This window comes from Solanum verrucosum, unplaced genomic scaffold (assembly GCF_900185275.1).
Source record: "Solanum verrucosum unplaced genomic scaffold, falcon-dt-bn FXZP01000032.1, whole genome shotgun sequence".
Taxonomy (NCBI): Eukaryota; Viridiplantae; Streptophyta; class Magnoliopsida; order Solanales; family Solanaceae; genus Solanum; species Solanum verrucosum.
Genome location: NW_026020569.1, coordinates 2,605,876 through 2,677,245, shown reverse-complemented (window position 1 = coordinate 2,677,245; position 71,370 = coordinate 2,605,876). Strand labels below are relative to the sequence as shown.

At 32.8% G+C, this 71,370-nt stretch overlaps 7 protein-coding genes and 1 pseudogene across 9 annotated transcripts in view; 5 read left to right on the top strand and 3 right to left on the bottom strand.

The window, feature by feature from the left end:
* LOC125810842 (bidirectional sugar transporter SWEET6a-like) overlaps positions 1-863 on the bottom strand; it is a 1,659-nt gene extending 796 nt beyond the window's left edge. Inside the window, exons 1-3 of the mRNA XM_049490334.1 lie at positions 772-863; positions 332-368; positions 1-132 (exon numbers count right to left, since the gene is read on the bottom strand). The exon at positions 1-132 is cut by the window's left edge and continues 85 nt beyond it. Of these exons, the coding sequence (XP_049346291.1) occupies positions 1-132; positions 332-368; positions 772-817 (215 nt within the window). The 5' untranslated portion in view covers positions 818-863. The remainder of the gene's footprint in view (positions 133-331; positions 369-771) is intronic.
* Positions 864-17,850: 16,987 nt separating this feature from the next.
* Positions 17,851-21,600, top strand: LOC125810841 (homeobox-leucine zipper protein HAT5). Its single transcript, XM_049490333.1, has 4 exons — positions 17,851-18,382; positions 19,046-19,182; positions 19,666-19,905; positions 21,071-21,600. Exons 1-4 carry the CDS (start codon positions 18,298-18,300, stop codon positions 21,464-21,466), a joined length of 858 nt encoding a protein of 285 aa, XP_049346290.1. The 5' UTR covers positions 17,851-18,297; the 3' UTR covers positions 21,467-21,600.
* An 8,399-nt stretch (positions 21,601-29,999) lies between these two features.
* LOC125810836 (uncharacterized) lies at positions 30,000-34,483 on the top strand. Its single transcript, XM_049490327.1, has 6 exons — positions 30,000-30,229; positions 32,069-32,358; positions 32,479-32,585; positions 32,720-32,852; positions 32,952-33,146; positions 33,882-34,483. Exons 2-6 carry the CDS (start codon positions 32,083-32,085, stop codon positions 34,194-34,196), a joined length of 1,026 nt encoding a protein of 341 aa, XP_049346284.1. The 5' UTR covers positions 30,000-30,229; positions 32,069-32,082; the 3' UTR covers positions 34,197-34,483.
* A 2,131-nt stretch (positions 34,484-36,614) lies between these two features.
* LOC125811002 (leucine-rich repeat receptor-like serine/threonine-protein kinase At2g14510) lies at positions 36,615-39,396 on the top strand. Its single transcript, XM_049490491.1, has 7 exons — positions 36,615-37,380; positions 37,461-37,571; positions 37,725-37,829; positions 37,920-38,138; positions 38,436-38,551; positions 38,639-38,899; positions 38,983-39,396. The coding sequence occupies exons 1-7, from the start codon at positions 36,615-36,617 to the stop codon at positions 39,259-39,261; spliced, it is 1,857 nt and encodes a 618-aa protein (XP_049346448.1). The 3' UTR covers positions 39,262-39,396.
* LOC125811001 (benzaldehyde dehydrogenase, mitochondrial-like) lies at positions 39,285-47,243 on the bottom strand (annotated as a pseudogene).
* A 1,103-nt stretch (positions 47,244-48,346) lies between these two features.
* Positions 48,347-52,960, bottom strand: LOC125810825 (cyclic nucleotide-gated ion channel 18). 2 transcript variants are annotated; one of them, XM_049490314.1, is made up of 6 exons: positions 52,387-52,527; positions 52,100-52,312; positions 51,644-51,960; positions 50,704-50,815; positions 49,882-50,118; positions 48,347-49,166 (listed from the first exon to the last, which is right to left on the bottom strand). In XM_049490314.1, exons 2-6 carry the CDS (start codon positions 52,112-52,114, stop codon positions 48,420-48,422), a joined length of 1,428 nt encoding a protein of 475 aa, XP_049346271.1. In that variant the 5' UTR covers positions 52,115-52,312; positions 52,387-52,527; the 3' UTR covers positions 48,347-48,419. The 2 variants fall into 2 exon arrangements, with proteins under 2 accessions (XP_049346271.1, XP_049346270.1); XM_049490313.1 differs by having other exon boundaries at positions 48,349-49,166; positions 52,391-52,960.
* A 6,692-nt stretch (positions 52,961-59,652) lies between these two features.
* Positions 59,653-65,655, top strand: LOC125810824 (potassium transporter 8-like). Its single transcript, XM_049490312.1, has 8 exons — positions 59,653-60,247; positions 60,333-60,816; positions 61,063-61,116; positions 62,904-63,164; positions 63,292-63,344; positions 63,607-63,730; positions 63,851-64,105; positions 64,597-65,655. Exons 1-8 carry the CDS (start codon positions 60,209-60,211, stop codon positions 65,643-65,645), a joined length of 2,319 nt encoding a protein of 772 aa, XP_049346269.1. The 5' UTR covers positions 59,653-60,208; the 3' UTR covers positions 65,646-65,655.
* Positions 65,656-66,899: 1,244 nt separating this feature from the next.
* On the top strand, positions 66,900-70,858 carry LOC125810827 (uncharacterized). Of its 2 annotated transcripts, none has more exons than XM_049490316.1 (7): positions 66,900-67,172; positions 67,267-67,347; positions 67,451-67,630; positions 69,021-69,191; positions 69,414-69,629; positions 69,724-69,812; positions 70,084-70,858. In XM_049490316.1, exons 1-7 carry the CDS (start codon positions 67,088-67,090, stop codon positions 70,771-70,773), a joined length of 1,512 nt encoding a protein of 503 aa, XP_049346273.1. In that variant the 5' UTR covers positions 66,900-67,087; the 3' UTR covers positions 70,774-70,858. The 2 variants fall into 2 exon arrangements, with proteins under 2 accessions (XP_049346273.1, XP_049346275.1); XM_049490318.1 differs by having other exon boundaries at positions 66,910-67,172; positions 67,454-67,630; positions 70,084-70,854.
* Positions 70,859-71,370: the final 512 nt, after the last annotated feature.

Below are 71,370 nucleotides of genomic sequence, written 5' to 3'. Positions count from 1 at the left end.
AGAATGCTGTGTGGATGAACGAAAGGCATGCCGTAGAAAATCCACATCATACAGTTCATTGTAGATGCAAGGTATGGGTATGGGTGGAACTCCTCCACCGATTTGTTTTTGATGATTCGACAAAATGTTGGCCTGAATTAATCACAGAAATCAAATTCAGTAAACATTAACTTTGAGGATAACAGAGTATATTTAAACTTTGATTTTTCCATATAGATGCCTAATTTGATTGATGTTTCTATGAATTAAATCTCTTTATTAAGTGACTACACATGAGATTAATCGAATCGAACTGCTATTAAGCAAATAGCACAGAGAGAAGATATATTACACTGGCGAAGCAAAGAGAACGAACGATAAGACATTGCCTGCAAAAGAAGAAGAGATCGAACATTAGAGAAATTGTTTACATAATCAAACACGTATGCATGTATGTATGTCAACAGACTTAAATTCATACGTCCTACGCCTAATCCGTTCAGATTAGTAGAATTAATGCTGCCATGCATCATGCATGTGTCCATGAGAACTTTGATAAATAGCAGGAAAAAAAAAACAGAGGAAGAGTAGTTTAGACAAATCGATTCATCAAAAACAGCATAAAAACCTGGTTCATTAGAAGAAATTCAACAAAATCGAAGTATCATCACTCAATTCATTCACCAATTCGAATGAGAATCAATTAACAGAGTTCAATCTACTTAAACGTAACTATAAACACTTTATCCATCCAAAATCAAAAAAATAGAAGAGAAGATCGAAAACTCATACCGATAATGCCGACGACAAAACGAATATTATCTGCACTCAGCACCATCTTCGGTAGCTTTTGAGAAAAAACTTGAACGAACGAACAGAGGAATTCCGGATTCAGAGAAGGGAAGAAAAGTGTGACTAATGTGATGGAGGGAAGAGAGGCGTGTTTATATAGATGTAGAAATTAAGTTAATAGAGTTTTAGTGGGACTGTGTCCTAACTAATCCAAATTTAAGTCTTATTTGGATTCTTCGTTTCTTTCATCTACTCCGATTAGAATTTCATCCAAAACTTGTTTTAATCCAACCCTTCATAAACAAGGTTTACTTTTTTATTTTTCGTCTTTATCATATCTTACTATATGTACCAAATGATTAAATACGTAACTCTGGAATAAGTTAATTAAAGCTAAAATAATGTAAATGAAACTTTAAAGTATTAATTAAACCAAAGAAATATTTTAAAATTCATGAATCAATATTATTGTATTAGCATTAAATAATAACTTGATAAGAGTCTTGTCAACCTATTATAATATATACTCCAACAAAGTTAAATTATATCACGGTGTGATTTTCTTTTAATTATTATTATTATTATTATTATTATTATTTTCAACAGACTATCACGCCAAACGAGAGTGCAGTGAGTGTTCCGCTTAGTTAGTTACGTAATTGCCTATTGATATTATTTTCCCAATTATTTGCAAATTAATCTTTTTTTCCTAATTCTTATTGGTTAATTACACCAACTATGTACCCTGGCGTGAAAGTCAATTATATTATTAATAAGAAGATAAAACTCTGATGAATGTTGAAATAATAATTCAACGTTGGAGTAGGAATCTTAAGTTGTTTAAGATTTGTTATTTTTTAATTATGTCTAGTTAGGATTCATTTGTTCTAATCTAATATAAAATAGGTTTTCTAGTTCTAGTTTAATGATTTCTTACTATTATAAATAAGTATTATAAATAGGGATGTTGCTAGTTAGTTTTAATATACAAAATATACATAATAGATAGAACTTGAAATAATTTTCAAAAAATTTTATGTTTATAAATAAAATATTATCGTTCAAATTGGTATTAATTATTATTATTATTATTTTATATATAAAAATGTCTTTTATTTTTAATAGACTATCACGCCAAAAGAGAGTGCAGTGGGTGTTTTGTTTAGTTAGTTACTGTAAGTTATGTAATTACCTACTTGTATCATGCTTCCACTTATTTGCAAAGAAATTCTTTTCCTAATTCTAATTGGTTAATTACATCAACTATATAGCGTAGTGAAAAGTCAATTATATTATGAATAAGATGATAAAACTTTGATGGATGTTGGAAGAATAATTCAAAATTGGAGGGGGAATTTTAGATTGTTTAGGATTTTTTTTTTGCTTTTATTTAATTATGTCTAATTAAGATTTGTTTGTTCTAGTTTATATAGAAATAAATTTTATAGTGCTAGTTTAATTTGGTTTCTTACTATTATAAATAGGAATGTTGCTAGTTAGTTTTAGGACCTGTTTGGGCCCCAAGTTTTATTTGGGACTATTTGGAAAAAACTCGGAGAAAATTAAGCCGTTGGCGTTTTTGGCCACATAACTTGGCAAATTTTTTTGCCAAGAATCCCAAGTTCCCAAATATGAGAAAAAACTAGTTTTTGGGAACTTGAGAAATATTTGGGAACTTTAAAAAATTCAAAAATTACCCTATACTTTTATCTTTTATAAAAAAAAAATACCTATCATTTATTACTTCCTACTAATATATATTTTTATAGGAATAGTTTGTTACAACCTCCTCCGAAAAAGTTTGAGTTTTAATTTGAATGATTAAATTGAAAAAAAAAGAATAATTTTTTAATAGATTGTAATAATAACCGAATGAAACTAATATTTATCTACCATATCTATCCATTATTTTTATTTAATAGAATCAAACCAATATTTATCTACCATATCTATCCAAATTTGGTCACAATGGTACCTCCGGAGGTTGTTATAATTATAACTGAATCAATGACAAGTTTGAATATGCATTAATGTATTGCTCTTGCCTATATTGTTATTTTGTTGTTGTTGATTGTTATCATTTATGTTATAAGGTTATTTTTAACGGAACATATTCATTATAAATAGATAATACAAACTTATGAGTATTTTTAATAGTTTTTAGAACTTATAGGTATAAATCATATTTTTTGAAATAGTCAAATATTTTTGGGACCAAACATAGGGTGTTAACTTGGAAAAAACTTGGCTCAAGTATTATTTGACAAAAATACATGGAAACTTGGAGCCAAACGCTAGCTTAATATACAAAATATATAAATTTGAAGTAATATTCAAAAACTTTTATGTTAATAAATAAAATATTGTCCTTCAAATTGGTATCAGAGCTTCTCTTATTATTATTATTATATAAAAATGTCTTTTATTTTTAATATGAAGTAAGTAGAGTTTTAGGCGGACTATATCACAACTAATTCAGATTTTATTATCATTATATGAAAATTTCTTCTTATTTTCAACAAATTTTACTAACCGCCAAAAGAGAGCGTTGAGTAATTGTTGAGTTAGTTATTGTAAGTTATGTAATCATTTTTTCACTTATTTACAAATAAAACTCTTTTTCTAATTTTAATTGGTTAATTACACCAATTACGTACCCTGGCGTGAAAGTCAATTAATAACTTTTATTCAAGAACTTTTATTTATAAATAAAATATTGTCTTTCAAATTGATATCAGAGCTTCTATTTATTATTATTATTATTATTATTATTATTATTATTATTATTATTATTATTATTATTATCATTATCATTATTATAATATAAAAATGTCTTTTATTTTTCAAATGAAATTAATAGAGTTTTAGTCGGACCGTATAGCAACTAATCCAGATTTTATTATCATTATATGGAAATGTCTTTTTATTTTCAACAGATTTTACTATCCGCCAAAAGAGAGTCGTGAGTGTTTGTTGAGTTAGATATTGTAAGTTATCATTTTCCCACTTATTTGCAAATAAATTCCTTTTTCTAATTCTAACTGGTTAATTACATCAATTACGTACCCTAACGTGACAGTCAATTAATAAGAAGATAGTTGAAGTCTGTTTCTTTTATACTTATCTCAATTAGATAAGTGTCAAAAACATATCTAAACTATTCTCTTTTTTTTTCTTAGTTTCATACCTAAATTAGTGAGAGCTAGAGTCTCATACCTATAATATCACTTATTAGTTTGAGAAATACATCTTCTTTTATTGCACTCTCTTCATGGTCTGTGTACTATATGTCTCTTTTATTTTTTTAAAATTGTCAAATCACACTCTATATGGACAAAACATTCAGCCTTCGCAAAAATTAAATAAATTATTAGTATTAATTAAAATTAAAGATTAAATAAATATTATCCCAAAAAATCAATATTTTTATACAATAAAATCTATAAAAAAAAATCTCACCCCACTTCATCACTTTCTCTCACCGTACCCCCCCCCCCCCCCACTCTTTCAAATAATAATTCAGATATTATTTTATTTTCTACCCCACTCCACCTAATTTTCGCTTCCAATTTTTTTTTCATTTTGTGTTAGATATACACATCTTTTTAGGAAAGTATTTTTTACCTGTTGCAAGACTTTTTAAAAATATATTTTTTATGTTATTTTTGGTCCACAAGTAGAAAATAATTCCTAAAAATATTTTATAAAAGAAATTGAAAAAATAAAAGGACGGGGGATAGTTCCGGGAGAGGAGGTGGTGGAGTGGGGTAAGAAAAATAATTTAATTTAAAAAAAATGTTTTTTTCTTGGGAAAGTAACACTTTAGTCTTTAATTTTTAATTAATACTAATAGTATTATTTAATTTTTATGAAGGTGGATATTTTATCCATATGGAATGTCTTTTGGCAAAGTTTGTTTTTTAAATAAAGAGAGAGTGTATTACACACATCATGAAATGTGTTTCTCAAACTAATAAGTGATAGTTTTGGTATTAAACTCACACTCCCGATAGTTTAGATATGAAATTAAAAAAAAAAAAAAAAAAAAAGGTTTAGGTGTGTTATTTATACTTTATCTCTAATATTGATAAGAAGATAAAACTATTGATAAAAAAATAGTACAACTATTTGCTTACTAAATATTTCTATAATTCATATCGAACTAGTAATGATGCATTTTATCCTACACATACTATCCTTGTTCTATTTGTTCCGCTAGTATTACTACTAGCTTAATGTATAGAACTCAGGAAGAAAATTACCAACCTGTTTATCTCGAAATTCATAATTTAAAATAATAAATGAATTTGTAATGATCGCTCCATATTGATACCAAAACCGAGTTTTGCCTATACATAGCAGAAAATAATTTTGATTTGAACTTGTTCTCTTGTATTTTTAAAGAGCCAGCGCAAAACAAGATTAAATTGTTCTAACGGATTTGACCGTTCTTATAAGGATAGATTCATATTCACACGCACCTGATCATTGTAATGACCTCTCGAAATCAATAATCCTCATTTCTCCACATCTCAACTCCGTAACCATATGCATATTAAAGGCTCCTCAAAGACGTGTGAGCATTTCTTTGAAGACTTTAACCACCTATGTTAATTAAAGCTTCTGCTTGTAGTTTAGACAAATTGGTGTGTTAAATCCAAGAATTAATGGGATTCTAATTCGTGACAAAATTGTTAAATTGTTGCCTCTTGACCAGTGTATTAGAAAGATTAGGAATAAATAATGTAACAATTTTTAAAATCTGGTGTTGTTTGGTAGAGTGTATTAGGAAATATAATGCATGCATTAGGTGTGTGTATTAGTAGTACCTTGTTTGGTACACTTTTTCATGTCATGTATAACTAATGTATAACTAATGCACTCTATTGTGTATTAAGTTGTGTATTACTAATATCAAGGAATTCTAGGTATTAGTAATACATAGCATTTTAACACTTGCATTAGATTAAATAATTACAAAACTACCCTTAAAGTCTTTTCATTCTCTTTGTTGTCATAAGTTTTTGTTTTTACTTTGATTAGCTTTTCAGTGTCTTTTAATTTGTTGGTGTCTTAATAGGCTTTATGTCCTCTTAACTATTTAAAAAAAAATAATCTAATTTCAATATAATTTAATTAAAAAATTTACTATTGTGACGATAAATTTGATAAATTAAATTCTTTGCCAACTTTTCACAAAAATATTTTGATGCAATAGTACAACTATTTAATATTATTTTTGAAAAATAAAAAGAAGAAGATTTAATGATGTTTTAGCAAAGAAATCTTTTTTGATGTTTTAGCAAAAAAATTTGTTGCAAAGGAAGTGTACAAATAAATAAAGTGTGAAGGATATTTTTTAGGGAAAATGATATGAAATAGCAAACTATTATTTCAAATTAAATGTTATAGTCATAGTTTATTTTAATTGTAATTCGCAGCAAAACATCCCCTTTTTTTGCCATATGATTCGATATACAATTAGTCATTTTATACATTTCGGTATAAAATGTATAAAATGCGTTTGTATTTGTATAAAGCGAGAGAAAAGAGTATATACAAATACAAATTCATATATTTTTGTCATATACACTTACAATTATATAAATACATATCTTATTATACAAATTACAATGTATAAATGAATTTATACAAAACTGAACAAGTTGTATAAAATTGGATGTTTGTAGCGAATTATACAAATCAAAAGCTCCATAGCAAATATAAAATTTGATATGGAGCACAATTATGCAAACTAAAGCTATAACATACAAATATGATTTTTATATTTGCTATATGTGAAAGCTGCTCTATTTTTAATAGAAATTATGCAAGAATTGTTATTTCTAATAACATCAAACCAAACAATGTATAAGAAATAATGCTTGCAAAACTAATGCAAGCATTACTAATGCAAGCACTACTAATGCACCCTATTTTGCATTGTTCTTATACACTCTACCAAACGACCCCTTAATGTATATGGTGACAAATCGAAACTTTGAAGATACTTGAAGGACCAAAAATGAAATAATGATGGTGGTAGTAGTAGTAGTACTTTGTTGGGCTCCTATTTTGTTTTGTTTATAGAGCTGACAATTCCTCTGTAAAGTCATCGGCCCAACTGGAGATTCTCATCTATTGATAGCCCAAGATGTACTGGCAAAACAAATAGGCCAAACTTATTTGACTTGGATCTTAGGAGGAAGTTTCTAGCCCAATTAACTCGACTTCATAGTCCACATACTTGAGTGAAGTAAGTTATGGTTAAGCGGGTGTGTTTGGTACGGAGAAAAATAATTTTTAAATTTTTTCATGTTTGGTTGGTTAAAATATTTGAAAAATATCTTCTCTAGGAAAACAAATTCATTAAAAATGAATAAAATTACTTTCCAGATGGAAGTAGGGAAAACAAGGGTCATAAATGACATTCCAAGTTTATTGTCTTCTCCCCACCTACCTGATTCCCCCAACCCTCACCCCTTGACCATCACCCACCCCCTCACCCAGTGGCGGAGCCACATGAAGTTGAGGGGTGTCGACCGACACCCCTTCGTCGGAAAAATTACACTATGTAGCTAGACTAAAAATATTTTTTTATGTATATATATATTACATATTGACACTCCTTGACTTCTACGGGATTTTACTTCTTTATATTTTGACACCCCTTTGTCAAAAATCTGGCTCCGCCATTGCCCTCGCCCCAATTCCCTTGCCCATCAAGTTTATATATTGTTTTGGTAGATAACATATAAATGTCATTATGATAATATTTTCTTACTTACTTACCAAACACTAGGAAATAAATATAAAAAAAAATCGTTTATTTTCAAAAAAACATTTTCCTTTCATACCAAACACACAAAGATAAAGAAAAAATTATCATTTTATACATCATTCATTGATGATGGATGAGAAAGAACAATACTCTATTCTGTTCACTTTACTTGACGCTAGGAGAGTACAAGTCAAATCGTAAAGTCAAATCGAAAAAATAATAATTTGTGGTTTGGCTTGATTTGTTTAGCGTTGAAAAAAACACTAAACACTTTTGGTTTGGTTTGGTATTAAAAGAAAAAAATCAAATCGAATTTAGACCAAACCGACATAATATATATTTTATTTTATAGATAAAAAAAATATTAATTATAATCTACTTTGTTAATATATTTGTAATTAGTTTATAATTTTTAATGTTTAGATATATTATTTCAAATTTGGGTTTGTAAACTTTTGTAACTATTTTATCTTGTATTCAGATCGGAAGTTACAATTATACTTTTATAGTTTTTCAAAATTCGAAGTTAACAATTTGCTTTGTAAATATTTTGTCTTGCATTCAGTTTGACTATAGCCTTTAATCTTATAAATTTTCATTCAACGTTTTTAAAGTTTAGGTTATTAAACAAGTAGGTGAAATATACTTGATCTCTTTTTCAATCACCGTATAGTTGTAAAAAATCCGATAAAATGAAAAAAATTGACTAAACCCAAAACCAAAAAATATAACTTAATGTGGTTTAATTTGGTTTTTAGATTTAATAAATCGGCATAATTGATTTATGTTTTTTTTAATGAAAAAACAAACCAAATCGACCTTTGTACACTCCTATTTGACACTTTTCCCTCTAAGAAACTATTTATAAAGAGGTATGTTTTACTAAATTATTATCATTCATTGCGTTTTGAAAAAATTAATTTGATTATAACTTAATATAATAAGGAAATTATGGGAAGAAAAACAACAAATTCTCTTTTGATATACTAAACTAATTTTACCAAACGAATAGTGTTCCTATTCTTCCTCTCCCATAACTCCCAATTCTTGCAAGAGAATACGTGCATGGCTTTAATTCTCATCCTCTATCACCTTTATTGTATTTGTCTTTTTCATTAAAAAGTATTCCAATTAATAATAACAATAATAATAATATCCCAAGTAGATATAGAGAATATGTAGAGCATTGTTTATGAATTATATATGCTCGTACGCGGAGTTTACATAACATTTACTTCGAAAATTCTATTTTACGCGGTATAGTCACCAATCAAAAAAAATAATCGTCAGATATATAATATTCCATATATATTTGATGGAGCACTAAATGTGTAACATCTCCTTTATGTTTTTTCTAAAGGCAAATACACCTGCATTTAGTGACCACCCAAAGTGTGTAAAAAGATTAATAGATCACCAAGCTATTAAAGTTTAAATGTTTACTTCACTTTTTTTTTTTCATTAAGATTATTTAGGTTGAACGTTTAAATTGATCTTTCATTTAACATTTTTTCAATAAAATATTTATAAATATCAAAGGTGGGCACGTAAATCAAGAAATGTCGATATATTAAAAAGATTCTTTGGTCAAAAGGTGTCTCCCATATATCAATTCGTGCTCCACATTCTCTTCACCTTAACATATAAGCAATTAAAGTACTACAACTTTTTTAACATAAAGAGACCATTAATAATAAAGTTGTCTTTAAGCCTTAAGCTCTCATCCACACCTATTCTTATCGGCCGCACTATACTCCATCACTCTTTTTTTCTTTAGTTTTTTTCATGACAATAAATATCTCACGTACATGAATTATATCTTGTTGTGAGGGCTTAATTTCCTACATTGCAATCTCTTTCTGCATTTCCCTTGCATCCACCCTCAATTTTTAAAAAATATTATACATATATCACACACTTACAACAGATTTTGAGCATCAAACTATATAGTATAAAATTGGAGAACTCATCGATATATATATATTATTTGAAAAAGAATTCTAGCATAACTCCATTAGGGATCAACTTCATTCGCAGAAAAGCACAGCACGTAGTTATAATTTAATTTCATGTATGATCATTATTTATGGTAATATATAGAAATGTAATAAAAATATTTTTAATCATATTATAGTCACCAACCTTTACTTACTATAATAAGTAATGCTATAAAATTATTTCCGTCAATGAAATTATTGTACTTCTACCCTTAACTATATTGGTAAAAATAATTTAAAAAATTGAAAACTATATTGTTAGACCATTGACCTTTTTAAAAGTTAGTGTAAAACAACTAAAATGGTATTGACACTACTTAGAGTAAAATTTGATGTTATGAATTGAAGATATTCTTATATAATAGTAAAGTCACCTTGATCATTTTGCGAATTAAAGTGAGTAAATTTCAATTGTGATATAATAGAAGAAACAGTTTTATGAACAATTATAGCAAATAATTAAATTTGAGTGTTGATTGAGAAACAATAATACAATGCTTACTACTAATAGGATTGTCCCCTTGATTCCATTAATATAAGATGCCCGCCACTGTTTGCGTAGATTAGAGATTAATGATTACATGTTACGATACTAAATTAATTACAACATGTTCAGTCTTTATGGAACAGCTACCGCTTCTTAAATCATGTTACTACGTATAATACTATAGTATATAGTATTATTATTTGGTGTCTGCTATATATGTTATCTTCTCGAAATTTGTGAAAATCCAGTTAGCTTTTCTCTCATTTATTTATGAGTTGTAATGGGTGGAAAGTTTTATTATTATTATTAGAAAATAAGCTAATGTTTTCTTTAACATGAAAAAGATTAGAAGTTAAAGGTTAATTTAGGGCAAAGGCCAAGCTTGATTTTACTTTCGAAGTATATATACTTTATCATTAAAAAAAAACTTAGGAGTATTAAGTATTAATTTAAACGTGTCTCACGTCAGTCAATTTTGGAATACATTTTTTATTCTCTGAAATGCTCTGTTAAAGGGCATGACTACTTTTCTTTAAAAAAAAAGAAGATAAAGAGTTTGAAAAATATTTCAACTTTGGTTGAATTTGCTATTGCGATACTAAACTTTCATAAGGACCTATTACCCCCTAGACTATTTAATACCGTATTGTTTTACCTTATGAACTGTTTAATAGTGTATTTTAAAGGTATATATGTGTCCAGGTGGACATTGCTATTTATAATTTTGCATTATTTTTTATGTCCACGAGGGCAAATATATATGTTTAAAATACGGTATTAAATAGTCTAGGGAGGTAATAGGTCCTCATGAAAGTTTAGTATCGCAACAACAAATTCGACCAAAGTTGGGGTATTTTTCAGACTCTTGTCCAAAAAAAAGTAGAAAATATTATATATCTAAAAGTAATTAAATTAAATTCACAATGTTTTTATCTAGATTTCATTTGTAAAAATATAGTACTAAATACGTCGTTGCTATAACGTTTTTATCTAGAATTAATTTTATTGATTTAAGGAGTTTTAATGGAAATGCTATAAATTATTTAAAGGTATAGCCTATTGTGATCAATGAAATATATATTCAATTCGAATACTAAAGTTATTCTAGAATTCATAAGATAATTTAGTTCTCAAAACGCTCAATCTGACCTAGAGTTTATCACTTATAGCTAATCGTTAATCAGAAACATAAACATCAAATGAGAAATCCTGAATTAGTTGAACTCAATCTTTTACAATCTAAATTATTAGTTCATGGAGTTCAATAATTTCTCAGGGAAATATCAAAATTAATTTATGAAGTTTAACCTTTCATAATTTTAATATGAAAAAATTAATGTTCAAACTCTAAGAATAACTGATGAAATTTAAATTTTCACATTTAATACTTTTTTTTTATCTTATATTAATTATCCATCTTATTATAAATAGTTATCTAAATTCTCGAACTATTGTCAGCTTACAAAATTAAGATAAAGTTATTAAACTTTTTCCATCATACTCATATAATTATCTCTTTTATAAAAAATGTAAGGACACTTATAACATTTCAAAATAAAAAGAAGATAATTTAAGTGGTAAATTAGCAAAATATTTATTAATTTATATTTCTTTTCCAAAAGGTGTGTAACAATTAATATGAAATGACGGAACCAATTCAAATACTTTCTCCGTTCAATTTTATTGTCACACTTTGGCTTGACACACCATTATGAAAATAATTATTGACATAAGCATTTTACAGAATTATCCCTATTAAATAATATCTTGAAAAATAATTTGAAAAATAAGTATTTAATATTGAAGGTAGAATATGAAAAAAAATTATTATCTTTTTTTCATATGTCAAAGTGACAATATAAATAAAAATTTATTTTAGAAATAAATGACAATCTAAAAGTGAACGGAGTAGTATAGTTAATAATTTGGATTTCAAATCAATTAATAATTCAAATTCCAAAAAAGATTTATGAAGTGTATTTTGGAATTGCTTGGACGGCTGTCTAACAATGACAACTGGATAACACATGGGAATGTGGACATGTCCCACCCACCACGTGTCACTTCCTCCATTCTGGGCCTTAAAAGATCTAACTTTATCCCAAATACATGTCGATGATCCCGGGTTTGATCCAATTAAGACTACCAAATTAAATTTAATTGTTTAATATTTTGAAAGTTATAATTTATAAATATTAAAATTTATATTAAAATAAAAAATTAATTAAAAATTATATAATTCGACTTTTAAGGTGACATAATAAGAATTTGTTGGTGAATGAAACAAGTTTTTCAAAGAGAAGTATTGAAAATATCTTGAACTTGACGTAAATTATTATTTCTTTTCTGAATTGTTGATAGTCTTAAAAATATTTTAATTATTTAATTAACTAAATTTAGATATATCCCGAATCTACCACATGACATAACAAGTGGGCTCAAACTCTTGTAGAATCATGTGACTCTTGTAGAATCATATGACTCTTGATAAAAAGTCGGGAGATGTGTTAAAAACACTCATAAATTTGGCGAGAATTTTAGGGTGTATTTCAATCATATTGCAAGATCGATGGTATATTTAAGCTCAACTAATCAAATAGGCATAACACATAAACATGACCCTTAACTTGGTGACAACTGACAATTATGACATTTAACTTTGAGTGTGCACAAGAAGGCACTTAAAGTTGTATAAAATTGAGCAAATGGACACATACGTCTTACATGGCACCCTAGATGACAATTTTGTGTCCTACGTGGCGTCCTACGTGTATTATGCCATGTAAGACATGTGTATATACTTGTTCAATTTTATACAAGTCTAAGTGTCTACTTGTGCACACTCAAAATTGGAGGGCATTTATTTGTTGAAATCAAGTTAAGAATCATTTTTATATATTATGTCAATCAAATAAGAGATGTTTATAAGAATGTCAATAATTTAAGAACAAAAAGATCCATATCATACTTCCACTTTGGATTTATTGACTATCTGACCCCGCCATCCAAGCAACCTAAATTTTATTGGTCAATCATAACATTGTTTTTTTTTCTAAGGGCCGTTTGGCCATGCGATATGATATCATGATATGGAATCATGAGATGAAATTGAAGGTTTGTTTGGACATGCGATATGAAATTTTTGTGTTGTATATTTTCTCATAAACATAAAAATTCCATAAGTTGTAAAACTATTAAAATAGCCCCAATTGTTTATTCAATCTTATCAAATAAACAAAAATTATAAAATCGCATAATAAATTATTACAAAGTTATTTGTTCTTCAGTTAAATAATTGTTTCATCTAACTTTAATTTAATTAAAAAAATTGAACATAAATTGTACTTGATATGCTCATATCTCTCAACTACTCTTACAAATAACCTATAAAGTAGAAAAAACCATACATTAGTGAGTAAATATTAACTTAGAAGTTAAATGCACTAAGATAAAAATTAACAAACATCACTAACTTCTAACTATTTACAAGAAAAATCAATAGTTAAATATTATTGAATAACGAAATTTTAAAAAGTTACCACAAGTTTGAGTCAAAAACACTTCTAATAAAATTTAATCAAAAAAATTATAACTAGTCCACTTGACTAAATATTAATAACTAATTGATCAAATTTTCCCAAGTCCTCAATCAATTGGACTTGATATCCTTCAGTCATGTGAATGAACATTTTGCAAATACTAAGATTAAGAAAGTGCGACACCGCCAATGAAAATTGTCTTTTATCAATATTATGCTTAGTCATAAGATTAAGACGTTTTTTTTTATTATGAAAAATCAAAAAAGTATTACTCCCTTCGTTCTCATTTATATTCACCAAATGAATTTCTACTTTATCATTTATATTCACCAAATCTAAAGTGATAATAAATTTTATATTGGTGAGAATAATAAATTTTAAAAAGTAATGATGTGATTATAAATTTTATTTACATATGAAACAAATGGTTAGTAGATATAAATGTGGGATTGTTTTAACAAAATATAAACTCATGAATCAATTATTGTATTAAAATATCTCAAATCATGATATGAAATCACATGGTGATTCCATATCATGGTTTTTGGAGAATATGGTATCACCTCTCATGATATGGAATCATGAGACGGAATCAGCGTAAAATCGCATGTCCAAATGCTGATTCCATCTCACGACACCATATCGTGATATGGTATCGCATGGCCAAACGCCTACTAAGACTATGTGAACCTAATTTTTTCAAAATATGAACTGAGATGTACAATTCATCGTAATTTTCTAACGAAAAATTTATATTTATTTTCAAAGTCTTGGATTTTTTTGAATCAATTTATAGAATATCGAATTTGATTTCAATATATCTTTAAAATCCTCTTTTTTGAGTAAATAATGTAGAAGGATTTAGTAATATTATCTTGACATTTAATTTAATTCGTAATACAATAATGGAAAAATAGTGATTTTAATTTATGTATTATTATATAAATTCTACTTTTAATCTATGTGTTATTTGACCGGCACATTTAGCCTTCAACGATTTGAAGTGTGCGGTTTTAGTCCTAGAAATTAATAAAATTTAACTATTTAATAGAATGATTATTTTAAAATATATAAAGTAAAATAAATTAAAGGGTCGGTGATTTTAAATATTTGAAGAATTATGTGCATATCAAAATTTGAATTTAATAAAATTTAAACATATGAAAGTTGTTAGGACACCATTGATAGTCTTAAAGAGTTTGTTCATCCTTTCAAATGTAATCGTATTTGACCTTGATTAGTAACCATTGAAAGAGAGAGGAAGAACGAGTTGCTAATAAATAAAAAACAGTGCAAACATAAAAGCAAATGAGATCAATATCAATTGAAAATAATCATTCTAATGTATACTTTTAAAAAAATATAAAAAATATTAAGATAATTTCAAGTTATAACAAATCGAAAAACATACGAGATTAGGTGAACTATGATAAAAGATTTAACATATTATTGTAGGGGAAATAGTGATTTTAGTCTCTTTATTAGTGCATAATTTCAGTTTTAATTTATGTGTTATTTGATTATGCACATTTAACCTTTAATCAATTGAAGTGTGTAGTTTTAATGAAGTTAATAAAACTTAACTACTTCGTATTTAATAAAATGATTATTTAAATATATATAAAATAAAATAGAATAAAAGACGGGTGATTCTAAATGCTTCAAGAATTATGTATATAAAATTAAAATTATAATGTTTGAATAAACTCTTCTAAGTTCTGAGTGAAGATTATTTTTCTCAAAAGTGTTACATCCTTTATAATTTTTTACTGCAGTTTATAAGTGATAAAAAATAAAAGTATTTTATAAATATAAATTTTTGATTAATTACCAATTTTGCATGATGATGCTACCTTTTATTTCCCCACTAAGGGAAACGGAAAGGAGTTTTTGATTCCCTGGGTCCCACGATAGGGGCTGTTAGAAAGGTTGTTGGCAATATGAGGTGACCAAGACATCAAAATTTGATCACCTGTAACGCACTACTACACTCTTCCGTTGCAACCTCCACTGGAAAAAAAAAACTTAAAAGCTATCTCAATCTCACTTCTCTTATTTTATCCATCATTTAGGCCTGCTTGGAAAGATATCCTGGTAATTAAATTTGGTGTAATTGGGTGTAATTACACTGTCTATCCTATTTGGTTGGATAAAGTCAGCAGGTAAGTGGTGTAATTGGCAAGGGATAATTACACTCTCCAATTCACAGACATAAATTGTGAATTGCTGGTAATTACACGATGTAATTACCAGCTGATTACTTTTTAATTTCTTTTTTATTTTATTTATATTTATGTTTTAATTTTTTTTACTTCTATTATTTTAAGTTTTTTTTTTTTTTTTAAATATCTAATTTTTTATTATTATGTTTCATTTTCTTCTCATTCTCAATCTTACTTCAGGTGATTCTATGCAATTTTTCCGTATTATCTATTTCTTTATGTTATGCTTATTTTCTCATTAGCATAATTTTATTAGTATTCTAATTTTTAAATTAAAATAGAATTTATTGTTAAGTAAGGTTATAGACTTACATTTTTTTTAAATAAATAAATTTAAAAAATCCTATGTTGAAATTTACGATAAGAGTATTATATTTAAACTTTCTTTTGAAATTGATAACTTATGTTATATTTTCAGTTTCATTTGTTTAAGTAATATTGAATTCACATTGCAAGTCAGTTTTTAATTAGACTTGATAGATTATCTTTTTTGTCAAGCGTTTTAATAACTTATGACATTTTATTTATATACTAATCTTTTTTATCAAAATGCATTTCACGATGGTCGTAGAAACTTCATACTTTTAATTTTTTATGATCAATTCAATTGAAATATATTAATTTAAAAAAATATAAATCAATTAGTTTTTCATAATATTAGTTAATAACATATGTTTATTAATTAATATATTTTCAAAAAATAAAATATATCTTAAATATTTAATTTAATATCATTTATAAAGTTTCTTATTTGTCTAGTATAAATTTTAAATAATTATTTTTTATTTTTAAAATTTAATATAATTTTATGATTGCAATTGCGCATCCAAACAAAATATGCGTAATTACACTGTGACATTCAAACATGACATATGTAATTACATTGTGGCAACCAAACATGTCAGTGTAATTACTAGACTGATAATTACTACCCTAGTAATTATACCAATTCCAATTACCAGGTGCCTTTTCATACAGATCCGTAGGTTAACTGTTACTCCATTTTATCCTATCTCTCCTAAGTCCTAATATTCATACATCCATCATAACATCTTTATCTTCACTACTTACAGTTTTCCTGAACATATAAATTCTTACTCAGCCAACTCTAAGGCTCATATAATAGTTAATTAGGAACGTTTTACGGTTATATCTCGAGTTGTCACATTCAAATGAAAACCGACTTTAATGTTTCTTTTTATGAATTTTTAACATACAGTTAAATTCATTATTCACAAAATTCCAACTTGAATGTTCATGTGTATAAATCTTGATGAGGAACATTCTCAAATAATCATTATAATAAATTTAATTATGCTCCACGGTTATAATTTGCATATTTATGGGCTGTAGCTATAATTTAAGCTATCTCATTTGTATAATTCACGGATTTGTATAAATTCGCAGGTTTGTATAATTCGCTGATACATTTGTATAATTCAGTTATTTTTGTATAAATTCAAAATAACGAATTGATACAATTACAAACACTAGAAGTGTAAACAGTTGTACAAATTATGAATTATACAAACGTGCGAATTATATAAAATTAAAAAACTGAGCAGCCTAATTATAGCTAAAAATAGATCGCAAATTATAATTAAGACAAACTATAACTATGTTAAGTAATTAACTATTATATATTTGCTTATACGCGTAATTTACTATTATATATTTTCATATACGCCTAATTTTCCCAATCTTGATTTGGTGAAATAAGAATGATTACGATCACATAATAAAAATGAATCGCAAGTTAAAAGAGGAAACACTGATATACAGCCATTCCATCCATCCGACAAACTCCCGACCGCGGGGAATGGCTCCTCTGGGGGACACACACTCTCTTCCCTGATCTGGCACATATGCTAATCTTCCCCATTAAACAATCACTGAATATTTCTAGAAACTATATCCTTCCAGACACTCACGGCGCAAGTTAGTCACTCCCCCATTAATATCATGCTTCATTTTTATATTACCCAAAATACCCTCTACTATACCCTCCATTCACTATAAAATCCCCATCGTTCACCTCTGTCAACTTTAGTCGCAAAATAAACTTACAAAACAACGTATATACAGACAAAATCACATAAGACTCCCTCGCCGGAATCTTATTTTCACTGTCACCGGCCGTTATAACTTTTTTTTTTCCAGTTCGGAGGTCAAATAATTAAACTCCGATCTGAAGAAGTAGTTATTCTAACTGCTTCTATTTAATCTGAAAACGGGAAAAACCCCTGAACTGGGTAAGGTGGATTTCGTGATGGGATTTTGTATTTGTCCTTTGGAAACTCCTGCTAGATTACTGTGGAGTACTAGTTTCTTCCGCCACAAGCTTATGCTCTTCTAAAACTTTGTCAACTCTCTTTTTCATACACATCCCCTGCTAAAAAAAGAACTCTGTTCTGGAGTTTATTTTCTCTTTTCTGTTTCGCCGGAAACATATAAATAATCTTCTGTGGGTAAATAGGCGATCTTCCAGATCATTGAAAATATGGGATCTGGGCACATATTTTTCGACCCGTCGTCGTGTCACGGCAACATGCTGTTCCTTGGCAACGGAGATCCTGTTTTCCGAGGTATGGATTAATCATTTATTTTCCAAATAGTAGTATTACATTACTAGTATTGTTTTTCTCTTTCATGATAATTTTCTTGGTGACTGGAACTCGTAATTTTTTTGAATAGAAGATGGAGGGTGTGTATTGTTTGAGCAATTTTTTGAATTGAAGATGGAGTGTGTATTATTTGAGCAATTTGAATTATGTAAATTTCATTATTCAAAATTACAACAAATAAAGTAAACACTAGTAAAAATTTTACCATCTTAATTATTCCGAATCATACAAAATGAAGCGAATGGGTTAACTTGTAGGGAAGGTAACATGCAATAGATGATTTATGATTTCCCGAGAATGAAGAGATTTCCCAAGGAGTATGAAGAGGATAAGAAATACATAGATCTTATACGTATTTATTTTGTAGAATAGAAAAGTTACTCCGGTAGATCATTGTAAACTATAGGCAAAACTTCCACAATGAAGAGAATTTTGGTATAACGGACAGATGGATCAGATTATGATGCCAAAATTTAATCCACTTAGGATATTATATTTATAGATTGATTGTCTCTATGGTACAGTAAAAATAAAAATAAAATTGTAGCAACCTCTTTGCATGTAAGTTCTAAGGCTGGCCTTTTGTATCTATTCTGTTTTGACGCTTGACTTGTATTAATACAGGACCAAGATCGACAATGATGAAGATGGAGGACTCCTCGAAGAGGCGACCCTTCTTTAGCTCACCGGAGGATCTATATGACGAGGAATACTACGATGAGCAGTCACCGGAGAAGAAGCGCCGTCTCACTCCTGAGCAGGTTAGCATCCTGCTCCTCCTTTATCTACCAAAAAATATAATTAAGTAATTAGAAATGTGATTTCTTTAATAGTTCGATGGAGTAGTTATCAATTCAACATACTGTGACATTTATCTCCCAGCTATCAAGATAGTTAAATTATCTTGGTTCAAATCTCACCATCACTGATTATTAAGAGTATTTTTTTGGCAATTGGCCACTGCATGTGGAACGATTTGTTTAGTCAAATTATAATTAAGTAATTAAAGAAGATTCCCTCTAAAGTGATTTAAGTTTTTAATTATAGTGGAACATATTCACCACTATAGCATCAAATTCTTCATAATATTGTGTCCATGATTATTCGACCTTTAAACCCTGAAAAGAAGAGAATTTCTTTTTATCAACGAGCGTTTTCTTTAAGCAAAATTTTATAATTTTTTGGATTCGATTACTTGCTGAGCAATAAGTGCGTGTCTTGCGTTGTTGGGTACGTAAATGAAGGTGCACTTGTTGGAGAAGAGCTTTGAGACAGAGAACAAGCTGGAGCCCGAACGCAAGACCCAGCTGGCCAAAAAGCTGGGGCTGCAGCCCAGGCAGGTGGCTGTATGGTTCCAAAACCGCCGTGCCCGGTGGAAGACCAAGCAGCTCGAGAGGGATTATGATCAGCTCAAATCCTCTTATGACTCTCTTCTCTCTGATTTTGACTCCATTCGCAAAGATAACGATAAGCTCAAATCTGAGGTATTACCATATAGTAGTCTTGATCATTTTATTTGTACTTTGTACCAACCTCTTAAGATCGGTTTTTTAGGTCGATTTTTGACATTTTTATTAGTAGTATGTCTTAAGGCCTTAGCTTGCAATACTCCATAAGGAAGAATTAACAAATCATGGATAACACCTGACTTTTGCAACAATTTGATCAATGATTATGTCGAGTTCTCTTGAATATAATCCTGATAAAAAGTCGCCTTTAACATTAGAGAGTCGGTTACAGTGACGATATTATATGTATAGAATAATATGATGCCTTATTGAATAAAACTAGCTAGGAGAGTCTATGATAACTTGTAGTATATAGTAGAAAATATTAAGATATGTTTGTGACGAAATTTGTCGGCGAAGTTGGTAATTGGTAGAAATTTTAATCTGACTTTAATTTGAGGTCATATTCTGTGTAACACCTGGCAATCAATATTAGTAGTGGGGAACCTCACATACAATATTCTTCCTCACCTACAATAGAAAATTATATCTGTCAATGTCCTTCTGAGTCATCTTGCATCAAGTCAAATAAATAAAGTAGCATCTGTTCTAACCCCCCACTTTCAATGTTTTTTCTATTACTTGGATTTCAATTAAAAATGCGAATATACTTTTGATATATTGGGAAAACTTGCCTTTAAAATATGCGTAGTGATGAAGACCTTACTATATAGATAGTGGATGTGTCACTATCAGTTACACTACTGTTATTTGATAGTATACTAACTTTTAATTTATTCTTTTGCTTTTATTTTGCACCTTCGTTTTTTAAAAGTGATGTAATAATAGAGTTAAGTTCTTAGAATTAACAACATATTTTTATTTTTTTTACAATATTACGCTTAGTTGATTTATAACAATAGGCAACTCTTCATAATACGTCAAGAGTTAGTATATATGGTAAGACATGCATCTATATGACCCATCAAATCAAATTTTATATACAGTTTATCATAACTTATTGTACAGTAGGTAAACCTGACTTGGCTTGTGTTTGAGGTTTACTAATCCCACTATTTATAAACGCTACTACATGTGATTTATCTTTTTAGCTGACATGATAGTGTACAAGTTCTTATTATATATTGTATCGATATGTAGAAGCTAATGAAACTATTTTGTTAATTGGTAAAAAATGCAGGTTGTTTCATTGATGGAAAAGTTGCAGGGGAAAGTGGTTGGAGGAGCAGGGGTAAGTGAAAAATCTGATGTCTTGGAGGTGGATGCTATGACAGCGACCCTTCAAGTGAAGGTGAAGGCTGAGGACCGGTTGAGCAGTGGCAGTGGTGGGAGCGCGGTGGTAGATGAGCATAGTCCACAGCTGGTGGACAGTGGGGACTCATATTTTCACACTGATCATGAGGAGTATCCAGGGCCTGGAGGATGCAATGTTCCTCCACCTATGGATGGTTTACAATCAGAGGAAGATGATGGTAGTGATGATGGCAGTTGCCATGGCTACTTCTCTAACGTCTTTGTGACAGAGGAGCAGCACCATGAAGAAGGAGAAGAGCCTATTGGATGGTTCTGGTCTTAATTGAATTTTAGAATATTGTATTACAGTTTTTCTTATCTACTCCCGCGCTTTGTATGATGAAATAAGTGTTGTAATTCGAACTTCCAATTTAAACATCTATAAATATGCTTTTGCATCTTGTATCTCTTGATTTATTTCTGATTCTTGATGTTTCTTCATATATTTCACATCTAGTATTTAAATAAACTACATGCTCTAATTACGTGCTTGATCGATACAGGAGGAGTTCATATACTAGCTAGTAATTGATGTGTAAGGATTACGGGTGTGTTTGGTATGAAGGAAAATGTTTACCATGGAAAATGTTTTCTTGGAAAACAAGTTGATTTTTGACTTATTTTCTCATGTTTGGTTGATGAGTAGAAAATATTTTTCGGAAAAGGTTTTTTGTGTTTGATTTATGAATGAAAAATGTTTTTGAAAAATTTCTTTTATTTTTACTAGAGTAGAAAATATTTTTTGAAATTGAAAATATTTTTTAAAAACAAACTTAATTTTTTTTGGGGTGGGGGCTGGGGGCGGGGGGTCGAGGGTAGGGATGAAAAATTGAAATTTTGAAGTTAAATTTTTTTTTTTAAAAAAAAGCCTTAAAAATTTTTTTGGGGGTGGGGGGCTGGTAGGGCGTGGGTGGGGGTCGAGGGTAGGGGTGAAAAAAATGAAATTTTGAAGTCGAAAATATTTTTTAAAATCAAACTTAAACTTTTTTTTTGGGGGGGGGGGGCTGGTAGGGGGGTGGGGGGTCGAGGGTAGGGGTGAAAAAATGAAATTTTGAAGTCAAAAATATTTTTTAAAAACAAACTTAAACTTTTTTTTGGGGGGGGCTGGTAGGGGGGTGGGTGGGGGGGTCGAGGGTAGGGGTAAAAAAATGAAATTTTGAAGTCAAAAATATTTTTTAAAAACAAAACTTAAAAAAAATAAAATTTGGAAGGTGGGGGGGTGGGGGGGTCGAGGGTAGGGGTGAAAAAATGAAATTTTGAAGTCGAAAATATTTTTTTAAAACAAACTTAAAATATTTTTTTGGGGAGTGGGGGGGCTGGTAGGGGGTGGGTGGGGAATGGGTAGGGGGGTCGAGGGTAAGGGTGAAAAAATGAAATAATATTTTTTAAAAACAAACTTAATTTTTTTTCTTTTTGAAGGGGGTGGGGGCTGATAGGGGGCTGGGGGGGGGGGCGAGGGTAGGGGGTGGAGGGTAAAAAATAAAAAATTGAAATTAGAAATATCTTTTACAAACAACTTTTAATATATTTTTGGGAGGGGTGGTGGTAGGGGTGAGGGTAGGGTAAAAATATTGAATTTAAAAACAAACTTTAATTTTTTTTTTGGGGGGGGGAGTGGTTGGGAGGTTGGTTTGAGTGTAGGGATAAAATAAATTGATTTTTTCAACAATTTTTTTTTTAATTGGAAGTTGGAAGAGAGTTTTGGAAAATATTTTCCTTAAGTTGAAGGGAAGTCATTTTCCTTAAATTTGAGGAAAATGAGTTGATTTGGAAAACATTTTCCAAAACATTTAACCCAACCAAACATGAGAAAATTGGAAAACATTTCCGGAAAATGTTTTCCTTCATACCAAACACACCCTACATGTCTAACGTTAGGATTCAAGGGTAGAATATAGTACAATGTGTCGATCAAGTGTATAATAAGTGACGGAGCTATAGCCCACATACGGGTTCAACAAAACTCAATAGATTTTATTCAAACAATGAATTTGTTTTGATGAGTTTCTGAAATATGTACAAAAATATATATATTTAGAACCTACTAATCGAGGGCAAATACAGAAAACAGAGATCACTGTTTCGTCAATTACTGCTTTGTATATAGAATCAGCACTTCCATGTTACCTACAGCTGCTGTCTAAATCAATGTTTTGCTATAATACTATAGTCTCATTAAATAACTATTCTCTCCGTTTCAATTTATTTGTCTGATTTTGACTTGACACAATTTTTTTAAAAATAAACAAGACTTTTAAATTCTGTGTTTTCTAAACTAAAGATATCGAATGTATATGTCTTTTCTAATTTCATAGTCTTAAAAATGTCATATAAAAAACTGAAATTAGAAATTGTCATAAAAAGACGTTCTATTGAAATAAATTGAAAGAGATGGACACTATTGAAATATGGGTACAGCAGAAGCACAAAATAGACCTTATTATAGCCCATATCATTTTGTTTTTCCTTAATGAACCACAGTAGATCCACTCCGCCTCTGCCCCATTGTCGTGGGAATGATACTTCATTTACGTACTTGTTGAAGAGCCAATTGAGTAAATAAATATATGTGTTCTTTTTTATCGAGTTAAATTTTTAGATGAAATAATCACTATTTTCAACAACACTAACATCTAAGGCTCTTAAAAGAGTAAGTAGACGTTTGGCCATGCGATACCATATCACGATATGATATCGTGAGATGGAATCGGCGTTTGGACATGCGATTTTATGCTGATTCCATCTCATGATTCCATATCATGAGCTGTGATTCCATATTCTCCAAAAACCATGATATGATAATTCCATATCATGATTTGAGATATTTTAATACGAAAATTAATCCACGAGTTTATATTTTGTTAAAACAACCCTACATTTATATCTACTAACCATTTATTTCATATGTAAATAAAATTTATAATCACATCATTACTTTTTAAAATTAATTATTCTCACCGACATAAAATTTATTATTCTCACCAACATATAGTCACTTTAACTCACACCAACCGATTGTTAAAGTGATGAAATATTTATGATCTATGAGCATGAAAATATAGTTGCGGATGATATTGACCAACAAATGGCTCAAAGTAACAATGTTGGTTCGTATTCTCGGTCACATGATCGAGAAATGCAAGTTCAACGTGAGGAAATTGTCCGTACTATGTGGGAGGATTATATTAAAGACTAGTACACTACAATTTATGTTCATTCTTTTTATTAAATTACAGTTAGATGAAACAATTACTTAAGTGGAGAACAAATAACTTAGTAATAATTATGCGATTTTATAAATTTTTGTTTATTTGATAAGATTGAATAAACAATTGAGGCTATTTTAATAGTTTTACAACTTATGAGATTTTTATGTTTATGGGTAAATATACAACACAAAAATTTCATATCGCATGTCCAAACAAAACTTCAATTTCATCCCATGATTCCATATCATGATATAATATCGCATGGCCAAACGGCCCTTAATACAATTTGTGTTGTGACATTGAAGAATATCCCTATCTTTTTTCAAGGACACAATGTCCTAAAACAAAAGAACAAAACTGATCTCAACTATTGCAGTGTCCATGTGCAACGCTAATATATACTGTGTGTACAATGTGCGTACTGCCTATATAGTATAGACTAGACATGGAATAGTCAATAGAGTTTGTGCTTTCTTGGCTTAATTTGATGAGTGACTGAACTTAAACTAAACAACTCAGAATTAACACTAAGCAGTAACTGCTCTTTTAGAAAAGCTTCTCATTGATTGAGCTCAAAAGGCTGAAGAATACAAGTAATGGAAGTGGTATTTATAGACCACATTCTGTAACTAACTCCTTCAAACTAACTGAACATAGTTTGTTACAACTAATCAATACACAAAGACTAATCTACCCTTCATCAGTTTAATGACTTTTAACTAACTACTTAACTACTTCTTCACATATCTCATCACTCCCCTTCAAGTTAGGTGGGATAAAAATGTTCAACACACCTAACTTGGATAAGAGATATTCATGTTGATGTCTGGACAGCCCTTTAGTCAATACATCAGCAGGTTGTTCTTGTGTAGAAATGTAGTTCACTTTAATCAGCCCTTGTTGTATCCTTTCCCTTATGAAATGACAGTCAATCTCAATGTGTTTAGTCGTCTCATGATAAACTGGATTTGCAGCAATTTGAATTGCTGCCTTACTGTCACTATACACCTGTATTGGTACTTGAACTTTAGCCTCCACTTCTTTAAGCATCCCAAGTAACCATATTAATTCTGAGACTGTTGAAGCAAGACTTCTGTACTCAGCTTCAGCTGAGCTCTTGGAAACTGTGGTCTGCTTCTTGGCTTTCCATGACACTAAGGATTTTCCCATTTTAACCATATAGCCTGAGACAGATCTCCTAGTAATAGCACAAAAAGCCCAGTCTGCATCACAGAATGCACTAACTTCTTCATTAGAGGAACTAGAAAATAGCAAGCCTTGTCCAGGTTCTTTTTTCAAGTATCTGATTACTCTTAATGCAGCATCCATATGTGACTTCTTTGGTTGCTGAAGAAACTGACTTAAGCTTTGAGTACTGAAAGTTATGTCTGGTCTTGTCATGTTAAGATACAAAAGTTTTCCAATTAACTTTTGATATACTTTCTGATCTACTAGAGGATCCTCAGAGGCTTCTTTGACTTTCATATGATCATCATATTGTCTTGATGTTAGTTTAACATTAACATCAATAGGAGTCCCTGCAGGCTTGACTGCTGACATACCAACCTCAGCTATAAGTTCTAGGATATACTTCCTTTGATGCATCAATATACCCTCTGCTGACCTAGTGAACTCAATACCTAGGAAGTATTTTAGTTCACCTAGGTCTTTCATCTTAAATGCCTGTTGTAGTTCATGCTATGAATCAAGTCAAAACAATTACAACTTTTGATGCTACTGGAAGGAAAAATGAGCCTGGTCTGTTTTGCATAGGGACATACTAAACATTTGGACACTTTACACATGCTTTGATTATTCATATCAAAGATTTTGGAAAGTACTACAGAAGACACATGCCCTAGTCTTTGATGCCACAACTCCATATTTGAGGGAACTTGATTTACTGCCAAGACAATCTCCTTTTCACCTCTGTCATGACTTTGAGTATACAAACATCCTGCTGCCCTACCAACTTCCTTCACCTGCCCACTGTAAAGATCCTGAAAAATATAGAAGTTAGGGAAAAAAGTGACTGAGCAATCGAGCTCCTTTGTCAGTTTACTTACAGACATCAAGTTATACTTGAATTCAGGCAGGTAGAATACATTGGAAATGATGCTCTTATCAGACAAAGCACAAGATCCAACATGAGTGACTTGAGTAGTATCTCCATTAGGCAGAGATACCATCTTAGGAACAGCTAACTTGGACACAGTGCCTTTTATGAACATGTCTAAATGAGAAACCATGTGATTTGTTGCTCCAGTATCAACAATCCATACTCTGTTATTCTCAGATACAGACAAGGCTTTACCTGCAGTGTGAGCAGAACTGCTATGGTTGTACTCAGTTGTGCCAGTGTTGTCTGACTGTTGCTGAAGTCCTCTAAGAATGTGATCATATTGCTCCTTTGTGAATGTGCAGCCCTTCAATAACTGTTTGGCATTCATTTCAGCTTGACTTAGTGTCTTAGAATGATTTGCACTCTCCATCACTCCATGATCAGTCTGCAAGCTCTCAGGTTTCCTATTCCACCCTGGTGCACAGACATTGGTGTTCAAACCATACGAAAAATGAGCCTGACTTGACTGATATTGCCCAGTGTTGTTGACTTCTGAAGAAGTCCCTTGAGCTTTTCTTTTGGACTTGAAATCAGCTGGATAGCCAACTACTCTATAACAAGTCTCCTTACTGTGACCTTTACATTTGCAGACTTCACATATCAGGAAGGAATTTTTCTTAAATCTCTGACTTACTCCTGATGTAGCACCTACCTTCGAGTACATAGCCACAGAATCTAGACTAACTGAATTCAATCCCATGTTGCTAATATGTGATACTACAGCTCTTTGACTTTCATCTCCAATTATCATAGCATAAGCATGGTTAACAGTAGGCAAGGGATTCATCATTAGAATTTGACTTCTAGCCTGATGATAAGATTCATTTAATCCCATTAAGAATTGATACAACTTTTGTCTATTTAGGTGGATGACAAACTCCTTTGATTTAGCACAGTTACAGCAAGGTGTGGGCACTACCATCTCAAACTCATCCCACAAGGTTTTGAGTTTAGTGTAATACTCAGAAACAGACATAGTACCCTGCTGCAATGAAGCAATATCCTTATGAAGACTGTAGGTTCTAGAGCCATCTACTCTATCAAACCTCTCTTTCAAATCATTCCAGACCTGCATAGCAGTGGATGCAAATGCAATTCCACTTAGCAAACCTTTTGACACTGAATTCATTAGCCATGTTAAGACAATGGCGTTAACTCTTTCCCATTGACTCCACAATTCTTCACCAAAAACTCCTTTGTTACATGATCCATCAATCAGACCTAGTTTATTTCGACCTAACAAAGCTAGTGTGATTGATCTACTCCATAGAGTGTAGTTTTCAACACCAAGTAATTGAAATGAAAGAAGGTTGACTCCACTTACATCCGACGGGCTAAGAAACAGAGGATGATTGAAATCAATACCTTGGCTAGTCATAAAACTAGGTAGAGCAGTTGATGCACCTACATGTTCTCCATTGTTGCCATTGTTGAGACCTTGAATTGGATCTACTTCTGCTCTTGTATTATCCATCTCTGAACAAAATATTGATGAATACTTGTTGCGGAAGAGAATCAATCCTCAATTGCTCTTAAATCACCACTCAGTTCAGCTGAAGAACTGTCAATCAGGTGAATCTGCACAATTGATTTAGTGATTCCAAATCGATCGCCTCTCACAGTGATTACTGTGTATAGCTCTGATACCATGAACTTAAACTAAACAACTCAGAATTAACACTAAGCAGTAACTGCTCTTTTAGAAAAGCTTCTCATTGATTGAGCTCAAAAGGCTGAAGAATACAAGTAATGTAAGTGGTATTTATAGACCACATTCTGTAACTAACTCCTTCAAACTAACTGAACATAGTTTGTTACAACTAATCAATACACAAAGACTAATCTACCCTTCATCAGTTTAATGACTTTTAACTAACTACTTAACTACTTCTTCACATATCTCATCAGTGACCAACTCAATGCACCATTTGCTGCCAGTAGCCAGTGAGGCATCCCATGTGCTGACTCACATTTTTTGCTCAAATCATCATATATTATAAGGAAAAAAAATCAGATGGGATGGGTCATCATTCATGTCCAATATGGCTGTAACGTTGTGAACAGACACATCTTCAATATGATGTCATTTGTATTATCGATTTAAAATTAATAAGCCAACAAGCTATAATAGCTGAAGTTTTGAGTCAAAAGGTGTGACATACATAATCTACCATGATGCAAGCATTAGTAGCTGCTTTTACAAGCGGCTTGAAGATCACACAAAAATGAATTTATCATCGCTCCAAAACTTTTAACTAACCGAGGTATTTACAACAAAATTATAGACTAGAGCAATTATTATCTAATGTCAGGTGATAAAGTCTCCAACTTATAAAGTTCAACACAAGGGAAATCATCAAAGGTACAGCACCAAATTAGTTGAATCATTATTATTAAAAAATCACTACATAGTTTGCAAATAACAAAGGTCTTTAAAGCAACGGTAGAAATTGACTCAATCTCATTCAACATTAAAAAAGAGTACATATATATTAGTTTGTGGATCTCAACAATCAAGTTCAGAAATATGATAATTTTATTAATAATGTGGCAAATTTTGATTCCCTACTTGTAACGGTTGTCTTATTTATTACTTTTAAATCATTTGCTAAGTATATAATTAACATTTGTGGATCAGGAAAAAAATAGTACAAGTAGTAATGTCGTATATAATTTATATATTATACTCCGTTATAACATCAGAAAATAAAAATAGATAATTATCATTTGTGGATCTCAACTATCAAGATTATGCCGTTGAAGTACACAAACCCAAAAGATAAAATATAATTTTGGAAGTCCGGTCAATTATTGATTCCTTACTATATTTAACGGTTATCATGTAATCACTTTAGTTTATTTTTGGTAGTGATTAACAAGATCTTTTAGTTCTTTCACAATTCAAATTCGAATTGTAAATGATATGCGCGCATTATTGTCTAATTAAAGTCTTTCCTTTTTTTGGTTAAACACATTAACAACTACGTAATTAATTAGCGGAGAAACAGTCCTTACTCAAATGATGTGGCACCAAATTCAAAAATTGCTTTTCTTCTGTTGAAAGGTCAGTTCAAAATGAAGTCTCAACTTTCATAAGCAGGGGGATTATTTTACCATCGTTTTAATTCAAAAAATTATCTCAAAAATTGTTATTTTAAGAAATTAAAAATTGAAAAATATTTTTAACTATATACTCTTTAATATTGAAGAAGTATGCATAATATTTAATTACGTGACAATTAACAGTTGAAAATATCACACTTGGAAGCTGATTTTTTAATTTTTCTTTTCTCTTCCGCGCGTAAGATCGAGTGTATTCATGCTCTTTGTCCGATTTATTTCTCTTTTTAATGGGTATAAAAAGAATTAAAATGACAATTAAGTATGAGTGTCGGTAATTTTGACAAGACGTAGGGGTAATTTCGCCAACGTGAAAATCGCGAATTTATGTCCTTGGACTCCCTCTGCTCCGCGGTCACATGTACATATCCCGTGCTGCCGGCCCAATTTTGGTGTCAAATAGCGCCGTCTCATTCTACTGTTCTCGCCGGTTACAAATTATCTCTTTCTACTCTCTCTGTCTATTACTCTTCACTCACTATACACATCAAATCCTCCATTGTTTAGTAGGTTAAAATCTGCTTGTCTCTGAAGAGGAGAGTTCAAAATCATTTCGATTTGCTGCTTTACCCGATCATTTCACCGCATTTTTCTGGTATGCTCAATCTTCGCTTACTCTGTTTATTTATTAGTTTAGTATTGTACATTCGAATTACTAAAACCCCTAAACATTGCATTTTTTGTAAATCGCTGATGGAGTAATCCAATTGTATAGGTTTGTTGATTGTATTTGCTTAGAAGTTGCTAACTACGATCTGCGGTTGTTCTTCTCTCTGAGATCTTGGCTATTCTACTTTAATACGTTTTGGATTGTTTTATCTTGTAGTTAGTGCTTGTTGGAGTTGATTGTTCTGATCCTGTAGTGTAGATGCGATTTCTTTGCCGTGACTATTGTTATTACTAGGAAATTTTCCGTTAGTGATTATTTAAAAAGAATTTAATGGAGTTTGACGTATCTAATCATTGTTTGAATAGTGATTCAAAGTGCTTTGTTGCTAACTTGGATGGACAAAAATGAGCTAACTATGTCATTTGGCCTTAACTTAGGGTTTCGCTCTAGGTTAAAGTGTTAGTTGCCTTCTTCTTGTAAGGTTTTTTCAGCATGATTTGAGTAAGAGGTTGCGTGATTTGTACATTGGCAACATCTATTCTACTTAATTTACTGGCTGAATGATTTTCACACCCAATGCCACCAATTCAAAGTGAAGTAATGTTGTCAAACCTTCAATGTTAAAGTTCATCAAATAAGAAATTCGACTGTTCGTTCAGAAGCATTAGATCATTATGTTACTTGTTCTTTTTTTCCTTCACAAAGACTTGAGATTACTGTGTGCTCTTTCCATTTCTCCAGCTAATGCTACATCATTTACTTGATAATGTGAGCCCCCATAGTTAATTTGCGGAATATTGTCTTTTCTTTTTCTTTCTTTTTTTTATTGATGATTGTGGTGTCATGCCAGCTTTGGTACCTTGACTAATCCACTAGGTAACCTTCTACACTAAAGCAAATCAGCTCATTCCAAGTGTTATAGCTGCTAGTTTGAACCTGGAATCTTCAGGTTGATACTTCTATGCCTAAACTATTCAACTATCTCCTCAGGACAACGTAGATGGGTTTTTATTTCAACTTCAAATCTTGAATAGAAGCCTTAATAGCTGTATTGTCACTAGGATATTGTTCCACTATGAAAATTTACAATTCTCAGTGAAGCCTTGTGAAATTGAGAATATCCATCTATTGTAAACAAAAATTTCGGTTCGAGCCCCAGCAGGGCCACTGGAGGCATTACAAACCGGCCGCGTCTCCAGGGCCCCGTGGAACTAACCGTGGTGGACCCGCCTTGAAACAGCGGGACCCGGTGGGTACAGCTAGTCGGGTTCGCAAAGCGACGCCCGGAAACCACGGTAAAAAAAAAAAAAAAAAAACAAAAATTTCAAAAGAAGAACAAATTCTTGATATGCTAAATTAGTGAAGAGACCTTGGAAGAAAAAGAAATAAGTTACTTGAATGACCACAAATATGAGAAAGCATTGTTGAGGTCCAAAAGTTAGTTCTAAAATAGTATCTGTTTATTATGTTGCTTTATCCTCTTCTCCGGAGTTCACATATCTGTTTATTATGTTGCTTTATCCTCTTCTTCGGAGTTCACATATCTGTTTATTATGTTGCTTTCTCCTCTTCTCCGGAGTTCACATATCTGTTTATTATGTTGCTTTCTCCTCTTCTCCGGAGTTCACATATCTGTTTATTATGTTGCTTTCTCCTCTTCTCCGGAGTTCACATATCTGTTTATTATGTTGCTTTCTCCTCTTCTCCGGAGTTCACATATCTGTTTATTATGTTGCTTTCTCCTCTTCTGTTCCATGAGAAATGATTTCTTAAGTGCGTTGCTGATGTGGCTCTTAATAACCCTTTACACTGCTGGTATTTCAGAATCTACTCCATATATGATGTCTGAGGAAGCTGCTAGAGATCTCATTGCACTACCTGAAGCTGGGATGAACAATGAGATCCCCAGTAATGGGGGTGTTCTGGTGATAGGGGTTGAGAGCGTTGATATAAATTCAAAAGATAAGGAAAGAGAAATGCCTGCCTTACTGGTTGGACCTTGCCTTAATGGAGACAGTAAGGTGAATACTGGGGCAGAGGTGGGAAATTCAGAGGTGGAATACATAGAATCTGAGAATTTGAATGATGTAGAAGATGTTGACACAAGTCTTAAGGTAATGATTCCTGATATAGTTTGATGTTTCATTGTAGTATTTTGCATCTCTGTTTGCCTTCTTTATATTGGTTACAAAAGTCTCTTTTCAATGTCTTTGCCTCTCCTTTTTCATTTGTAGACACTGTTGACTGGGCTAGAATCCAAGGACTGGGTTTTAGTGTGTGAGGCACTCAATGACGTTCGGCGTCTGTCCCTATTTCACAAAGAAGCAATGGTTGATATGTTGTAAGTCTTTGTCACCTAGGATATAACCTGAAAGATGTTTGATCATGATTTTCTAGCTGGTTAGACATATCTTTTTGTATGCTCTCCTTTTGTTCTGTCTGGTCTTACTTATGTTTACTACTTAAAATGAGCAGGGGAAATGTGATCTCCCTTGTTGTGAAATCTTTGAAAAATCCGAGAAGTGCTGTTTGTAAGACTGCTATTATGGCATCAGCTGACATTTTCAAAGCATACTGTGACAGCATAGTTGACTTGATGGATCCACTGGTAACTTTTCTCTTTTGTGACTTGTGAATGCCTTGGCAATATATTTTCTCATAATTTACCTTGTCCTTATGCTCATTACGTGACTGTTTCCTTGCTTAGCTTGTACAACTTCTTCTGAAATCTTCACAAGACAAGCGATTTGTATGCGAGGCAGCTGAGAAAGCTCTAATAGCTATGACAACATGGGTTTCTCCATCACTGTTGTTACCAAAGTTGCAACCAAATCTGAAACACAGAAATCCTCGAATTCGAGCAAAAGCTTCAAGCTGCTTTTCTCGAAGTGTACCACGTCTGGTGAGAGTTATAAGTTCTAAAATCTCTTCCTTATGCACCCTGACCTGTGAATTTTAGTTATTACTATTTTCATTCTTACAATTTTTTCCTGCAATTCATTGTTAACCCAGTTTGTTTGCTATTTGCTGACTAAGATCTTTTCCCTTGGCTATGTTTTATTGACAATATCTTGATACAAAACTCAGCTCAAGGAGGAAACATTTCTTGAGAGTGTTTTACTAATTACTTTACCGGTTAAGGGAATGACTAGGTAATAATTTGTTAAGATCTTTCCCTTGGCTATGTTTTATTGACAGTGTCTTGACACTAAACTCCACCCTAGTAGGAAACCCTTCTTGAGAGTGTTTTAAGAATTATTTTTCTGGTTAAGGAAATGACTAGGTAACAATTTGTCAGTCATTTGAGTAACTTTTACATGGTTTCTCCAATACGTTTTGTTCACAATGCTATAGCTAGCCACTTTCATTAGTCAATCCCCTTGTGGTGGTTAGGTTATTATTCAGCGGTATATATTTGTTCTTGTTGAATGAAAACAAGAAAGATTACATCTTAGTGGACCCTCAGCACGGGAAACATTTTCTTACATTCGTGCCTTTTCATGTATGATCATATTACTGAAATGTGAAAGAGGAATAAACTTCGTCTTGCTCTTAGTTTTTGTTTTCTTAGGTGTTTGCCTAATTTCCTTTTTACTACTAAATCTGGTCTTTACTAACAGAGTTGCATGTTTTACAGGGAGTAGAGGGAATCAAAGCATATGGAATTGAGAACTTGATCCGAATAGCTGCATCCCAGCTCAGTGACCAGCTTCCTGAGTCAAGGGAGGCTGCTCGTACACTGTTGTTAGAACTGCAAAATATCTACGAAAAAGCACTCAATGTTACCCCCCCACCAGTAGTGAGTGAAGACCCAGAAACAATTTCCATGAGTGGAGACCCAGAAACAATTTCCTGGGAGCATTTCTGTCAATCAAAGCTCTCGCCTTTGAGTGCTCAAGCAGTTCTTCGTGTAACCAATCTCACTAGGGAGGGTATAGTTTTAGCTTCATAGTATTTGTGCAAGCAACGAGCTATAGTTCACCATTGTCCTTCCCCATTTTTTGGTTTGGTTTCTTATACCTGTATATACCATGAAAGGTTTGAGGTGTTTGCGAGGCAGTTAGACCATTTATAGAACTATAGTTCTATAGTGTCTTGAAATATGGTTTAGATTACGTTTGCATTATACTTAAAGTAATTCATGAATGCTTGCTTTGCATTGCAGTATACATGTAATTGTGCTCGTTCATTTTTCCCATGGTATGCTAATGATTGAAAAGTAAATTCCATTATTGTGAAGTCAAGAGACGTTGTTCATAATGGCATTGTTTGCCATGTTATGTTAGTTTGGGAGTTGCTGCTTTCTTCCCATGTTATATTAAATCTATTGGTTTCGGGAGTTGCTGCATTTCATCTACACGCTTCCTTCTAATGATTGTCTTGTGCTCTCGTATCCATCTTGTGTTGAATTATTCCCTATGATATATTTGGAGATTTTCCTTGTCCACGTTGAGGTGATGGCTCCTTGAGGCAAGAGGATCATATACCGTGTGACAGCCAACAACAATGCTGAGATTTAAATGGCAAATGTTAGAATCCAGGGCTTTGCATAGTAGTCATGACTACAACCCAACCCAGGCCAACACTATACATTGCAAAAAGAAATTATTTTTTTCGCCGAGGAAATCTAAATGGCCAAGTGCGTCATTCTAAATTCATCAAAAGAAATGGTTGGAAGATACAAGTTTGGACTTGGTCTTGTATGTATCTTCATCAACACATGTTACGGGTCAACTTCCTATGCCGTCCGAAATTCTTTTAAGTGATAGGTCTCATATATATATTTTATACAAAAGTTCATCTCAATCCTTAAAAAAATAATCATTTCAGTAATTGCAATGTGCAAGTAATCTCTTCATTTCTTCCTTAGATCATGAGATTTCCAAAAGGATTCAACTTACAATGAAGAACCAAGAACTGGGTACTGCCACACGGGTTATAATCCTGGTAATGGTGATATCAGTGCTATCGCTATTTGTTTTAGTCGGAGTTCTTGTCCTGATTCACATCTGTGTAGTATTGAGGGAGTTTAACAGAAGAACCGACAACATTAATATGGCAGAGAGTGGGAGCACCAGCATGTCCATGTCCAAGGAGGATATAGAAAAGCTTCCTTGCTTCGTTTTTCAAGCCAAAGAGAAGGGAACTAGTACTCCAGTGGACTGTGCAATTTGTTTGGACAATTTCAAGGTGGGTGATAAGTGCAGAATGTTGCCTCAATGCAACCACAGTTTTCATGCTGAATGCATAGACTTGTGGCTCCTGAAATCTCTCTATTGTCCAATTTGCAGAACTAGCACCGATATTCTGAGGGGCTGTTCCATATCTGCAGGAGAAAGCAGTGGAAATGGTCAAACGAGACAAGAATTGAGTTGAGAGAGGGTCAAGAAATTGATAAATCTAATTAGTTGATAGCGAGTAAACTCGTCTCTATTCCTGGTTTACCAAATAGCTCCATTTCCACACACCAGATGTTCAGTCCTGGACTTGGGGTGACTCTGGGATTGAATTGGTGCTTAGCTAAGAATTTACTACCAGAATTGAACAAAATTTATGTTGCTGCTTATAGTTTGTGTGGAGAGTGATGTTCTTTCGTTTGTATATACTTAGATACATTTAAACATTGGGTTACACAATTATATTGTACTAACTTGTGAGCTATGTGGAAAAGAGTAGTACCAGTTAATGTTCATAATAAAGATTACCTTATAAATACCGTAACTTGATTGTCTAAATATTTGGGACCTGTGAGTGCATAAAACTTTGAAACTATTGAACATATATTATATGGCTCGATACCTGTCTCTGGCCTCTAGTTGTTGTATTCTTTCTCGAATACAAATGAAAACTAACAAAGCAAAAATCAAAGTAACAACATGGTACAAGCTACAAACCTCCTTACATTTTCATCATAGGTGTAAGCCGGCGTTCGACAAGTGCTAGTTTGGTTTAAACCAAGAATATTCTTTACTTCGTAAAGAAACAGCTACACATCGAAAGCCCACCTTGTTTACCTTTCACGTACAAAAATCAGACCTTTTTTTCATCCAAGAAACCAGTTACTTCTCTTCAACTTTCTTCTAAGGAGCACAACTTTTTCCCTTCAACTGCCTTTCTTCCCTTGGCTGACATATTTAAGCAGTTTGGTACTATGAAAATCATGTTATTTGAATAATGTTATCTTAAGTTATTAGTGAAATCCCACATTTAATTATTTTATATCTCAACAACGCCCACTCACGAGTGGCCTGATTCTTTTTCATGGGTCAAACACGTGAAAATATCCGCTGCTATATTGAATTGTGTGACTATCTCATCTAAAAACCTCACATACTTCAATATGTCCTCTCTGTTTTTGAAAGACGGGCAGATGGAAGAACTTCTAATGGGAATTTACACAAGGGACAGGACTAAACATCTCAATGTCATTACTTCTATCTGCATTTTCAACTTAATCAACACTTGCTGCCTTACATTTTCACAGCCTTCTGCTGCTGAATGCATCCTTCAACTTGGAAAATTTTCAGTACCGTATAATGTGCGTGATGAAGGTGGAAACTGGGGTAGTTTCTTGAATGATGAAATCTGTGGAGGACCCTTTCGAGACTACCTCTATGCAATGGGAATCAGAGCAAATAAAACAGGACAAATGTACCTGAATTCGACTCAGCAAACGAACTGCTTGACTAAGATGAATGATAAAGGAAATGGAATTGATGCTTTCGGTTGTGGTATTGAGAAGCTAACAAAAACTGGTGGCAGCTGCTCAGATTTCTCTGTTAATGATGCTAACATAAAGTTAGGAGACAAACTCAGAAAGTTGAGTTATAACTGTCAATTTCAGGACACTGCTGATAAAAGAGGTCATTTGTGTGAGTCCTGTGTAAATAGCTGGAAAGATATAAAGGAAATGAAGTCAAAAAATGAAAAATACACGGAGGTAGAATCAGATATATGTAGGTTTGCAGTATTAGTATCACTAACAAGTACTAGAATTACAGATCAAGCGTGGCTCAGAAAGCTTTACAATTGCCTTTCAAATCAAAAGCAACCTGTGAACTTTGCACATACCCAAAAAAAAGAGCAAGAGGAAGAAGAGCACTCGGAGCTGACAGAAAAACACAAGTTTAGACCAGGTAATCCAACTTTTAGTGTTCTGTGCATCACTAGAAGATGGATTACTTCATGTTTAATGTGTAATTTGAACTTGAAACAGTTTTATCAGTTCTAATTGGAGGAATCCTAGCAGTCCTGATAACTGTATTTATCTCTGTGTGGGCTTTCATACGTAAAAGGGCCAATGTAGATGCATCTGAGAAGAAATTTGGTAATGTTTTTGCCACTCAGTCTAACTTCTAACAGTGTACAAGAATTTTTACGCTATCAGGTCACTTGAAAGATAATTGCCACCTTTTTCATCTTTGTAACTCTTGAACATGTTCCATATACGGACTGAAAAGGTTGATAACTTAATTGGCAGCTATAGATCTGCCAAAAGATTCTAGTTTGGAAGTCTCCATTGAGGAGGTCTACTCAGCTACAAACAACCTAAATGAATCAAACTTCATTGGTGAGGGGACAGCAGGTTAGCACCTATATTAACTCTGTTCTCCATTTATAGGAACTGATTTTTACTGTTGAATTTTGAAAAAATTCACTGATAATATTTTTGTAGGAAGGGTGTATAGAGGAGTTCTCCCTAATAATCAGGAGGTTGCAATTAAGCACATAACCCATGAAGAATGTATAGAAACATTCCTCAGGGAAGTCAAAAGCCTAACTAATGTCAGACATCCAAACCTGGTAGCCTTGCTTGGTTATAGTAAGAATGCCAAAGAATGTTTCCTCATTTATGAAATTTGTCCCTATGGCAATCTCTCTCAGTGGCTCTTTGGTATGTAACAATTCTCTCTGCTTTAAATGTCAACTTCTCCAATTGTTTATGCCTTCCCTCGACTACTCTACCTAGAAGCTCCTATCTTTCAACCTGCACAAGTATTGGATAACTCTACTCAGCAAGGATTAAATAGAAGGAAAGAAATCACCTAGCGCTTTTTTGTCTTTTATAGGATTTGAATGCTAAGCCACACTATTGAGTGCTATTGAAAGAGCTATTTCATTTCCTTTTGTTTCCTTGTCCCTTCCCTCTATTGTGTAATGGTGAATGGTGAGATTACCTTTGTTGAAACAGCAAACAATAGAGTACTATCCTGGACCCAAAGGCTTGAGATTGCCATTGATAGTGCTAAGGGACTCTTGTTTCTTCACACCTATCATGACAGAAGTATAATCCACCGCGATATAAAGGTAGAAAATGGTTATGAATTCACTTCAAAGGTTTGAACTTTGGACTTTCCTGAATGGCTAAGTCACTTGCTTTATATTAATCCACAGCCTACAAACATACTCTTAGGCCAGAATTTTGAAGCTAAGCTTTCTGATTTCGGATTGTCCAAGGTGATAGACATTGACGAATCCTACATGATCTCAGAAGTGAGAGGCACCTATGGTTATGTCGATCCTGAATATGAAACAAACCATCATGTAAATTCAGCAGGCGATGTCTATAGTTTCGGAATAGTACTTCTGCAGATCCTCTCTGGAAGGAAAGTTATCAATATGAACATGGAAAAACCAACACGGCTGGACAAAATTGTAAGCAAATATCCCTTTCACAAATCAATCATTCATTACTCTTAGAAGATTATACGAATGTTGATAAATACCTGTCATTTCAGGCAAAATCGCTGTTGAGGGAAAGAAGGGCAGTGGATTTTGTTGATCCAAAACTTCATGGAGATTACTCAACAGATGCTTTCCAGCTCACACTGGAGCTAGCTATTTCTTGCATTGCACCAAAGCAACAAAGACCCTCCATTGAGAACGTTGTTGACAAACTGGAGGAGGCCTTAGCTATAACAAGAAGGGAAAAAGCTTCAACACCTCACACTACACCAGTGTGGTCTTCAACTTCTTTCCAAGAACAATATAGAACAATAGTTGAAAATGTTACCTAATCTTTCTCATCATAGACAGTTCATTGAACAAGATATATACCGTAGTAATATAGAAGTATAACATTACATCTATATATCAATTCATTACATTCCCACAAAACTCAAAAACAAGATCCTATTTTGCATCAGAGCTACAGAAATACAAGAAAGGTTTCACACAAACAAGGTTGCATATTGTTATCAAATCATAAAAAGTTAGTAACAAACAATAACACAAACACAATATAGCGTTTTGGTCTTATCTACACTGTATACAAGTGACCTCAAAAAAACAAGATTGCCATGTTGCATGACATCTCAGGAGTATCAGAAAGCAGGAGGGAAAACTACAGCCATGCTGGATTCTTCAGAGGGGTAACAATAGCTTTGACTTGCAAGTAGTTACTTAGGCTGTAGACTCCCTTTTCTCTTCCATGTCCACTCATCTTATAACCACCAAAAGGAATGGCAGCATCAAAGATGTTAAAGCAGTTAATCCACACTGTCCCTACTCTAAGGGCTCGAGATATTGTGTTGGCTGCATCTATATTCTGGGTAAAAGCACCCGCCGGCGGGGGCGGATCTATGAAGGGGTGTGGGGGTGCCACGCCACCCCCGAACTTCGACGGAAACTCTATATATACATAGGTATATATATATATATATATATATATATATATATATATATAATATTTATATAAATATAAAGCGTGCCACCCAGAGAACAAAACTGACTTGTGGTGCCATGGTAGGATGGCAACTTTAGAAGGCTGATGTCGTGGTTCGAATCCCATTTGTACCTAATTTTTTGAGAAATTTGCTGCAGACGTTTCTTAAGAAAAAATAAGGCTCCAAGCATGTTTTTTTAAGGAAAAACAGCTGGCACATTATTTTATTTTTTTATAATTGTTATTGACTTAAATTAAATTAATTACATTATTACTCCTTTGACTTCTCACTTGTTTATTTACTTGTAAAGTTGACTTTGATTTACCTGTTGCTACGGCAACTGTGGACAGAGCATTTTCGTCAATGAAGCACGTAAAAAATGAAGTGCGGAATAGTATCGGTAATCAATATTCAAATTATTGTCTAGTGTGTTGCATAGAGCGTGATGTATTTATAAATGTTAGTAATGATGTCATTATCGATCGTTTTCAGAATATGAAAACTCGTCGAGGACAATTGTAAATGAATGATGAATATTTATAATATTAGTAATATTATTGAAAGTTTTAAATTTGTTAACTTCATGCTTTTAGTGTGGAGTGAGGATTTGTAATATCTTATTATTTATATTTTATTGATTGATTTATGATATATATTCAAAGACGAATAATTTAATCAAATATAAAATTAATTTAATCAATAAGTCTATTTGGCACCCACGGACTCTAAATCCTGAATCCGCCACTGCGGCCGCCGCCAACCCATAATGTGACGAGTTTGCCCTTCGAATGACCTCTTCAACATCCCTGTTAGTTTCAAGGTCAGATTCAGTGTTAATAAACAAAATACAAGCACAGCTACATTACAAATGAAATGTAATCTCACTTGAATTTCAAGAGGGACTGCACTGGCCCAAATATCTCATCTCTGGCAATCAGCATGTTATCCTAATAGTTGAAAAATAATTTTAAACAAAACAATTAGATGTCATCAGTACGAAGTTTATCTTTTTCACCTTACGTATGGATATATTCTATGGACAATGGCAGTTATACCTGGACATTTGAGAAGACAGTAGGTTGGACATAGAATCCCTTGGAACCCAATTTTTCCCCTCCAGACTCAAGAGTACCAGATTTTATGTACTTAAGGATCTTCTCAAATTGCTCTGTATGACTCTATCAATCTATTGATAACACAAAAAATTCATGTTACAACTACTTCAGAAATGTAAATGAAAGTCCGTGATTACTACTTCCCTTTGCTGGAGCTTCATGATTTAAGTTTGTGTAAGATGCTGAAAAGGAAATAATAAAGGTTCCATTGCCTGAAAAGTTGGCTACATCCAAATTGGTGAACATATATTATTCCTTCTTGTCCTTAAGTTGGCAAAGAATTTTTTTAACTATTTTTTTTTTTTTTTTTATATTATCCATGACAGAGGGGACAGCGATACACGAAAAAACAGTATCTGAGGACCTTGTTCAACTCCCTTCTTGAAAGGGTCCCCAACGATACGTTTTAAAGCACGAACCTTGGTTTTCTCCACAAATTCATCATATACTCTTTCATGTACGAATGTCCGAGATCCAGCACAGCAGGATTGTCCCTGCAGATACTTGAAATTTATTCCATTCCGGAGCAAGCATCAGAGGTTGCAATTTTCCAAGAGTGGAAAATTTTGCACCTGGTTAAAGAAAACGGCAGAATGAGACAACTCGACAGCTTTATCAATGTCTGCATCTTCACAAATGATGAAAGGAGATTTTCCTCGGAGCTCCAATGTCACTGGCTTTTAGGTTGCTCTTTGCAGCTGCACCTATGACAGCTTTACCAATTTCTGTGGACACCGTAAAAGCAATCTGTAGACACCAAAAGGAGTGATGTAGAGACACATTGCAATTTAGACATCACAGGAAAAATAAAAAATCACCAAAAAAATCATTTTATACGGGGAAAAGATGCAAGAAGTTATGTCGAGGGCCAAGCTGTGTAAATCTATACAAAAACAAGTACTAGAAGATGTCAGTGCTCCTTCAGTCTCCCTCACCTATTCCAGAATATTCACTCAGAAAGCTTTACACATCACAGCTGTATCAATAAAAGCAAGCATGAAATACAAAAGCTGAAAGGACATCAGGATGCATAACCTCTTTATGTTGTATGACTTTTAATGGGGAAGCCGGAAGAAAAAGATAAAATTTTCTTCATTTTCTACATGTGGATTATACTATCTAATGAGAGGCTATAATTAGGTTATTTTACTTCTTTTAATCTTCTTTGGGGTGGGAGAGGGGGTAGAATTAGCGACAGATAGCTTCATTGATACCTAGAGATATGTTGAAACTGAAATACCATGTTCTGACACTCCTTTATATAATCCAACATTTCAAATTTGATATCAAAACTGCCTTGGACTTTGTCGTGTAGGTTTATCAGAAGAAACATAAGCCATTTGTTCTGTAAATTCCTATTCAAGAACTAAAGCCGAAACTCAGAAAATACCTTATCAACATCCATATGACTGGCAAGATCTGCACCTGCACTACCGGATCCAGGAATGACATTTAAGACTCCAGGGGGAAGTCCAACCTGACAGATGGAGTGAAGCACAAATTACTGGCTATCATCTTGTATAGACGGAGAAATCTTCGAGTTGAGCTGCAATAATTATGGAAAAGTTTCCACTTGTATATTTGAAATACTGAATTTGTAAACATACTAGAAAGAACTAAATGACAAGTACAAATGAGTACTCATTAGAATTCTGTGAATTCACGACCGGTGCAGACTAAAAATGGGTACATACCTCATGGAATAACTTTGACACATACAGGGCAGAGAGTGGTGTTTGTTCTGCTGGTTTTAGTACGACAGTGTTACCACAAGCAAGTGCAGGGCCAACTTTCCAAGCGAACATTAATAGCGGAAAATTCCAGGGTATTATCTGTCCGGCAACACCAATTGGCTCATGCAGGGTCTGAACATGGTGCAAACTGTCAGCAGGAGCTGTAAGACCGTGAATTTTATCCACCCAACCTGAATAAGAATGTAAGCAGAAATACTTAGAAAAGCATTCAGGGTGATTCAGCAAACATTAGAACGTCATTGGATATACAATAAGTGGTTATTAAACTGTCAACAGGAAACATAATGCCATTTTTTTTTATTTTCTTAACCAGCATAGTATCTGAAAAGACGAATGAGCATTGGTATTTCTTCATTTGCAGCTTGTTCGTAAGGCTTTCCATTATCCCAAGTCTCAAGTGCTGCAAGTTCATCACTGTGCCTCTCAAGCAAATCAGCAAACCGCAACATTATACATGATCTTTCCTGGATATATTTGGTTAAGCAAGCACATTATTGTACATGCTGTAAGACAGGAAGTTTAAACAAGCTGTACTTGTCTGCAGAGGCGGATTGATTTCTCATATGGTCACTTTACTAATAGTTATTATCTCAGAAAGTCATTTTTCAACTTGATTCCAATTTTCTTCAACAAAGAAAGTGACTTATATTACTCAAATAATTACTATTAGTTGAATGACCATCCAAGAAATTAACTTCGTAGTTAGAGGGACCATATAATGCAGGACATAAATACATATGTGAAAAGTATTAAAATGAGAGCAAATATTAAAATCTAAACACATAGGCCCGATAGATCAATGTGTTTAGTGATAAGAACCTTAAAGGTTGAACATATTAAGTTTAAATTCTAAATCCGCCTCTCACTGTTGGGACAAGGAAGAGGATATCGAAAGATAAGAAGGGTCGGTTACTGTACATATGCTTACATAAGCAGTCATTTTAGGACATGGTCCTTCATCAAATACGGGCAGCAGAGACTGCACGGTTGACATCTTCAGTGTCGGCCTCGGCAACCGTAGTAATGGCTTCCCCTGTTCGAGGGTCAAATGTAGGAAATGTCTTTCCTGAAGACATAGTATTCTCCATATTACTCTTTAGATTTATAGAATAACATATAAATCAAAAGATTTTCCGTCAACCTAGGCTGCATCAACAAACTGTCCATTATGAGAAGCTGATTATATTTAATCTCAACAGGTGGAGGGATTGGCTCTTCATGCACCACGGCACTGCTACAAAACCTTCTGATACCCTTTTTCCAGTAGTTGGAGTATCTACCTGTAGATTGAAATTGCAAAACCTATAATTAGCTAGCTCCTTTCTCAAGAAAATCAGAATTTTTTTTTTTTAAAAAAAAAAAAATAAGTATCCGAAAGCATTAAAATCTCAAAAAAATCAAGTGGAGTAATTTCAAGACACAGTTAGCTTTGTTCAATCATCAAGATACCAAAGAAAAAAAACACAGGTGAAAATAGTTCTTCTGATTAGAAAAGGATTACTTTTATTATAATCTAAGAATGTACTTTTGGTATACTATAGAAGTACTTGCAATATATTTATCAGAGAAAAATACCCATCAATTTTCATTTAATAGTTAGAATGAATTCTCAATTAAATCCGACCGCAACCCATCAAATTAAAATCCAAACCAAAACTAATAAAAGAATCCTCACCATTATGATAAAAAAACAAACACAATTTCAGTTTTCTCAAAACCCAGCAAAGTACTATCTCATCTGAATTAAACTTCAACCTCAAAACAAACCAAATTTATTTTCAATTACTCTTGGTGAGTTTATCCACCCAATAGAAAAGAATCAATTTCTCCATCTTCCTCAAACATCACCAAGTTACTGGGTTTGCGGCAATTTAAGGCGATGTGATTGGAATTGCAGTACAAGAATGTACTGGATTTGGGGCGATTGACATTTGTCTCTGCTTTTGTGGTTGGGTTCATGGCGATTTACGCGGTAACTTCTGCTGTTGATCCTGCTCCGTCTTGTGTGGTATGTGATATTTTATTTAACTGCTAAGTTGATTTTTTTTTTATGTCTATTCAGGTGTTGAGATTTTCCTCTGGCATGCTATTCATTTTATTGCGTTTTATCTCTTCTTTGTTGGATTTGTATTTGGTTGAAGTGAGTAGATTCTAAGAAAGGCAAAAATTATGGAAACTGTAGAAGATGGAAAAAGGCAAAGTTATTTTCCCTTTTCTTGGAAAACATGGAAGAAGATGCGCCGCCGCCACGCCACGCCACCATTAGAGGGGTTTGATTTTGATTTCTTGAACTTGGCAACTCATGGAAAAAGATGCGCCGCCGCTACGCCGCCATTAGAGGGGTTTGTTTTTGCTTTCTTGGACTTGGGTGGGTTTTACTTGTTAGTTGGTCGGTTGCGGGTTATATAAGGGGCGGGTGGTTTTTTCTTCTCATTTTTGAATAATTTGGGCTGATTCTGAGCTTTCCGTTATAAGAACGAGGCATAATACATAAACATGATCCTTAATTTGGCGTGATAATTATTTTAACTTTGGGTGTACATGAGTAGACACTTAAATTTGTATAAAATTGAACAAATAGACACATTCGTCCTACATGACAATTTTGTATCCTACATGGCGACCTACGTGTATTATGCCATGTAGGACACGTGTGTCTACTTATTCAATTTTATACAAATTTAAGTGTCCACTTGTGTGCACTCAAAATTGGAGGGCATAGTTGTCCGCTGAAGTCAAATTAAGGGTCATGTTTATGTATTATGCCTAAGAACTATAACGGAGGATAAATTTAATTATTAAATGAAAATTAAGGAACCCTTTGCTCTATATTTAGCTTAGGTTCAAAATTTCTTTCTTAAACTTTGTTTAGACAATCAAGTAAACTAACCGTGTAATCTAAAATAATTAGGGCTACTTTATACCATCTAAACCCGTTATAAGTGAAGCAATGAAACTAGTGACCTCGAAAATAAGATAAATGTATAACTTGTTATAACTTATAAAGCGAAATGGTCTGATGGACCCTTGTTTGTACTTGTATGAGTTTGTATTATAGACCCTTCTATTTAGAGCTGTTAAAACGGGCCAGCCCAGCCCTACACCGCCCAAGCCTCGTGAGCCAAAGAATTTGATGGGCTGGGGCGGGCTGACCCTTTTTTTTTTTTATGTCAAATCAATGTCACAAACAGTAACATTGTTTCAATAATTCTAAATAAAATCTAGAAATAAATATTTAAAGAAAAAAATAAAAATATCTGAAAAACAAACTAGTAAACTAAAGAACACTTCTGATTAAAACTTTAGTTAGCAATACATAATTACTTAAAATATTTTTTTTAAAATGTAATCAAGAAACTAATTAATTGTTCAAGCCATAAAACATTTGATCACATATAATATAAATAGTATTTACTATCCAAGTCTTATATTCAAAACTAAATAATAAAGAAATTCATGAGGTAAGCTCCTTAGAAAAACTCCACAAACAATTATTTAGGATTTCTAGTGTTTTATTCTTATTTTTATAATAATTATTTTAATTAAAATTAAATAATTTGTCCCATGGGACGACCCCGGCCCGGCTCGGCCCCGATCAAGCCTCAAGGGCTAAGGGCCTAAAAGGGTTGGGCTTATAAGCCCCAGTTTTAAACGGGCTTGTAAAATACTATCCCAACCCTATCTCAATAACATGTTGGGTCGGCAGAACCAGCCATCGCATAAGCGGCCTCACCACCAGCTCTGGCCAGCAAACCTTTTGGTCGCCGTGACCAGTTTCTCGTGCCATCTCCTGCCTCATTCTCCTCTTCACTGTTTTCCTTTCTTTACACTACCGACGACCAGTGGCGGATCCAAGATTTGATAGTCGTGGATGCTCAATTCCTTTAACATAAAGTTGCTAGTCAAGATTTTTTTTTTTTATAGAGGCTTACTAATAATTTTTAGTTAGTTAATGAACAAAAAAATAGGAAACTGAAAAAACTAGAAAGAAATATAAGAAAAAGTTTGTGAAAAGATATAAAAAGAAGACAAAAACTATGAAAGAAGTTTCATTTTTGTCAACAAAAATTATGGGGTTACACCAGGACCCCCGAAGTGATGCTTTAACAATCCCAGCATTCAACTTCACGACCAACGCACCTACAAGACATTTTGGATATTTGGTGCTAAAGGATATATTATATAACTTTTTTAGCATTTTCTATATATATATATATATATATAAAAAAAATCCGCCTGGGTCAATGGGTTCTCGAGCACCAATAACTTAATATGTGGGTCCGCCCCTGCCGACAACCCCCTGCGAACCACCAGAAAATGGCGTCTCCTCTCCAGCGTACCAACAAACTATCTCGCTGCCTCCTATTCTTGCGGAAAAGAGACCAGCACCGCCTCTCATTCTAGCGAAAAAGGGACCAGCTCCATCTCTCTCCCTCTCACTCCACTGCAAACCGGCGAGCACCATCATGGAACCAACACCGCTCTCTCCCTCCACTGATAATCGCCATAAAACCTGACGTCATGAAAGCGCTAATGCCAAGATCGGCTAAAGAAGAAAACATAGGGTGTGGAGAAGGAAAAAATGGGGGTTGGGGCAACGATGGAGTGGGGGTGGGATGGCTGAAAAAGAAGGTGGTGGGGGAAGAAGTTAGATTTTTTCCTTTTTAATTTTTTTTTATAATTTTAATAATTTAAAATTCAAAATATGATGTTCACTTGTTAACATGCGGATAGTCACACTCTCTCGCCAACTCAGCAATTTTAATGTCACATAAACATGATCCATGGTCAAAGAGTTTAATACATTGTGTTTTATTGAATTTAAGGATTTAATTGATAAAAAATTAAGTAGAATGATTCACAATGCAAATTCATATAAATATAAGAATTCATCAGACCATTTTGCCTAACTTTAGTAATTGATTAAATCATAGTCATTCAAAATTATTTACACTATCATCAGTATATATTACTACTATATAGTACAAGAGGCTAAGGGAAGCAGATGTTCGTCAACATGCCTACTTCCCTAGCCAGGGGTAATTCTGGTATATTATTATTATTATGCTTAAATAAATTATACTTTATTGCTTCAAAAATTGTACTTTCCCATATTTTGACTTGAAAAAACAGCTTGTATGTTTCCTTTTTAGTAACAGATATGACAATCTAATACTCCCTCCGTCCCATTTTATGTGAGATAGTTTGACTTGACACGAAATTTAAGAAAGAAAGGAAGACTTTTAAAACTTGTATTTCAAAATGAATGATAGAAATTTGTGTGATTGTAAATCATTTCATTAAGAGTAAAGTAGATATTTTATGATTAAATTGTTACTTAATATAGAAATGTGTCATTCTTTTTTGAACTGACTAAAAAGGAAAATAAGTTATAAATTGGGACAGAGGGAGTATGTACCTTTTTGAAACTGCACAATTTTTAGGCACAATCAACTAGAAAAGAAGGTTGTATTTCACATGATTGAAAAAGGAAGAGTGCTGTAATCAAAAATATAAAAAGGCCTATTGTTCCTGAAATTTACAAAAAGATTAAAAAAAAAAAGGGTACTAGCTTTGTCATTACTCACTAGTACCTTTCAGTAATGCAAGGTGTTCTAACTAATTACATGTAATGTCGCCTTCATTCTGCAGAAAAATCAGGCTCATCTGGCTTAAACAACTTGGGCATTTTTAAGCTGGAAGAAGAATCAGCCATCTTCAGTTCTATTCCTCTTCTCGTATTAGCAGCAAATCGTTTGGCCAAAATTGTAGCTCCAAGTTGTTGGGAACCACGAGAACCACTGTCTACTAACGGTTGCTCAGGACCAGCGTCATCAAAACTTTGCTCATTGTAGTTACCCTCATCGTTAGGATCTTGATTATAATAATAGCTCTCTTGTAGAGCCAACTCGTATTCCATCTTTTTCTTCATATACCTTCTCCATGCAGCCTGTATAAAACAAGCACCCCATGTTCTCCACTGATGAGAATAGTACCTAAATGCATGCTGTAGCTTCATGCTGTGAAGACGTTTAAATTGAACTGCAAAAAATTTCAGGTCTTCAGCTCGAAGTGCAAATGCTTCAACTTCAGAAAGTGTTCTCACAGTTCGAGTTGAAGCTGGCAACTGCGTTGAGTTAGGCAGTAAGGCCCAAGTCAGCAATTCTTCACCACAGAAGTCATTAGGTCCAAGGGTGATAGAATTGAAGAATCCAGATCTTCCCCCATTTGTTGTGGAGCTCTCTAGTTGTCCCCTGATGATAAAGAGCATCTCATTCACTGGATCATCTTCTAGAACAACATAGGTGCCCATTATGCTCAGGGTCGACACTAGGCGTTCACATATTGCATCAAGCAGCTGGTCATCCATTTGCTCAAAAAATGGAACCTGTGCAGTAAGGAGATTTTGGGATCTCTAGAGCTTAGCAAACAAAAGTGGATGGACTTAGGCATTTACAGAGTAAAAATACAAGTCCAAATATGTGGCTGATGCAAATACAAAACATAAGGTGCATCACAAGTCAAAGCTTAAATTGATGAATGAAGAGATAGAACTATTTTATTTTGCTCAAATCTTTCATTTTTGTTCAACTACTGGCCAAATATTTCTGCCTGCAGCTTCTTTCCTTTATGTTTGCCTCCTGAAAGTATTTCAATTCCAAGAGAAGTGAAATACTGCAAACACCATATATTACATCATCAGGCCATGCCATATATATATCTAAAGATCACAATGACAAGGGCAACCTTGATAGAAAATAAATCTATTATCAAACATCAACGAGAGCTGATGCAAATGTCATAATCTATGAACAATGATTGTTTCTTGTTTCCGGGTCTTAACAATGTAAATTAAATCATGAAATGTGCAAATATTTTGTTAAAATACGCAAATGTCGATAGGTACCATTTATATCAGCTATACCAATTTAGGAACAAAGGATTTCCTGGGACCAGTGGTCAGAGTTTCTGCTTGAGATACTGACAACCCATCAAGTCTCAAGAAGAAAAGAATGCAGCATACATCAATATGTCATGATAGTTTAATATATAATGCACGAGCCAAGCAAAATAATGATAAGTGTAGTGCCAGAAAGACATACTCGTCGAACAAGATTAAGGCATAGGTGTCTTTGGATTTGACGACGAAGATCCAAAGGCAAAGTTTGCAAGATCTCTTCTTCATTAACTCCTCTTGTTGCAAGCCATTTACATTGATCAAAGCGGCGAACACGTTCTTGCAAGTCTTCAGGCAACTGTCGGTGCCTCATCCATTCTTCTATATCTCTTTTTCTAATTCTCCATTCCTCAATTTTTACGGTCATAGATTGCAGATAAGTCTGGAAAGGGCAGAAATTTCAGAAGTATATCAAGGACAAAGAAGCATGTCCTAAACTAGATGAAACAAAATGAAAAATGGTAGCTCAAACTCTTAAAAAACCTTACAAATTACCGACTAACCCCTAAGCATAATCTAAAAGCAGTATCCAACTCAACCCAGAAGTAATATTGATTAATATTATACTATCAAACCCAATGGACCTAAGCTGCTTATAATTTGAGATTGTAGGGAACATATCTAGAGTAATGGCACATAGCAGGAATATTAACTTGAAAAATGAAATTGAAGCTCTTAGAGGTTTCTGATTACTCTTCAAAGAATTAATCCAACTCCGTAAGATATTTAGCTGGTAATTAACACAAAATTATGTAAATAAACTATCACAAATTAACAAAATCTTATCAACAGTGTTATCATGCTTAACATTGTTCTAGAGGTGAATAATTATAACAACTTGAAGGTGTATGACATAACATGTATAGGTAATCATTCATGTATATAAACCATGATGAAATTACTTCAGATAACTGCACTAGGTGATAATAGTGATCTATACAGACAAATATTATCCTCAAAATCTTACCTGCATGTTTCCAATTAACTGTGCAAAGAGAACTAAACCGATGATACTTATGAAAATGCTGAATAAGGTTTCACCAATATATGTGCTAGTATTCAAATTCTGCCCATATGAACTGCAAGACAACATTTGTAAAGATAAATATAAGATTTCTACCTGGAAAAAGAACCGAGGAATTTGATGGTATCCTAAGCAACAAAGGAGACAAGGAATTCATTTTCATTAAATCATTTATGTGATCCAAATCTTCACTGTGACATTTTATGTGGTAGCCTTACATGATCCCAAGACAGTTTTCAGAGGATCACTATACTTTATCATTTACAATGATTAACAGCAGTGAAAATGCTTGCCAAAAATTCAGTAGCCGAGATAGACAACGGTGAACATTTTATGAAATCCTAGTCGAATCTTAGCTGCCTGATGAATTAACCAAACATAAGAGACTGGGTACCAAACAGACAGAGTGACTTGCATATTCGGATGCAGATCTAAACGCAAAGAGTCCTTTAAAAGCTAGACTAGATTACATAAATTCTATCAGAATGTATAAAGTGGAACCGAAAGCAGCTAAAGTGAAATAATATTCTTCCCAATTTCCATTTCAAGAAGATTGACACCATTCATTTCTGATGCTCCCATATTACCCTTAATTAGTCTCTTTTATTATAGGAATGATATGGCATTAAGACCAAAAGATCTAAGGGTTTCTTTTGGTAAGTCACCTATATTTAGCGTATGTGTAAATAGTATTTCTTTCTCAAATACTGTCATATAAATAACAAAAAATGAAGGAGTATGTCAGAAGACGAATGTCTCTAGGAATTACTTTGAGACGCCAACTTTCAATTATAATCACCAACACCATTGAATATGCAAAACTGAGAATGAATGAAGGGACTGAAGAAGAAGAAGAGTAAATTTGCAGTTCAAGAAATCAAACCTCAAATTTCTTAGACCCCACCAAAGACAGTATAAATATTTCGCCATGAATGATGATGAAGCCACTTCATTAGTAAAGGCATCAGCGAAAATTCCAAACTTAAAACCAGAATCTTCATCATTTACAGCATCACATTTGTCAAGCACTTTTGTGCTGTTTCGCCAGTAATCACGTATATAACTATCCTCATCAACATTGCTACAGTCTAAAAATTCAAGAATGCAGGGTGGAACTGCATCACGCTCCTTATTACATTCAATTGCCCAGCAAGAGAATTGTCTTCCTATAGATGCCACGTACCAGGAAGCTCCTGCCACCTGCACACAAAGAAGAAAATGCACAATTCTCAAATCAGGTGATTTCTGTCCATGTCTTTGACATCAAATCCAACAAATATCTTGCGTTGGAATAGATATATTATTACGAAACGAAAGGGAATGGGAAATGAGTGTTTACATGACTCGCTAACATGAACAGAAGGAGATTATAAGCTGCTCCTGCCCAGGCTGTTTTAGCAATAAAACCTGTAGTTTTGATAATCTGCTGATTTAATGGGAAAATAACGAATAACCTTGGCACATATTGTATGAGAACGATAAGTGCAAGTGTACTTTTGGAATGACCAGACCCATTTCTTTTTGCTGCTGGGATTACATACCGAATGACAATCTGCAATGGCACTGTTAATTAATACTTCAAATTTAACAATAATAAACGGAGTAGAGTATTAAATGGATATGTACTGACTTGAGGCAGGGGAAGAGCAGCTGTAAAATCAACGATGAAATCAGTCTTGAGATATCGTATAGCAATTTCACGGGGGTCCATAACAAGCTCACCCCGGCCGAAAACCCTAGAGCTAGGAGCAACAAAAGCGGTGCGGAACTTCATGGCAATGTGGAGGAAGTAAAAGATGTCGGTGAGAGAACGATAGATGGTAATTTCACGGGCGGCTTCGTCATCAGTGGACATACAAGCTCTTTCGCTGACGAAAGGTACGTAGAAGTAAAGTGGATCGATGAAAAGAGAGATGAGACAGGTAAGGAGGAAGACATAGTTCCAGCGATTGACAATATTGCTGTTTGGGTCGAGAATTTGGCGCCACCATGGCACATCAGTCGAAGATGATTTGTTCTTCAACGATTGCTGTAAATGACGAAGGTGAGACGCCGGCTTTTCAAATATTCTAGTCATCTTCCATGGCGGAGTCCGATATCAAAATCGGATCCCGGAAGATTATCTCTCTTCTGGAAAACACAACACACAAAAAAATTAATCAAATTCCAATAAATTTTTTGTATTATGAATGCAACAGTGAGTGAAAATTGTGGTATAATTAGGACTAGAAAAACAGGATAAAGAAGGAGAAGAAAAGAAGGAAGAATGAATGAAGAGTGTTCCATTGAAGCTCCTTTTTTCATCAAAGCTTCCTTTACTGCCATTGAAAATTATGTGAGGAAAACCTGTGACTTCGGAAGTTTGTAGGATTTGGTTAACAACACATGTCAAAGCTTCAAATTTAATTAATTAAAATAGCATCCTAATCATCATTAGACTTAATATATTTTCTTCCCTAAACATTATTTCATCACACTGGAAAAAAGGCGGGAAATTAGGTACAATGAAATGGGCTTACTAGTGCGACCACGAAATGGGCCAGGCCCCATTTGGATTCCTTTCCTTTTCTTTTCTTTTCTTTTTCTTTGGGTCGTCTTTTGTGGGGACTGGGGGAGGGGGGAATTTCGATCTATTGATTCATATTTACCAAAGTCGCAGTAATTTTCATCGAAAAACTATTTAATTAGATAAATATTTCTATCATGGATTATTAATTAAGGCGTAATAACATTAGATATATGTATCTGTATAATTATATTTTCGTCTTCATTTTTTCCCAAATATATAGTAAAGGCATAATTACGTCATATATATATGAATCTGCATAACTATATTTTCGCGTTTTTCTAAGTGATGTATGGATACATCACAAAATTGATATCAAATAGATGTATTTGTGCACAAGTGCACTAGATACATCACAGGTACGCAAATATATTGGATACATTAATGCTATTTTTTATATTGGGTACATGAAATTAATATCGCATACACTAGATATTTGATATTAAATACACTGAATGAAAATTGATATACACGGATACACTTGATACATTAATGCATATTTGGTATTAGATACACATATACAAAAAAGTAGAGGGAGGGGAGGTCAGGAAAAACACGAGTGAGAAAGAAAAGAGACAAGATACAGTTGCTAGATATAATGTATTCAAAGGCAAATACAATATATCTACAAGCAATCTGAACAAGATAAGTAATTAGCACCTATATTAATGTACTTTATGAAAGTTGCACTTTTTTCATTTATCAAAGATCCCTTAAAGTTGTCCGCATAATAGAAATTTAAATTTAGCAGGAGTTTTGTTTCAAAACTATACAAACTACGACTCAAAAACTCATTAACGATTTCAGACTTTTAGAACTCTCGTCTTCCCTAAGCAATAATTTTTTTCTGATAATTTTAATCCAAAATATATACAAAATCTTGCATGGATTTATTTCCACAAAAGTAGGGTGCAAAACTGGTAGGCCACTTGATTTATAAAAAGTGAGAATGATGCATGGAAGATATGGTTTTGATATGTATACAAAAATTAAATAAAGATGCTACACGTTTCCTACAACTTTGTTTCTTTCAATACTCACCATAATTCGCTGATAGCGATTTTTTTTAAAAATATCCCTTGCCTTCTCACGTACACTATTATTGATCCTAATTATTAATATCAATCAATTCAATAATTGGTGTTAATCGAACTTTATGTAGTTTTATTTACACTCTTCAAACGTAGTTTTGTAAATATATTTGTGAGTTTGGTGCATGCACTATGTTGTTTGATTGCAAATTACGAAATATTCTATAATAAGTAGAATCATAGCCTCGTTCTTGAATACACAAAATTCTTATAGTAATATTTTATTTACTCTTAATGCAAATTAAATGACAATAATACTCTAGGTAATCACTTTATTTACCCGTTTAATATATCATAGTTCTTAGTTCTATTTGATTCGAACTCTTATTCCAATGATGACTTGATTTGTTCCATAAAAATCGAAGCAAAGTTATTGGTTTTAGCAGCCAAAATTGAACTTCTCAAGATTGAGTATTACAAATATATATTCCTATCGGCTTAAATTATTTGTAAGAAATTATTAATTAGAATAAATTTTAATTATATTATTCTTATTTATGTGTTAAAATAAAGTATAAGTTTTCTTTATTGAATACTTATACTTTATTTTTATGTGCCATATGCTTTATAATTGAGGTATTTGCAATATTCAAAATAATTAAATTGAAAAAATAATAATATTATTCTAAACTTTTATAATAATAAATAATTTGATATAGCCATTTTTAGAAATCAAACACAAATATTTGAGTCTAGGAAATATAATGTGCGAATAATTAGGATCTTTGCCCATATAGTATTATTTTGCATTGATTTGAGACTAACAAAATCAAGTTGGGACACGTTACCTTTCAATTCTGTGGCCGGAGAAGGCACTACATTAATCCGTCCATGGCGCTACTATCCCACGTAAGCTTTATTCCATCATAATAGTATTATTTTATTAAAATAATATTTTTTTGTCGCGATTTAGTTATGTGTAATTTAAAATTTAAGAGTCGAGTAATTTAATTTGATAATAATTTGAATATGAAATTTTATTTTATTTTTTAAAAATAAAATATATTTATATAAAATCATTTTTGAAATATTATAAATTATATTAATTAATAATTTAAAATACATATAAAATATTACGGTGAAAGAATAATATAATACTTTCCCATCCCCTTTTAGTTGTCATATTTCATTTTTTAGAATCAAATAATACTCCCTATATCTCTAATTACTTGTCCCTAATTACTTGTCAATTTTGACAAATCAAGAAAGGACATTTTTTTTACATATTATACATTCAATTAATTACTTTGAAAAATGTAAAACTTCTTGAAAATCTCAAGTTTTTAATTTATCTACTTCATAATTATTAGAGATAAATGGTAAACTCACTGTGTCAATTATTGTTTTCTTAATATGTGTGTCAATTCAAAAGTGAACAAGTAATTAAAAACATATAAAGTAAAAAGTTTTGACTAATATTTTATTATGTATTTTTCATCATATTGATATATATGCAATTTATAATACTTTAAAATTAGTTAAATCGACCTTCAAAAAATATAACATAACAACTAAAAAGGACCGAGTGAGTATATCATACTTTGGGAAGAGGAAACAACAACATTATAAGTTGATACTCTGATCTCATCTTCAAACTCTCTTATATAAATATTAAAATAAATAGTAAAATATTTACATTATTGCAGATTGGATTGGTCATGCAATTGAATGTTTCCACTAACTCTTTTTTTTTCTCCTCCTTTTTCTTCGCCCTTTCACAACTCTGGTTGAGGAGTTAATTATTTTATTTTATTCTGCCTATGCCAAAGTTCGAATAATTTCCTGTTTCATGCCAATTGTGAACACCCCATTAAATTTATCATGAGTTGCTACTAGCAAATAAACTTATAGCGTCAAATTTGAAAATCTCTTATTTTTAAAAGTAATTAAAAATATATATTTTTTAAAAGTAAATAATAATTTATGTTTGATTAATTAATTAAATTTTCTTTTATCAATAATAAAACAATACTTTGTGCTTGATTGATATTTCAAAAATACTTTTGAAAAAAAACTACTACTACTATTTAAGCTTTTGAAAAAACAACTCTGAATGTTATTCATAAGCACTTTTTAAAAATAAATATTTATTTTTTCAAAAATTTAGTCAATTGCTTAAGTTCGCCGGCCAAAAAATTGACTTGAATATTCTCACTTTTGTTAAGAGACAAACATGACATCTTTGGGGAAGTTGCTAGTAAGTATATGTAAGGGGAATAAACACATTGTTTTTACTCGCTTTTGTGTAATTAAAAAAAAATTTAGTAAGTTACATGCACTGGTTATAGAATAGAAGTACATATAATTTGAAGGGAATATGCTTAAATATGCCATCGAATTTTGAGAAAAGACATGTTTATGTCATCATTTAAAAGTTTGATTCATCTATATCATTTTCGTTTGAGAAAAAGACATATTTGAGCCTTTTCTCATTTTGTGGCCAAGTGAAAATTGACCACATATAAATAAATGATTTTGCAAAATCAGACCTATGTTCAAGTTAACAAATAATGACATATATGAACAATAAAATATTTTTCTCAAACAAAAAAAATATAGATGAGACAGAATTTTAACGAACAAGAGGACTTTTTAATTTTTTACAAAGTAGTTAATGCTATTAGTACTTAACCTAAAATATATTGAATCTGCTGATGGCCTGTCGACTCCCTGCCGTTTATACCTTAAATCTTGTCGAGCACCTTTTATTTATTTTTTTCTTAAATCACTTTGAATATCGATCTTCACACAAACAAATTAGTACACCCTTCTTCCCATATTATTTACCCACAGTTTCATAAATATGTATTCTAAATCAAGATAATTAATTTTTTTCTATTTTACTCCTTTTTTTTCTTTTTGTTAAAAAAAAAGTACTATAAATATTGTAAACTCTAAAAAAAACTTTCATTATTGTTAATTTTGGCAACGATAAATAAGGAATTGTGTTTAAAAGAGTAAAAAAAGGTAAGTAAATGAAATAATCTTCTTGTTTATGATTCTTTTTTAAAAAGTACAAGTAATATAGAACGGAGGGAGAATAGTATAACTTCTATTTTTCAGATATTATAAATTATAAAAGCAAACAAAACTGAAACAAATGAGAGTGCTAAAAATTCCGTCTTATTTTCGGCTTTTCTTTGATTTACATAATTTTGTGGAGCAAGGTGGAAACACCACTAGAACTAAAAAGAAAAACCCCACCACTTTTTTCAAAAGTTAAATAAATGAAAAAAAAAAAAGGTGAGTGAAACACTACCAAATATGTAAACCCTTGATTTTTATTATTTTTATTTTTTGTAGCCAACAACATATTTAATTTTCTTTTCTTCATCATGGAGAAAACAAATTGCTTGTCCAAATACTTAAAAAGGAGAATTTCAAAATATTAGGTCTGCGCAAAAATTGTCAAATAAAACTTATAAATATAAAAAAATATGGTTATTTTGATTTGATTTTTAATATCCAACTTTTCAATCTTCAAAACAAGATAGAGTCAAAATTTGAAATTTATGAATTTAAAATTATAGCCGCCCTATACTCCAAAATTAGCTCCTTTTTTTGGTAATTCTTAATTTTATTTTTGAAAAGAAAGGATGATAAGTAGTCAAGTGCAAGCTAAAGGTGGTTTATAGGTAGGGCCTTAAAGGATTACTTGATAGCCCTCTTTCTTCAATTTAGATTGTCAATTTCCTCTCTTGAAGTTTCCAATCCTAAAAGTTGTGGTCCACAATTTACATAAGCAACCAAATTTGCCCCAATTTAATGGTCACTTCGCATTCACATATTTCAACATCCGAGTTAGTCCATGACATACACAATAAGATGACAACTTTGCTTTATTTGTGGTACTCATGTCACATAAGTATCAGTCGAGACATCATTTAAAAAAATATATATATAAAATGACTCGATTGAGATTTACATCTAAATTAGCTCAATTTATTTAAGTTTTATTTAACAACATTTAATTAATATAATATTAGGCACATATATATAATTATATGTGTGATTGCCTATATATAACTTGTCCAAACACCATAAATAACCTATGTAATCATATATTATTCGTTATATATATACGTTACTTTTAACCTTCATTTGATTTGATCATCTTAAATCTTATCCTACAATGTGTATCATGTCCACAACTCATATTAACAACATTATTAGTTTTACGAACAAACCCTTGTAAACATGTAGTAATTCAAAAAATATAGGAAGACAATTTACTAGCTCATAGGTGTTAACGATAAACTAATATAAAATCCTTATATAAATTTTTATAAAACAAATGTTTACTTCAATCAATTTTTTTTAAAGAGAAGTGTCACGAATATTGAGATTCTTTTGGTATTATAGTATTTCATTTTTCATAAATGTGGAAATGTTAAATATTTTGTATTTTGTACATATTGGTCCGACAATAACCGATCACTTCTCTTTCCTCATTGTATATTTTTGTTTTCTATTAGTCTGATCTACTCTCTTTGTTTTTACTATTATTATTTTTTCTAATTTAGCAGCATGTAACCACATTCTGTCTTGTAATTGTCATGTTACCATCTCAGCCAACTCCGTGAGTTATTTTATGTTGCAAAATATTGGAAATCACGAAAAATTGTGTTGCTTGAGACGTGTCTATAACACTATTTTTAAAGATATGGCATTCAGTATAAATTTTAGATTGAGAGAAAATCCAACAAAATAAATTAAAAGATATTTGCCCTTTTAGTCTTATCGTCACTATTTTTCCTCCTCCTTTCATGAGCACTTGAAAAGTATATATAGAAAAGATAATATTCAAAACGTCTAAAACAAAGAATAAGAATGGTAGTAAATGTCATAAAGACTAATAAAGGACATTTGTAATTAAAACAATTTACTCAATCAAATAGTAGAAGTTTTAAACTATGCCATAAGTTATTTGACCAACCATAATAGCACATGAATGCTGTCATATTTAAGGCTGATAAATAAATAACTATCTCTGGATAATTCCTTTTTAACATAAAAATAAAATTTAAAGTTATAGACACAAATATTTCTAATTTGTATTAAATCACATATTTGAAGAAAAAAAATAGCTCTTTTTAATTTCGTGGCTAATTAAACAAGGCGACATAATATTGCTTATGAAGGTTGCTTTCAATGTCCAGTGCGATATGTCAGAATATCAGCTAATTTGGTGCCTCCAGTCAATACATTCATTCACTGACAAATACTCACACTCACCCCACCTTCTTGTTCTGCAATTTCATAGCCCCTACCCCTTACGCCCACTCAAAATATTCTACTACTCCATTAGAGAAGCTCCAGCCAAGAAACAAAGTGGGTGTGGTAGATAACCCAAATCTCACACATTAATAAGGATTAGAAAGTATATATTGGGTTCTTGTCATATAAAGTTGAGATTTTTATATTCCATAATTGAGTTTATGTGATATTAATAATGCCCTTTCTTACAGGGGATTAGTGTCATATATATATTTTTTTTTGTCATCATTTATTCCATTTGTATAAAAAGAAAAAGCAGCTACTTCCAATTTCCCACCAACTTTTTGTTCCTCGTCCCAATACTATCATCTTTGTTTTTTTCCTTATGGTGTTTTGTGTCTGTCCCTTTGATCTTCTTTCCTGTAGGTCACTCAATTGCTCAGTCCACTCATAAAATTCTTGGATTTTGTTTGCAATATCTTCAAATTAAGGGAACCACTAGCCATTTATTGGGTCATTAATTTCTTCAAGATTATAGTATGAGCTTCTCTTCAAGTGTTTGATAACCCCAGTAATGGATATTGAAAGTTGGGGCCGTCAAAATCCCATAAAGGTCAGAACTTTGCCAATATTATGTTGCCCATATTTGAAAAAAATTGAGGTTTTGAGTCATTTTTGATAATCCAATTTTGTTGCAGAAAGAATCATGGAGGACAGTTATAGCTTTAGCGTATCAGAGTTTAGGTGTGGTTTATGGAGATTTGAGTACTTCACCTCTATATGTATACAAGAGCACTTTTGCAGAGGATATTCAACATTCTGAGTCTAATGATGAGATATTTGGAGTTTTATCATTTGTGTTTTGGACATTAACTCTTATTCCATTGTTAAAATATGTGTTCATTGTGTTGAGAGCTGATGACAATGGTGAAGGTGGGACTTTTGCCTTGTATTCCCTGTTGTGTCGATATACCCGTGTTAGCACTTTGCCTAATGGCCAATTGGCTGATGAGGATCTGTATGAGTACAAGAATGATAGAAATTTATCAGCTGATAGGATTGGGATGAGCTTGAAATCAACTCTGGAGAAACACAGATTTTTGAAGAAAATTTTGCTCATTTTAGCATTGATTGGTACTTGTATGGTTATCGGTGATGGAGTCCTTACGCCTGCAATCTCAGGTATATATGATCAGAGATTTCAGTATGTGTGTGAAAAATCATTAAATTTTTTATAATTATCATGCTGTGAACCTGTAATCGCGAAAGTGCAGTGAGTTCAGGGGTAGGTTGAACGGTCAAATTTAAGTTCTGGATCTGCCTCGTGTATAATGCTTGTTTGACTTGGTTTATTGCCAGATTGGAGATGTGATCTTGCTGATAATTAACCCTTTTTTTAATTTTATTTATGGTGCATTGAATCTGCAGTGTTTTCTGCTGTCTCTGGACTAGAACTTTCAATGGCAAAGCATCATCACCAATGTGAGTCTATATCTTTTGGCAGATTTATTGTTCCCTCATGTCCCCCTTGTCCATATCCCTTTGAAGAAAATGAAGAATCATAAGTCATATCTATTTTATTTTACAGCTTTCTTCCATATTATTAAAAGATGCTCATCCTTGTTATGTCAAAATAGTACTTATTAGATGATATTCTGATGCTCTAGCAAACTGATTAACTGAAAAGACATAGGAGTGTTTATGACCAAATGTAGAAGATAATAATTGGAAATAGTTTCAGGTCTAATGTATGTCTGGTTAAAAGTAGTCATAATGAACTACTCCCTTTGTTAAAATTTGTTTGTTTGGTTTTGACTTGACACAAAGTTTAACAAAGTAGAGTTTCAATCTTGTGTTCTTAAACTAAAGGTATGTAAGTTATACCAAAATGTTTTTTAATCTTGTGATCTTAAGCATGTCATATGAAAAATTGAAATCGAGAGACATTCTTTTTTAAATGGACTAAAAAGGAAAGTAAGACAAACATATTGAAATCGAGGGAATATTAAGATAGAGATCAATTCCTTATGGCTGATCTCATTTGATTATCTTTAGCTTTTCCTGATGCCACTATCTTATTATAATTTGGTTTGTGCATAGTTTAATCAGATATATCTGGGTTACATGTAACGAGACTCGGGGATTTAAAGTTGGTTTTCTTTATCTGGAAACTTTTTCTAATGGACGTGCAATTTGTGACATGGAGAGGTTGCCAATATCTGATGAAGATGCATTATTGTGGGTCCCTTGATACTAAATTAAAGACAAAAATGTATATGGTAATCAAAGTCATATCAACATCAATAAATAAATAAAGTTAGGTTCTTTCCCCACTGTGGTAGACCACATTGATGTTATCCTTATTTTTAAAGTGAGGATTCAACTTGAGACTAATAGTTTTTATTTCATAAAGCAAGAGGCTGCTGGATAATGTTTGGTTATATCAGAAATTGAATAGAATTAGTGGAAAAAGATTAAGTTAGTTTGGTACAACCACTATTATAGGTATAAAGTATGTTAGTCTGATTAAAATGTGTATTCCACTGAATTAGAAGGGAAAAATATACCACTGGCATGATGTCTCTTGGAGCTCCTTAAAGACAAGTGCCCTCTCTTTTTGTGTCTGTCACATTTTGCATATCTGGTATTTAGAATGTGAGAAATGAGCAAATAGAATGGGGGAATGCATTGGACAAGTACACCTATGAGCTTTTATACATAGTACTTCCAGTCTGAAAAATATATCTAATCTAACACAGCAAAATATTTACTGATATGTCTTAAAATTATGGATTGTGATTATGATAAGGAACTGTAGAAATATTTACATAGTTGGATGTATTCATTTGGCAGCATAGTGATAACCGATCTATAGTTTTGTTGTAACTGTTTGGAGAATAAGCTAAGAAATCTTATTATTCATATAAATATTGCTTGTGGCCCATTATATGGATATTTGTTCTCTAAGATGGACTCCTACTGGCAACTTATGGATTTATGTATCAAGAAATAATCTCAAAATGTTGTTCTAATCAATCATATAATTACAGATACGGGACGGTTATTTTATAATGCTTACTGAACTAGTATGGATTTTCGATAATTTCTCGAGTTAATTTTTGAAATTATGGGAGTCAGAAAGAAGCAAACTTGTTTTGTTTCTATAGATGATGAATTTTAGTTTCGTCTGCTGAAATGATGTCATTGATTATTGTTATCTTCTAGATCATACTAATGAATAATGTGCTGAAATGATTTTTATCCTGCAGATGTAGAAGTTCCAGTTGCTTGTGTCATACTTGTGTTCTTATTTTTTCTCCAACATTATGGAACACATCGACTAGGATTTCTATTTGCACCGATTGTGATTACATGGCTTTTGTGCATTAGCGCAATTGGGGTGTACAACATCATCCACTGGAACCCCCATGTTTACCAAGCATTATCTCCATACTACATGTACAAATTCTTGAAGAAGACCCAAAGAGGAGGATGGATGTCACTGGGTGGGATTTTATTATGCATAACAGGTAGCCCATTCATTGATGTGAAATTGTTATCTTGATGTTTGTGGTGGGATTTTTCATTTCTTTGCATGTCAAATTCCTCAAGTTATTTGAATTAATTTTGTATTCTCTTTGCTTTTCCATCTTTCAGGTTCAGAGGCTATGTTTGCTGATCTTGGACACTTCTCACAGCTGTCTATTAAGGTAATTAACTCGAATCTTGACACAGGACGGTTTTGCATCAGTTTCCTGAACTTTGCTTCAGAAAAGTGCCTTCAAATCTGTACCCCACATTTTGGAGGATACTGAGCTGATGTGTGTTAAATTGTTTATTGTCAAAATGAGATTTTCTGCTGTTGTTTTGTTCAATGTGAATAAAGGTCCTTGTAGATGTACCAAGTTAAAGTGCTTTATGTTGGCAACTGCAAATTCAACCAAAATCCTAACAAGAGCTGCTTCTCTGCAGATAGCTTTTACCTTTGTTGTTTACCCATCATTAATTCTTGCTTATATGGGACAAGCTGCATATCTTTCCAAGCATCACGTTATCGCAAGTGATTACCACATTGGGTTCTATGTATCAGTACCTGGTAAGTACTTTGATCCTCTTTTCTCTACGTTCTCATTTTTTTTTCTTAATGCATTTGAAGTTGCAGCATCGTTATCTCTTTTAACATCTCAACATATTCATATGTTTATCATTGTCTCAGAAAAATTACGCTATCCTGTTCTGGCTATTGCAATACTTGCTGCAGTGGTTGGGAGCCAGGCCATCATCACTGGGACATTTTCCATAATCAAGCAATGTTCTGCTTTGGGTTGCTTCCCAAGGGTCAAAATAGTACATACATCATCCAAAATCCATGGCCAGATTTACATTCCAGAGGTAAACTGGACGTTGATGGTGCTGTGCTTGGCAGTTACTATTGGCTTCCGTGACACAAAACACATAAGCAATGCATCAGGTATCATCAACAGCTAAATAATATGCATTATTATATAAATGCCTGATTAAGTTTCATGTTTTCATATCTTATTCCTCCTTTTCTTTCCTGACCGGAACAGAACTCTCTTTTAATACATCCATGGACAGAACAGAAAATTCACTTCCCTGTTATTTTCTGATTTTAAATTGGTCTTGTTGGTTCGTTATAACATTAGAATCACTTGGTTAGTTACACGTTAGTAGGAAAACTGCAGGGATAAGTTGCAAGTTACATAATTTAAGAAGACAGCCTGTTTCTAAAACATACTACGAGAAAGTTAATTAACTCTCAACCTCATAGAAATGTTATAGATAGACACTGACAATGTTGGTTTAGTGTCTACAATGCTTACATGTAATTAGATTTGCAGATTTACCTTTTCTTGAATGCTTGTGTTTTGCTAAGGTTAGAAGAATGCTAGGTAGGACTAAATTTCGTTGGAAATTACAGTGCAACCTTTCCTCTTGCAGGTTTGGCAGTTATAACTGTTATGCTGGTCACTACCTGCTTCATGTCTCTAGTCATTGTCCTCTGCTGGCACAAAAATGTGTTGTTCGCCATATGCTTTATATTCTTCTTTGGTTCCATTGAAGCCCTCTACTTTTCAGCTTCCCTAATCAAGTTCCTCGAAGGGGCCTGGGTACCGATTGTTCTCTCTTTTATATTTCTAGCTGTCATGTATAGTTGGCATTACGGAACCCTGAAGAAGTACGAGTTTGATGTTGATAACAAAATTCCCATCAACTGGCTGCTCACCTTGAGTCCCAACCTGGGTATTACCCGGGTCCGCGGCATTGGTCTCATTCACACCGAGCTTGTTACAGGAATTCCAGCTATTTTCTCCCATTTCATCACCAACCTCCCTGCTTTCCACCAGGTCCTTGTTTTCCTTTGCATCAAGTCTGTCCCAGTACCTCACGTGAGACCTGAAGAAAGGTTCCTTGTTGGAAGAATCGGACCCAAAGAGTACCGTGTCTACAGATGCATAGCACGATATGGTTATCGAGACATTCACATGGATGACGTAGAGTTTGAAAAGGATCTAGTTTGTAGCATAGGTGAATTCATCCGCTCAGAGGGACGAGGACAGAGTTTTGAAGCTGTAGAAGATATAGACGCCAATGAAAGGCTGACGGTTATTGGGACAACTTCAACACACATTGATGGGATAAGAATATGCGAGGAGAACGGAGAGTTGACTCATGTAGATACAGAAATGATAGAAATCAGCTCGCCAGAAGTAGCACGAAAAAGAGTAAGATTTCTGGTGCCAGAGAGTCCACAAATGGATTTAAGCGTTCGCGAAGAGTTGCAAGAACTCATGGAAGCTAGGGAAGCAGGGATGGCATTTATACTTGGTCATTGTTATGTTAGAGCTAAAAGGGGTTCAAGTTTGATAAAAAAACTGGTGATTAACATAGGATATGACTTTTTAAGAAGAAATTGTCGTGGACCAACATATGCATTGAGCTTCCCTCAAGCTTCAACTTTGGAGGTTGGAATGATCTACCATGTATAATTTGTGCTTTTACTTTTTTTCTAATTAAAGGATAGAATTGTAGCATATGTTTTTTCTTTTTTGGTATTTTTTAAATTCGAAAAGCTTTGTAAATGTTGTAATGGTACATGAGTTTTTGCTTTATACAAGGCAATAAATACCACGAGAAAAGGAAATACTGAGCTTTAGAGGCATGTATGTTTGAATAAAGGGATAAAATATGAGTTAAACAAGTTGTTTAATATTCTCTTGTTATGTATAAGTACTCTTACGTGGCCTACGTCCGTGGATGATGTCTCTGGGTGCGCTATCAGTATAGTTTAACTTCTGATAGGGCGATAATATTTTTTTTGCTGCTAAGGAAGATAAATAAATAATGGAATTTTGGGATGAATGTGAATCTTTTACTTGAGTGCAGAAGACGCAATGAATATTTTACTCATTCTTTCTCGACAAAACGTGATGATGAGGGAAAAGGGCAAATGAATCATCTTCTTTTTTTTTTTTTTTTTTTAAGTCTCGAATTAAACAAAAAGAATGAATCAATTTTTTAGGTCTCGAATTAAACAAAAAGAACTCAGGCAAGTTCCTCAAGGTTCGAACCCCACAGTCCAGACCCACCAGATCTAAAATAACTTATTTTTCAAATTATTAATTATAAAGCATCACCTATAATTGTTTTTAATTAATTTGATAATATTAACACATTGTCATTATTAGAACGCACCAAAAATCTAATCACAAATCATCTTTTTACCTTATTCTTTCACATTTCAATCGAAATTACGCTAGATATATATTATTGTCGTTGTTAATAATACTTTTAGTTTTCTTTCATTTTTTGTTATTTGACCCCTTTTGACTTGCTACATTTCTTTAGAAAATATTAATTAGCAGTAAATTTTATTATTAATTTTAAATTTAACTATACTAGGAGTATTTAATATAAAAGTAATATGAGTAAAAAAAGTACTTATAAAGAATTAGAGTTACCGGCATAGCAGACGCACGCATGAGGTCTGATATTCTGCACCTGTCTTTGCTGTTGTTTTTATTTGTCTTGGGAACATCACTTTCTACACTGTAAAGGTCACGTTTAACCTTATCATTCTCGATTACAGTACCTCAACACCCAAGGCTATTTCCGTCAATTCACTCATGCGCTGCAAATCCACTCTTATTTACTGACCGAACTCTTTATTAAACAAAAATTAACAACAAAAAGTAAAGAAGCATTTGATTCCTCTCTTACTTTTTATTTTAACCAATTTTTGTATAGAGTTAACTTCAAGTTTTTAGTATCCTTAATATAATACTACTACTACTACTAGCTTTTTGCTCTGTTTCTCTGTATATTTGTCTGCTCTGTTTCTTTCACTAAATTAACAATAATGTGAGCTTTTTGTCTTACCTTGTATTAAATTGTTCAAAGTTGTAATCTTGGATAGTAACTTGCAAGAATCATGAAAAGGAATTGGGTAGTCTTATTTCTTGTTGTCTTTCTTCCATTGATTGAATTTTCATCAGCCTCAGCAACCCCTGCTGCAAGTTAGTACATTTCTTAACTAAATCCTCTGTTTTCTTCATTCAAAACTTTGTTTTTTTTTTTTATAAAGTTTTAATCTTTTTTGTTTTTCTGCAGAGATTGTTGGTGGGGTTGTTGCTAATGTTGCATCTGTGATGTTTAAGTGGGCGTGGTCACTAAAATCAACGACAAAAACAGGTATATTTGGTGTATATCCCCTGTTTTTGTTTTTTCAATTGTTAGTGAATTGTGCCTTTTGAGTGTTTGTTGAAATGACGGGGTTTGTTTGTTTTGATTAAAGCAGCTGTTTCTAGCCGTTCAATGATTAAGTTTGAGAGTGGATACGTTGTTGAAACTGTGTTTGATGGAAGCAAGATGGGAATTGAACCTTATTCAGTGGAGGTTTCTTCAACTGGAGAAGTTCTCATTTTGGATTCTGAGAATAGTAATGTTTACAGAGTTTCAACACCATTGTCTCGATGTGAGTTTTTATTATTGTCTTACAGCATTTCGTTTCATTTAGTGTTGTGTAATTCAAATACTGGGAGCTACAAAATCAGTATCGTTTTTATGTTCATTATGGTTGTGATTGACACATTCTAGGACTTAATCCTGAGAGCTAATGTTCCTCTCTCTCTTTGTCAGTTTTCAAAATATTCTTATTCTAATTGTTTTTGTTGCGTGTGCGAACAAAGTCTCCATATTGATAACTGAAAAGATTGGAAAACTACATATAATATGTGCGATCTCTTAACGGTGGGAGGCCTTTCGAAGAAAACCGGCTTGACCCAAAACGGACAATATCACACCATGTTAAGAGTATCTTTTAGCTGATTTAGCCCAACAGCTTCATTTACAAGCTTTATGCGAATCTGAATTTTATTACAATGGACTTTTTATGTTTGGGGTTCATATTTGCTTTTGTGAAGATGGAACATCTTTTTTTTTTTTTTCCCTCTTTGTTTTAGTTAAGTTGAATGTAGAAGCATTCCATCTTTTTCTAAATTTGTTAATTTCTGCTTTTTGTATTGGGACCAAGTTCTTTGAGTCTTGAGTGCTAGGCTAAACTTCTCTGCTTTATTCTTTACCTGAAGAGAGGGAGGCAATCATTTCTATGGGGTCCTCTATGTTTTTCTAATCCAATTCAAAATAAAAGGTTGTGTCTCTTGTGGGTAAAGAATGAACTCGTGCTTCTGCACTGTTCATTATTCCCTTAAATATTATTACTACAAAACTTTGAATCATGCTAGGTGGTCCTACTATGGGAGTTACAATTATTATTCAAATACTTTTCGCTCAAAAGTTTTATTACTAGTATACAAGAAAGAAATGATCACACTCTAGATGCTTGAATAGCTTTACAGTACTCACTCTAAAATCTCGAATACTTGTTCAGTTTTCATGCTCTAAATTACTTTGAAATATTCTTTTCTTTTCCTTTTGTTCTGAGGTTCGCATTCATTTCCTTACCATAGGGCCACTTCTTGAAGCAGACAGAGCTTTGGTGGTTCTTTCTAATTAAACTCTTTAAGTTCCCTCCATCTTATTTTGTGACCAACGTCTTTCACTTTACTGTCTAATTGCTTATGATCCCTTTTCTAAAGTAAAATGAGCTCATTCTTAATTTTCCGAGCAAAAGTAGATTTGTGTTTTCACTCTCAATTAATCAAATGCTTTCACTAGTTGTGTAGGATGTGTGTCTTCACTCTCACTTATTGCATTCTGTGCTGCTGTATAGTTCAGCTTCTCTCACTTCTTTTCTTGGTTTGAAGGAATGCATGTGTTTTAGATGTTGATAAGCACTTCTATATGATTATGTTTTTCTTCTATCAAATTTTGACATTGTGATTACGCGGATGATTGAACTGTAGATAGCCGTCCAAAATTGGTTGCTGGATCTCCTGAAGGGTACTCGGGGCATGTGGATGGGAGGCTACGAGAAGCAAGGATGGACCATCCCAAAGGAATTGCCATGGATGATCAAGGAAATATATACGTTGCGGATACCATGAATATGGCAATCAGAAAAATCAGTGATGCTGGTAAACTTTTGAAAGTCTGCCTAACATTTGTCCTGATTGATGCATAAACTCTTTCTGCTATGAAATCTAACCCATACCAGCATTTGGCTGGCTCATCTAATGTTACATGCATATGATCATGGTAGAATCATACGGTACTACTAGTTCGATAAGAAAATTAATGTTACTAGAAATTCAATCGAGTATCATTCATGACTCCAGCATATTTTATATAATATACAGGAGTTGTAACTATTGCTGGAGGAAAGTCAGCCCGAGGTGGAGGTCATCTTGATGGGCCAAGTGAAGATGCACAATTTTCCGATGACTTTGATGTGGTTTTCGTTGGTAGCAGCTGCTCGCTATTAGTAATAGACAGAGGAAACCAGGCAATTAGAGAGATACAGCTCAATGATGATGACTGTTCACACCAGTATGACGACAACAATCTCCAACTCGGTAAACCCAACCCTTCTACTTCTTGGTGTTACCAGTTAATTCACCACTGATTATGAAAGAAGTTCAGAAGAAAATATATATGTTATCCCTGCAGGTGTAGCACTGCTTTGTGCTGCCATATTTTTCGGTTACATGCTGGCCTTGTTACAACGTAGAATTGGAGCCCTTTTTTCATCGAACAGTGTAAGCAACTATGACCTTGAGAATCCGTTTCTTTGTTCTTTCCCTAAATCATAGAATCTATCAAGTATTATCATTCCCTAGGAATATGGACAAAAAGGAGATAGAACAAAGATAAAAGATGGATGGAATGAGCATAAACTTCACTAGGAATCAAAAAATAATTCCTCATTTATGTCAACACCAAGCTCCCTACACATGTGGATTAATAGAAAGGAGCAATTAGTGCGGAACATCATGCAAATCTTTTATGCATTTCCTTCTTGATTGGCAGGACGATCAGCGGGCTCCTGTCAGAGGCATTCAACATGCACCATATCAGAGAAATATGAAGTCAGTGAGGCCTCCCATAATTCCGCCAGAAGATGAATACGAGAAACAGGATGAAAACCTGTTTCTATCACTAGGAAGGCTTGTTATGAACACTGGTTCGACTGTAGTTGAAATATTTGGAGGAATGTTCTCAGGTTTCAGAAAGAACCCTTACCCCCATCATGTACAGCAGCACTACCATTACAATCACAAACAGTCGAGTACATGGCCAATGCAAGAAAGCTATGTAATTCGAGATGAAGACGAGGCCCCGCCCCTTGATACCAGAGACCCTACACCCCGAAAAACCTATCCAATCATGAACAAAGACCCGGAGAAACCACGACATATCAGACAAAGTCAATCACATTATGTAGGATGGAATGGCAATGCTGCACATGGGCATGGCAATTTTCAGCAACAACAGTTTCTTCCACAAGTGTATCAGCATCACGACAAGCACCAGTCATCAAGTCCTCAGACATACTACGAGGAAAGCTGTGAAACGAAAGAGATTGTGTTTGGAGCAGTTCAAGAACAGGATGGACGCCGTGAAACAGTGGTGATAAAAGCAGTTGATTATGGTGATCCTGCTTATAATAGTCACAACGTTCGATCCAGGTACAACTACAGCACGCGTTACTCATTCTGATGGAAATAGCTAGACCATTGCGAAAAACATCAACTTGGACTCTGTCTGGATTTCACTTCTCTTGTATCTTTCATAGGGAAATGGATATGATCATAGAAAGCAGCACAAACAAACAAAGTAGTATATGAATTCTGAATTTCTTTTGTAATCCATAACTTATAGTGAATCCTTTTGAGAATTATTTGGGAATATTTTCTTTTTTCCTAGTAGTACACTTAACATTTTGAAGCCTGACTCAAACATTTTCAAAAGTTAAATTGGAAGTGGGACTCCCTGTTTCGAAAAATGATTCTTGTTGGGGTATAAGCCTGACAAATATTGTTTAGAGAGAAATTCAAGTGTTCAATAATAAAATATTCGATGATCTAAAACATGAAGAAAATGCTTTTGAATAGACGTTGAGTAGTGTGGAGATCAATTCCCTTTAAAAACAATCAATAATGACCTAAATATAAAGTAAACTTAAAGAAATCTCTCTTGGCATAGCATGCATACTTGTCCAAAAACATGCCTAACTTGAGTTTTCAAAGGAACTTTAATTTGTCCCCAAGCAAACACATGAAAATAATTTCAGTAGGTATACTGAAATGACTTGTG

Coding starts and splice junctions, on each gene's coding strand:
- LOC125810827 (XM_049490316.1), top strand. CDS start 67,088: ATGAAAAGGAATTGGGTAGTCTTATTTCTTGTTGTCTTTCTTCCATTG. Junction 69,630..69,723: donor CGACAACAATCTCCAACTCG/GTAAACCCAACC, acceptor TTATCCCTGCAG/GTGTAGCACTGCTTTGTGCT. Junction 69,813..70,083: donor CCCTTTTTTCATCGAACAGT/GTAAGCAACTAT, acceptor CTTGATTGGCAG/GACGATCAGCGGGCTCCTGT.
- LOC125810841 (XM_049490333.1), top strand. CDS start 18,298: ATGGGATCTGGGCACATATTTTTCGACCCGTCGTCGTGTCACGGCAAC. Junction 18,383..19,045: donor CGGAGATCCTGTTTTCCGAG/GTATGGATTAAT, acceptor GTATTAATACAG/GACCAAGATCGACAATGATG. Junction 19,906..21,070: donor ACGATAAGCTCAAATCTGAG/GTATTACCATAT, acceptor TAAAAAATGCAG/GTTGTTTCATTGATGGAAAA.
- LOC125810824 (XM_049490312.1), top strand. CDS start 60,209: ATGGATATTGAAAGTTGGGGCCGTCAAAATCCCATAAAG. Junction 63,165..63,291: donor GATTTTATTATGCATAACAG/GTAGCCCATTCA, acceptor TCCATCTTTCAG/GTTCAGAGGCTATGTTTGCT. Junction 64,106..64,596: donor ACACATAAGCAATGCATCAG/GTATCATCAACA, acceptor TTCCTCTTGCAG/GTTTGGCAGTTATAACTGTT.
- LOC125810836 (XM_049490327.1), top strand. CDS start 32,083: ATGATGTCTGAGGAAGCTGCTAGAGATCTCATTGCACTACCTGAAGCT. Junction 32,359..32,478: donor ATGTTGACACAAGTCTTAAG/GTAATGATTCCT, acceptor TTTCATTTGTAG/ACACTGTTGACTGGGCTAGA. Junction 32,586..32,719: donor GAAGCAATGGTTGATATGTT/GTAAGTCTTTGT, acceptor TAAAATGAGCAG/GGGAAATGTGATCTCCCTTG.
- LOC125810825 (XM_049490313.1), bottom strand. CDS start 52,837: ATGACTAGAATATTTGAAAAGCCGGCGTCTCACCTTCGTCATTTACAG. Junction 51,961..52,099: donor TGTTCATGTTAGCGAGTCAT/GTAAACACTCAT, acceptor CTTTGTGTGCAG/GTGGCAGGAGCTTCCTGGTA. Junction 50,816..51,643: donor TGGGGTCTAAGAAATTTGAG/GTTTGATTTCTT, acceptor GTTGTCTTGCAG/TTCATATGGGCAGAATTTGA.
- LOC125811002 (XM_049490491.1), top strand. CDS start 36,615: ATGGAAGAACTTCTAATGGGAATTTACACAAGGGACAGGACTAAACAT. Junction 37,572..37,724: donor TGCATCTGAGAAGAAATTTG/GTAATGTTTTTG, acceptor CTTAATTGGCAG/CTATAGATCTGCCAAAAGAT. Junction 38,139..38,435: donor TCTCTCTCAGTGGCTCTTTG/GTATGTAACAAT, acceptor TTGTTGAAACAG/CAAACAATAGAGTACTATCC.